The sequence below is a fragment of the Rutidosis leptorrhynchoides genome, chromosome 4 (genome assembly GCF_046630445.1).
Source record: "Rutidosis leptorrhynchoides isolate AG116_Rl617_1_P2 chromosome 4, CSIRO_AGI_Rlap_v1, whole genome shotgun sequence".
Taxonomy (NCBI): domain Eukaryota; kingdom Viridiplantae; phylum Streptophyta; class Magnoliopsida; order Asterales; family Asteraceae; genus Rutidosis; species Rutidosis leptorrhynchoides.
The window spans coordinates 3,977,333-4,049,421 of NC_092336.1; the positions used below are offsets into that span (position 1 = coordinate 3,977,333).

A 72,089-nucleotide genomic window follows, 5' to 3' on the forward strand; every position below is an offset into this window, starting at 1 on the left:
GGGAAACGCTGGTAGTAACACTCAGTAACTCAGCCCCGAATGGCAAACTTACCATGTCAATGGTTAAGGATGCCCTATTCAGTGAAGAGGCAAGGAGAAAGGACATGGGCACAGATCAGACCCATGCCTTTGTCACAGAGAATCAGGGGAGACAGCGAATGAGTAGCAAAAATAAATGTAGAGGCAGAAGCAAGAGCAGGGGCAGGTCAGCTGATGGCAGAAAACCAACATATAAATGCCATCATTGTGGATTAGAGGGACATATGAAAAAGAACTGCTATAGATTGAAAGAGGAACAAGGTCAAAGTAGTTCACAGCTGAAGAATAAGGGTGGAGAAACATTAGTTGCTATCACAGGTGATGCAGCTTACTGTTCAACCCATGATGAGACATGCCTTCACGTCTCACGAGAAGACACAGAATGGGTGGTAGATACTGCAGCTTCCTACCACGTGACTCCATACAAGGAATACTTCACAACATACAAAGCTGGTGACTTTGGAGCTGTGATGATGGGAAATTCCAGTTCCGCTGAGATTGTAGGAATTGGTGATGTCAAGATAAAGACAAGTTCCGGGAGCATAATCACTTTGAAGGATGTCCGCCATGTGCCAGATCTTCGGCTGAATTTACTCTCTGGGGTAGCTCTCGATAAACAGGGCTATGATAGTCATTTCAGTAGAGGCACGTGGAAATTGTCAAGAGGCGCTATGATAGTCGCTCGAGGACATATTTGTGGCACACTGTACAAGACTCATGTGAAGATCTGCACAGACAGTATTAATGTTGCAGAAAAGGAGGCTTTACAAAATTTATGGCACCAGAGACTCGGTCACATGAGTGAGAAAGGGTTGTCTACCCTAATAAAGAAGGAGCTTATCAATGTAGACAAGGACGCTGCACTAGATCCTTGCAATTATTGTCTGTTTGGTAAGCAGCATAGAGTCTCATTTAATTCCTCTTCAACGAAAAAATCGGAGTTACTCAGTCTGGTACACTCTGATGTTTGCGATCCCTTGGAGGTTGAATCAATTGGCGGCAATCGATACTTTCTGACGTTTATCGATGATACTTCTCGAAAGGTGTGGGTATATTTCTTACGGACGAAGGACCAGGTGTTCGATTACTTCAAACAGTTCCATGTCATGGTAGAACGTGAGACAGGAAAGAAGTTAAAGTGTCTTCGATCTGACAACGGCGGTGAATACTCTTCCAGGCAGTTCGATGCCTATTGCAGATCATATGTCATCCGACATGAGAAGACAGTTCCACGTACCCCTCAACACAATGGTATAGCAGAAAGAATGAACCGAACAATCATGGAACGTGTTCGGAGCATGCTCAGTATGGCTAGTCTGCCAAAGCCATTCTGGGGAGAAGCAGTCAGAGCCGCATGTTACTTGATCAACCGATCTCCATCAGTACCACTGAATTTTGAAGTTCCGGAGAAACTTTGGTCTGGAAAGGATCCATCATACTCTCACTTAAGAGTATTTGGATGTTTGGAGTACGCACATGTATCCAAGGAGCTCAGGCAGAAGCTGAATGCAAGGACCACTCCATGCATATTCATAGGCTATGGAGATGAAGAATTTGGATACAGATTATGGGATCCAAAGGAGAAAAAGGTGATCAGAAGTAGGGACGTAGTGTTCCATGAAAGCCAGAAAATAGAAGATATTGAAAAGCCCACAATATCTCAGAAGACAAATGTTGCTGCTCAGGTGCCAGAGGCAACAACGGAATCATTCATGACAAATGAATTTTCAGTGCAGGAAGAAATTCCAGAAGTAGAAGATAATGAGGAAAATGACGGTGCTGAGCAGGGGGAGCCACAACCCCATCTGCCAGACGTTCCAGCACCATCACAAGGTCAAGATGATGGTGGATCTCCTCAGAATGTTCCAGAAGTTCGTAGATCTGAACGAGGTCGAATTCCATCGAGTAGATATCCAGAATCCGAGTACCTTCTACTTACTGAAGATGGAGAACCGGAGAGTTTTCATGAAGCAGTAACTCATAAGGATAAAGAAAAATGGTTGCTCGCAATGCAGGATGAGATGGATTCTCTGCAGAAAAATCAAACTTATGATATTGTAGAACTTCCACGCGGGAAGAAGGCACTGAAAAATAAATGGGTGTTCAAGCTGAAAAAGGATGGTAGTGGAAAAGTGGTGAAATACAAAGCACGACTTGTAGTCAAAGGATTCCAACAGAAGAAAGGGATTGATTTTGACGAGATATTTTCACCAGTAGTCAAGATGACTTCAATTAGAGTCATACTTGGATTGGTCGCAAGTATGAACTTAGAGCTTGAACAGATGGATGTAAAGACAGCTTTTCTTCATGGAGATTTACATGAAGAAATTTACATGGAGCAGCCGAAAGGTTTTGAGGTTTCAGGAGATAACCTCGTATGCAAGCTGAAGAAAAGTTTATATGGTTTGAAGCAGGCACCTAGGCAGTGGTACAAGAAGTTTGACTCGTGCATGGTGAGTCAAGGGTACAAGAAAACTGCAGCAGATGAGTGTGTCTACATTCATAAGTTTTCTGGAGGAGATTTCGTTGCTCTTCTACTATATGTAGACGATATTTTGATTGTAGGGAAAGATGCAACGAAGATCAACCAACTGAAGAAGGAACTCTCTAAGTCTTTTGACATGAAAGACTTAAGACAGGCTCAACAGATTTTGGGAATGCATATAACCCGAGACAGAAAGAATAAAAGGTTATGGCTATCTCAGGAGAAGTATATTGAACGAGTGCTTTCACGTTTCAATAAGAACAATGCCAAACCTGTTAGCATTCCATTAGCCAACCATTTCAAGTTAAGCAAGAGTTCTTGTCCCTCATCCAAGGAAGAGATCGGGGAGATGTCTTCAGTACCATATTCTTCAGCAGTTGAAAGTTTGATGTATGCGATGGTGTGTACAAGGCCCGATATTGCTCATGCAGTGGGAACAGTGAGTCGTTTTCTCTCCAACCCCGGGAAAGAGCATTGGAATGCAGTAAAATGGATTCTCAGATATCTTAAAGGTACAAAGAATCTATGTCTTTGTTACGGGGGAGCTGATCCAATCTTGGAAGGCTATACAGATGCGGATATGGCCGGAGATCCTGATAGTAGGAAATCTACTTCAGGATTCATTTACACTTTTGCAGGGGGAGCTGTTTCATGGCAGTCAAGACTACAGAAGTGTGTTGCATTATCCACAACTGAAGAAGAGTATATTGCTGCCGCAGAAGCTGGAAAAGAAATGTTGTGGTTAAAGCGTTATCTCCAAGAATTTGGAATCAAGCAAAAGGATTACAAGGTACATTGTGACAGTCAGAGTGCTCTAGATTTGAGCAAGAACTCCATGTACCATTCCCGTACAAAACATATTGATATTCGCTATCATTGGATACGCGAGGTAATTGATCGACAACTGTTGAGACTAGTGAAGATCCATACAAAGGAGAATCCTGCGGATATGTTAACAAAGGTGGTGACTTGAGAGAAGTTGGAGTTATGCAGAGACATAACTGGAATGTTCGTGGATTCGGCTGGAGGGGGAGAATTGAAAGTTTCCAGCCTACAATCTAGAAGCTCACCTTCTAGATGTTCAAAGTAGCCTTCTTTGAACACCATGTAGAAGAAGCAAAGATGAACACGATGACGGCCGCCCACCATCTCCGTTCACACCATTCCACCGCCATAGAATTTTTACTATAAATAGAGGTGCAAACCTCAATTGTAAATTATCCCAAATCACTCAGAGAAGTGTAATCACAACCTAGATAGTGTGTGTGAGTTTTGAGAGTTTTTTTTTTAAGAGTTTTGTAATACTCTGTAAATCTATTCTTGTGAGTAATAAAGTTGTTTTTCTCTCAAATTTGTATCTCCCAACGTCCAGGCGATCCCCTCTTCCTAACAATAATGAGTACTAACTATAACTACTTGCCAAAATAATTAAACCAAACACTATTGATAGCGTGATCACACACATTATTGTAGTACTCCCTCCGTCCCATATTAACTGTCTCGTTTGACTTTTCAAAGTCTTTTGTCTAATATTTTGATTTTGAATATTTTTCTCTATGCTCTATAATATTTTATAAAATTTATATGAATGAATTCGATTTTAAAATGTGTTTTCATTGGTATAAATTTCAAAAAGTATTATATAACACAAACAAAAATATTTAAAGTCGAAGATGTAGAAGAAAGACTCAACATATAATTATGGGACTGATGGAGTAATAATTTAACCGTTACATCAACATATACAAGTTTTTTTAGTCATGTAACATGTACATATTACAAAACCATATCAAATGACTGTTTGTCAGAACTTGTAATCCTACTTAAAAACCATAAAATAGTAAAGAGACCAATAATAAACAATACATGAATAGGTGAGTGTTTCCCATATATATAATACATATATAATACAAACCATACAACATGCATTAGCAATTAGCACCCATGAGAATGGATACAAGCATGAAAAAACAAAACAGACAAAGAAGCAAGCTAGCCTTTGCTTTACAGATCTCAACATTTGGGTTATCCATCATTCCATCCTTCTTGTCAATGTAGTTGAGAAGAAAAAAAATAAACAAGGCATGTTTTACCTTAAATAAAACCTCAAACATATCAGCAAGAAAAGATACAACTTTAATCATCGTGGGCATTGCGAGATCTTTACATGGTTTTAGTAATGTGTGCTTCGCTTCATATCTCTAGAACGATATCTGAAAATATGTACCAAATCTAATAAATACCATTCCCGAAAATGCATAACTGGAAGAAAAAAAAATATCAACTTTTTGAAGACACACTTACATTCAGAATCAGTTTTGACCCACTTCGTCACAACTTTATTCTCCTCCTCTGTCACTTCCCCTTTCTTATTTGGTCGTCTACCCTCTATGAATTTCCTTGCTGATGACGACTGAGAATGTTGAGGGTTGATCTTGTTCTTAAGCATAGCCCTTAATAGCTGCAGTTATTATTATCAGCATCAGAATTCAAGGAAACAGAACAAACAGATTAAAAAAAAGAATAAATTTTACCCTCTCCATTCTTGTTTCAGGAAGTGGATCACGAAAGCTGTTAGGAATTGTTGGAAACCCTTTGTTGCATACGAACATCTTCTTTAGAAGAAAAGAAATCGATTTTTTCCCAACTGCTTTCTTATCCGTGCAAATGTCTTTGCACCTGCCAAGGATAACTCTAATTGTGCGATCGATATCTTCATCTTTTTCATTGACTTGGGTACTGACAGTGACAGAAAGTCTACGGTCAACCTCCAAGGTTGATGGGCAATTTAGGAATCTATCCAATGGAAGATCAGCAGGGATCTCTTGTTTCTTGGACAGGAGCTGTGTTAACTCTTTCTGTAGATTTTCAATTTCGTCAGGTGTGAATTCAGAAAGATCTGGTGACGATGTTTTTGTGCATTGAGTTTCTTGAATTTCTTCTTCTTGTTTAATTGGTACCTCGTTGTTGCCAAATGTTCCTATTGTCAGTAACCCGTGAGGCCAATCACTAAACTCTTCCTTCCGGGGTTCTTGCTTCGCGTGATCTACAAATTGTACATGTAATTATCAGTACTGAGATTTCAAGTGTAACAGAGAAAAAAAAAAAATGCAAGTGTCTATTTTTATGAATCTGATCAAAGGTTTTTCAAGATCTATAGTTGTTCCATGTTTTCTAAAAGATGTGTCAAAAATACCAATATCATTATCATTTTTTAGTAACCATAAACTAGAAAAACTCATTGTTTACGAATCTTCTTTAGTACCAAGGGCCCATCCATAATTTCATGCTATATTTGTATCCAATTTTCTTATATTATAGACTAGAACTAGAACTAGACGTAGAATCATCAAATTGTGCCTAAAAGACATGAAACAACATGAATTGGAAATACTTAAATGAAAATTTAGACTTCAAATTAACCAATGAGATGATCATAATTCATCCAACGTAACAAAAATCAACCAATTATAATGTTCAGAAACAGAACTGCTACTTACGAGCAGAGCAAGCAGCATTCAAGTTTGTATGTCTTTGTCCACCATTGAATTTGTTTTGCATCCAATTAAAAAACTGGAATAACACCAAAATAACACAACTTCAGTATTCAATCCAAAACAAGCATATAATATAATAAAAGTGCAAATGAAAACCTACATTAATTAAGCATCGTATCTCACCTTCATTATGGCTGTGATTATAATGCAACGAGATGTGCAACAGACGATGATTTGTGGTGATGATGGAGAATGATGGCAGGAGGAGGTGGTGGATGGATGGTTGTTAAACCCCGAAATTAATGGGTATGAACAAGTCTTGAAATACTAGAATGGAAGCAGATCCCAGAAGCCAATTAGAGTTCAGCTTTTTGTAACTAATAATTATATTTTTAATAAAGATTTGGGGGAAAGTAGACTATGAGGCTTCAAGTTCCCAAAACAAGTATGAATTCTTGTCTACATCCAACTATCCCATTTTATGTGCCTTCTCTTTCATTTTTATTTTTATTTTAATAAAAAAAAAAAAATTGGGATTGGGATTTGAATATATTTGTTCTCATGCATGAAAACATTCTTCCATTAAAATAATCCATGCATGTTTCCTCGTAATAATGCATGCCAAACAATGTCGAGTGCAAGGTGTTGAAGATGTAAACGTGTCATTATTTTACACCGTTGGATCAATGTTGATGCAACAATTCAGATATATGGGTTTATGTGCTATGATTTCTTGATTTCCATTGGTCAAATATGAATCTAAACGAACCAAACAAAGTCTCGAGATTTTTTCTTTGACTAACGATGAGTAACTTTTTGAATTACGGCGTATTTTATATTTTTAAAATTTGACTAAAATTAAATGTGTCTAAAATATACACTTTGATCTATACTATAGTTTGTGAATCACACGAAGGAGTATCATAAATAAACGAAATACAATACGGAGTATGAGAACAAAAAAATACCTACATATAACAGTTAAATCTACTACCCCAAAAACACATGTTGAAAATTCAAGCTAACGTGGAACTAACTAATGTACTCCGTAGTAATTACTAGTAAAGAGTGGGGACCAAAATTATGTTAACTCGAAGAAACGTACGTTGAGTGGGTAACGTCTAGCAAACAATACTAAGCTCATCCGACCCACGTGTAACTCAACTATTTGGGGGGTCCATTTCACTTAATTTAACCAACTTAATTTCATGCAAGCTTTACAACAACATATATCGCCCAATATACCCTTGCATTCTACTACTATAATAATAATGCATTACACATATATAACACATTACACATTAAACAAACATAAAATACGGAACTTATAGGTTGATTAAATCACTAGTTAAACTAATTAATTCGCACCAAAAAGCTATGGTCACAACTCACCAGTTTACAAGATCAAACAAATCGATGACTGACTTTCTACATTCACGTTCTTTGCTTTTGTTTCCAACTATATATTCTTGAGCTTAAGTCGTACAAAGCCGGATCGATATAGTAGAACTAGACATCAAATATATTTGTGTTCGATGTACACGTTGTCGTTCTAAAAGAAAAAAATTATTATCCATCATTGTACTTGTTCCGGTAGTTATTATCATCTGATCTTCATTCACATGATTAGCATCTATTACCCGCATGTGAAAGTACGTCCAAAAACATCGTTACGACACCAACTTGCAAGGTTAATGTGTTTCTTTACAGATTAATGACTTGGCCTGCTAAAACTTTAATTTTGCATTGTAAAAGTTTTTTGTTGTTAACAGGAAACTTTATCATAAACTTAATCCCAATAAAATTAATTACGAGTAATATTTAGTATATATAATAGCTTTAGGTAATCTTGCTCATAATTAATCACATGATTGAAATACTTTGGTTACCAGAGGATTATAGTATATATCTTTTACTGAAAGGGTATTGGTTAATTAGAATATTAGTGCATGCAATGGATTATAGGAAGCCACGTAATTACTACTCCATTAGAAAGGGGACCACTCAACGTCCAGCAGGTTCTTTCTAGAGTTTAATTACCCGTTAATTAATCGGTTATTAAGGACGATGCTTAGAAGTTAACAACATTACTATTACTATTACTCACCTATCGATCGTTCGTTAATTCAAACGAGTGTTATCCCTTCTTCCACATACTTATTCCAATTAATTAATCGCCTATATCTTCCCCTCCTTACGTTCCTTGCTTCCCACTAGATACTATTTACTCTGATATAATACAAACTACCATACAAACAATTTAATCTTGTAATAAGATATTCATTTGTACTCGTGTAAACAAAATTAGGGGAAAAGTGACTTGCTACCTTCGTTTTTAATTAAAACTTGATAACAAACAAACACTCGATTGAGTTCAAGATTTGACTGCCAGAAATGTTCTTGAACCTAAACAATTCTATAGTCGAATATAATCTTTCAAAAATTATCTAACCATTCAAATAATTTCTAACATGTTTTTCAACATATATGTTGTGCTTACTGAAAAGTTATTTAAGTGAACATCTCACAATATGATCAAAATGTCAAGGACTTGATCACTCAAAACATCAAACTGTAGGGATAAATAGTGTAATTTACTCAACATATAAATGCATTTTAATGGCTACAAAACTACAGCTAATCAAGTAGCTAAAGAGAGAGACTTCCTTTTCAACCAACCTTCTCTCTTAAAAAACCCAACCGGAACCTTAATTTTCTTGTGATCTCCGGCGCCGCCAAGTGTTTCTCTTAGATCTCCTCTCTGCCGTCGCCTCTTTTCTTCTCCGATCAGTGACGCAGGTTTGTAGTCCTCTGGTGCTACTCCCTCCGACCACCGGCATCTCGCAGGTGGTTTGGATTTTTCTTGCTTTTCGTTCTTAATAAGGTACTCTCTGTCATTCTTCCTTTTCCAACGTTTTGTGGGTGACACTGTCTTCTCAGGCTACATCTCCGACATCTAGGCGACGAATATGAGCTTTTCTTGCTCGGGTTCTGGGTGTTTCGGGTGTGTTTGGGTTGGATGGTGTTGCTTATTTCGTCTGGTACTCCCTCCTTCCCTCGCCTTCGTGGTGTCTCCTGAAATGTCCCGTTCTTATTGATTAAAAAAGTTCCATATTAATTGATTTCGTTGCGAGGTTTTGACCTCTATATGAGACGTTTTTCAAAGATTGCATTCATTTTTAAAACAAACCATAACCTTTATTTCATAAATAAAGGTTTAAAAAGCTTTACGTAGATTATCAAATAATGATAATCTAAAATATCATGTTTACACACGACCATTACATAATGGTTTACAATACAAATATGTTACATCGAAATCAGTTTCTTGAATGCAGTTTTTACACAATATCATACAAACATGGACTCCAAATCTTGTCCTTATTTTAGTATGCAATAGCGGAAGCTCTTAGTATTCACCTGAGAATAAACATGCTTTAAACGTCAACAAAAATGTTGGTGAGTTATAGGTTTAACCTATATATATCAAATCGTAACAATAGACCACAAGATTTCATATTTCAATACACATCCCATACATAGAGATAAAAATCATTCATATGGTGAACACCTGGTAACCGACATTAACAAAATGCATATATAAGAATATCCCCATCATTCCGGAACACCCTTCGGATATGATATAAATTTCGAAGTACTAAAGCATCCGGTACTTTGGATGGGGTTTGTTAGGCCCAATAGATCTATCTTTAGGATTCGCGTCAATTAGGGTGTCTGTTCCCTAATTCTTAGATTACCAGACTTAATAAAAAGGGGCATATTCGATTTCGATAATTCAACCATAGAATGTAGTTTCACGTACTTGTGTCTATTTTGTAAATCATTTATAAAACCTGCATGAATTCTCATCCCAAAAATATTATATTTTAAAAGTGGGACTATAACTCACTTTCACAGATTTTTACTTCGTCGGGAAGTAAGACTTGGCCACTGATTGATTCACGAACCTATAAAAATATATATATATATATATATATATATATATATATATATATATATATATATATATATATATATATATATATATATATATATATATATATATATATATATATATATCAAAGTATGTTCAAAATATATTTACAACACTTTTAATATATTTTGATGTTTTAAGTTTATTAAGTCAGCTGTCCTCGTTAGTAACCTACAACTAGTTGTCCACAGTTAGATGTACAGAAATAAATCGATAAATATTATCTTGAATCAATCCACGACCCAGTGTATACGTATCTCAGTATTGATCACAACTCAAACTATATATATTTTGGAATCAACCTCAACCCTGTATAGCTAACTCCAACATTCACATATAGAGTGTCTATGGTTGTTCCGAAATATATATAGATGTGTCGACATGATAGGTCGAAACATTGTATACGTGTCTATGGTATCTCAAGATTACATAATATACAATACAAGTTGATTAAGTTATGGTTGGAATAGATTTGTTACCAATTTTCACGTAGCTAAAATGAGAAAAATTATCCAATCTTGTTTTACCCATAACTTCTTCATTTTAAATCCGTTTTGAGTGAATCAAATTGCTATGGTTTCATATTGAACTCTATTTTATGAATCTAAACAGAAAAAGTATAGGTTTATAGTCGGAAAAATAAGTTACAAGTCGTTTTTGTAAAGGTAGTCATTTCAGTCGAAAGAACGACGTCTAGATGACCATTTTAGAAAACATACTTCCACTTTGAGTTTAACCATAATTTTTGGATATAGTTTCATGTTCATAATAAAAATTATTTTCCCATAATAACAACTTTTAAATCAAAGTTTATCATAGTTTTTAATTAACTAACCCAAAACAGCCCGCGGTGTTACTACGACGGCGTAAATCCGGTTTTACGGTGTTTTTCGTGTTTCCAGGTTTTAAATCATTAAGTTAGCATATCATATAGATATAGAACATGTGTTTAGTTGATTTTAAAAATCAAGTTAGAAGGATTAACTTTTATTTGCGAACAAGTTTAGAATTAACTAAACTATGTTCTTAGTGATTACAAGTTTAAACCTTCGAATAAGATAGCTTTATATGTATGAATCGAATGATGTTATGAACATCATTTCTACCTCAAGTTCCTTGGATAAACCTACTGAAAATGAGAAAAATAGATCTAGCTTCAAAGGATCCTTGGATGGCTTGAAAGTTCTTGAAGCAGAATCATGACACGAAAACAATTTCAAGTAAGATTTCCACTCGAAATAAGATTATTATAGTTATAGAAATTGAATTAAAGTTTGAATATGATTATTACCTTGTATTAGAAAGATAACCTACTGTAAGTAACAAAGGTTTCTTGATCTTAGATGATTACTTGGAATGGATTTAGAAAACTTGGAAGTAAACTTGCAATCTTAGAAGTATTCTTGATTTTATGAAACTAGAACTTTTGGAATTTATGAAGAACACTTAGAACTTGAAGATAGAACTTAAGAGAGATCAATTAGATGAAGAAAATTGAAGAATGAAAGTGTTTGTAGGTGTTTTTGGTCGTTGGTGTATGGATTAGATATAAAGGATATGTAATTTTATTTTCATGTAAATAAGTCATGAATGATTACTCATATTTTTGTAATTTTATGAGATATTTCATGCTAGTTGCCAAATGATGGTTCCCACATGTGTTAGGTGACTCACATGGGCTGCTAAGAGCTGATCATTGGAGTGTATATACCAATAGTACATACATCTAAAAGCTGTGTATTGTACGAGTACGAATACGGGTGCATACGAGTAGAATTGTTGATGAAACTGAATGAGGATGTAATTGTAAGCATTTTTGTTAAGTAGAAGTATTTTGATAAGTGTCTTGAAGTCTTTCAAAAGTGTATGAATACATATTAAAACACTACATGTATATACATTTTAACTGATTCGTTAAGTTATCGTTAGTCGTTACATGTAAATGTTGTTTTGAAACCTTTAGGTTAACGATCTTGTTGAATGTTGTTAACCCATTTTTTATTATAACAAATGAGATGTTAAATTGTTATATTATCATGATATTATGATATATAATATATCTTAGTATGATATATATACAGTTAAATGTCGTTACAACGATAATCGTTACATATATGTCTCGTTTCGAAATCATTAAGTTAGTAGTCTTATTTTTACATATGTATTTCATTGTTAATACACTTAATAATATATTTACTTATCATTTAACATAATTAACCAAGTGTATCAATATCTTAATATGATTCATATGTACCTAGTAAGACGTTATAACGATAATCGTTATATATATCGTTTTCGAGTTTCTTAAATTAATAGTCTCATTTTTATGTATATAACTCATTATTAAAATACCTAATGAGATACATACTTATAATAAAATCATGTTAACTATATATATAACCATATATATGTCATCGTATAGTTTTTACAAGTTTTAACGTTCGTAAATCACCGGTCAACTTGGGTGGTCAATTGTCTATATGAAACCTATTTCAATTAATCAAGTCTTAACAAGTTTGATTGCTTAACATGTTGGAAACACTTAATCATGTAAATAACAATTTCATTTAATATATATATAAACATGGAAAAGTTCGGGTCACTACAGTACCTACCCGTTAAATAAATTTCGTCCCAAAATTTTAAGCAGTTGGAGGTGTTGACGTATCTTCTGAAAATAAATGCGGGTATTTTTTCTTCATCTGATCTTCACGCTCCCAGATGAACTCGGGTCCTCTACGAGCATTCCATCGAACCTTAACAATCGGTATCTTGTTTTGTTTAAGTCTCTTAACCTCACGATCCATTATTTCGACGGGTTCTTCAATGAATTGAAGTTTTTCATTGATTTGGATTTCGTCCAACGGAATAGTGAGATCTTCTTTAGCAAAACATTTCTTCAAATTTGAGACGTGGAAAGTGTTATGTACAGCCGCGAGTTGTTGAGGTAGCTCCAGTTGGTAAGCTACTGGTCCGACACGATCTATAATCTTGAATGGTCCAATGTACCTTGGATTTAGTTTCCCCCGTTTACCAAATCGAACAACGCCTTTCCAAGGTGAAACCTTAAGCATGACCATTTCTCCAATTTCAAACTCTATATCTTTTCTTTTACTGTCCGCGTAGCTCTTTTGTCGACTCTGGACGGTTTTCAATCTTTGTTGAATTTGGATGATTTTCTCGGTAGTTTCTTGTATTATCTCCGGACCCGTAATCTGTCTATCCCCCACTTCACTCCAACAAATCAGAGACCTGCACTTTCTACCATAAAGTGCTTCAAACGGCGCCATCTCAATGCTTAAATGGTAGCTGTTGTTGTAGGAAAATTCTGCTAACGGTAGATGTCGATCCCAACTGTTTCCGAAATCAATAACACAAGCTCGTAGCTTGTCTTCAAGCGTTTGTATCGTCCTTTTGCTCTGCCCATCAGTTTGTGGATGATAGGCAGTACTCATGTCTAGACGAGTTCCCAATGCTTGCTGTAATGTCTGCCAGAATCTTGAAATAAATCTGCCATCCCTGTCAGAGATAATAGAGATTGGTATTCCATGTTTGGAGACGACTTCCTTCAAATACAGTTGTGCTAACTTCACCATCTTGTCATCTTCTCTTATTGGCAGGAAGTGTGCTGACTTGGTGAGACGATCAACTATTACCCAAATAGTATCATAACCACTTGCAGTCCTTGGCAATTTAGTAATGAAATCCATGGTAATGTTTTCCCATTTCCATTCCGGGATTTCAGGTTGTTGTAGTAGACCTGATGGTTTCTGATGTTCAGCTTTGACCTTAGAACACGTCAAATTCTCCTACATATTTAGCAATATCGGCTTTCATACCTGGCCACCAAAAATGTTTCTTAAGATCCTTGTACATCTTCCCCGTTCCAGGATGTATTGAGTATCTGGTTTTATGAGCTTCTCTAAGTACCATTTCTCTCATATCTCCAAATTTTGGTACCCAAATTCTTTCAGCCCTATACCGGGTTCCGTCTTCCCGAATATTAAGATGCTTCTCCGATCCTTTGGGTATTTCATCCTTTAAATTTCCCTCTTTTAAAACTCCTTGTTGCGCCTCCTTTATTTGAGTAGTAAGTTTAGTGTGAATCATTATATTCATAGATTTTACTCGAATGGGTTCTCTGTCCTTTCTGCTCAAGGCGTCGGCTACCACATTTGCCTTCCCCGGGTGGTAACGAATCTCAAAGTCGTAATCATTCAACAATTCAATCCACCTACGCTGCCTCATATTCAGTTGTTTCTGATTAAATATGTGTTGAAGACTTTTATGGTCGGTATATATAATACTTTTGACCCCATATAAGTAGTGCCTCCAAGTCTTTAATGCAAAAACAACTGCGCCTAATTCCAAATCATGTGTCGTATAATTTTACTCGTGAATCTTCAATTGTCTAGACGCATAAGCAATCACCTTTGTCCGTTGCATTAATACACAACCGAGACCTTGCTTTGATGCGTCACAATAAATCACAAAATCATCATTCCCTTCAGGAAATGACAATATAGGTGCCGTAGTTAGCTTTTTCTTCAATAATTGAAACGCCTTCTCTTGTTCATCCTTCCATTCAAATTTCTTCCCTTTATGCGTTAATGCAGTCAAGGGTTTTGCTATTTTGGAGAAATCTTGGATGAATCTTCTGTAGTAACCAGCCAATCCTAAAAATTGACGTATATGCTTCGGAGTTTTTGGGGTTTCCCACTTTTCAACGGTTTCGATCTTTGCCGGGTCCACCTGGATACCTTCTTTGTTCACTATGTGACCGAGGAATTGAACTTCTTCCAACCAAAATGCACACTTTGAAAACTTAGCGTACAGTTTTTCTTTCTTCAATACTTCTAGCACTTTTCTCAAATGTTCTTCGTGCTCTTGATCATTCTTTGAGTAAATAAGTATGTCATCGATGAAAACAATGACAAACTTGTCAAGATATGGCCCACACACTCGGTTCATAAGGTCCATGAACACAGCTGGTGCGTTAGTCAATCCAAACGGCATAACCATAAACTCGTAATGACCATAATGCGTCCTAAAAGCAGTTTTTGGAATATCATCCTCCTTTACTCGCATTTGATGATATCCAGAACGTAAATCGATCTTCGAATAAACCGACGAGCCTTGTAGTTGATCAAATAAGTCGTCAATTCTCGGCAGTGGATAACGGTTTTTGATGGTAAGTTTGTTCAACTCTCTGTAGTCAATACACAACCTAAATGTACCATCCTTCTTCTTGACAACCAAAACAGGAGCTCCCCATGGTGATGTGCTTGGTCGAATGAAACCACGTTCTAATAGTTCTTGCAGTTGGCTTTGCAGTTCCTTCATCTTGCTGGGTGCGAGTCTATAAGGAGCACGAGCTATTGGTGCAGCTCCTGGTACAAGATCTATTTGAAATTCAACAGATCGATGTGGAGGTAGTCCCGGTAATTCTTTCGGAAATACATCGGGAAATTCTTTTGCGACGGGAACATCATTGATGCTCTTTTCTTCAGTTTGTACTTTCTCGACGTGTGCTAGAACAGCATAGCAACCTTTTCTTATTAGTTTTTATGCCTTCAAATTACTAATAAGATGTAGCTTCATGTTGCCCTTTTCTCTGTACACCATTAAGGGTTCTCCTTCTTCTCGTACAATGCGAATTGCATTTTTATAACATACGATCTCTGCTTTCACCTTCTTCAGCCAGTCCATGCCAACTATTACATCAAAACTCCCTAACTCTACTGGTATCAAATCAATCTTAAATATTTCGATACCCAGTTTAATTTCTCGATTCCGGCATATATTATCTGCTGAAATTAATTTACCGTTTGCTAATTCGAGTAAAAAATTTACTATCCAACGGCGTCAATGGATAACTTAATTTAGCACAAAAATCTCTACTCATATAGCTTCTATCCGCACCCGAATCAAATAAAACGTAAGCAGATTTATTGTCAATAAGAAACGTACCCGTAACAAGCTCCGGTTCTTCCTGTGCCTCTGCCGCATTAATATTGAAAACTCTTTCGCGGCCTTGTCCATTCGTGTTCTCCTGGTTCGGGCAATTTCTAATAATGTGGCCCGGTTTTCCACATTTATAACAAACTACATTGGCATAACTTGCTCCGATACTACTTGCTCCGCCACCATTTGTTCCTTTCATTCTGTTAACCCCTGGTCCGTAGACCTCACACTTCGCCGCGCTATGACCATTTCTTTTACACTTGTTGCAAAATTTGGTGCAGAACCCCGAGTGATACTTTTCACACCTTTGGCATAGCTGCTTCTGATTGTTGTTGTTATTGCGGTTGTTATTGTTGTTGGGATGATTGTTGTAGTTGTTGTTGTTGTTGTTGTTGTTGTTGTTGTTGTTGTTGTTGGGCCGTTTGTTGTAGTTGCGATTGATGTTGCGATTGTTGGGATAATTGTTGCGATTATTATTGTAATTGCGGTTATTGTTGTATTGGTGATTCTTATCACCGTTTTCCTCCCACTTTCTTATGACTTGCTTCACATTGGCCTCTTCAGCCGTCTGTTCTTTAATTCTTTCCTCAATCTGGTTCACTAGTTTGTGAGCCATTCTACATGCCTGTTGTATGGAGGCGGGCTCTTGTGAACTTATATCTTCTTGGATTCTTTCCGGTAATCCTTTCACAAACGCGTCGATCTTCTCTTCCTCATCTTCGAACGCTCCCGGACACAATAGGCACAATTCTGTGAATCGTCTTTCGTACGTGGTAATATCAAATCCTTGGGTTCGTAACCCTCTAAGTTCTGTCTTGAGCTTATTGACCTCGGTTCTGGGACGGTACTTCTCATTCATCAATTGCTTGAATACTGACCACGGTAGTGCGTACGCATCATCTTGTCCCACTTGCTCTAGATAGGTATTCCACCATGTTAACGCAGAACCTGTGAAGGTATGCGTAGCGTACTTCACTTTGTCCTCTTCAGTACACTTACTTATGGCAAACACCGATTCGACCTTCTCGGTCCACCGTTTCAATCCGATCGGTCCTTCGGTTCCATCAAATTCCAAAGGTTTGCAGGCAGTGAATTCTTTATAGGTGCATCCTACACGATTTCCTGTACTGCTAGATCCAAGGTTATTGTTGGTATGTAGCGCAGCCTGTACTGCGGCTATGTTTAAAGCTAGAAAAGTACGGAATTCCTCTTCATTCATATTCATGGTGTGTCGAGTAGTCGGTGCCATTTTCTTCAAAATAGTCAAATGGAACAAGTTAATCATACAGAATATTAAGAGTAGTTAATAGTATTTCGTAGCATAATATGAACTCATTTATAAAAGCTTTTTCTTCATATTAGCATTTTATAAGTTTAAATTCGGGTAGTACCTACCCGTTAAGTTCATACTTAGTAGCTAATATACAATTCAACTACTACAATTCTATATGAAAAATTGATTATAATAATATTTCGCGTTCAAACTTTTATACAATATTTTACAAACTTACAATACCACTTATTTTACATAAAGCATGAAATATAGCACACAATAACTTTGATACAAGATAGTTGTGAAGATAATTCTAGCTAGTACACAAGTCGTTCAGCAAAGGCAATATAGACACGTAATTCATACGTACAGAAACAAGTCATGCATTCTGGTTTTACTAGGACTACTTCCCATCCTTGGTCTTGTGGAACATAACCGTTATGGCCGTTGATAAGACAGCGTGTTGTAACATCGTCAAAGGGACGAGGGTTACGTAATGACCAACATTCTCGTAATAACCTAAAAACCTCATTTCTTACCCCAATTACCGACTCCGTCACTTGTGGGAACGTTTTGTTTAATAGTTGTAGCCCGATGTCCTTTTTCTCACTTTGGTGAGAAGCGAACATTACTAACCCGTAAGCATAGCATGCTTCTTTATGTTGCATGTTAGCCGCTTTTTCTAAATCATGAAGTCCTATATTCGGATACATTGATTCAAAATAATTTCTTAACCCGTTGCGTAAAATAGCATTTGGGTTCCCCGCAATATATGCGTCAAAGTAAACACATCGTAACTTATGGGTTTCCCAATGTGATATCCCCCATCTTTCAAACGAAAGTCTCTTATAAACCAAGACATTCTTGGAACGTTCTTCGAATGTCTTACAAACTGATTTCGCCGTAAATAGTTGTGCCGAAGATTCTGACCGACTCTAGACAAGATTTCATCAATCATGTCTCCGGGTAGGTCTCTTAAAATATTGGGTTGTCTATCCATTTTGTATTTTTATACTGTAAAATAGACAAGAGTTAGATTCATAAAAAAAAAATACTTATTAATACAAGCAATTTTTACATATATCATAAAGCATAAGCACACTATATTACATATATTACACCACACGAATACAACTATCTTATTCCGACTCGCTCGTTTCTTCTTCTTCGGTTTTGGTTCGTTTTTCTAAGTTTCTAGAGATATATGATGTTCCCCTAATACGAGCTGTCGTTTTCCACAACGGTTTAGAAAAACCTGGTGGTTTAGAGGTTCCCGGGTCATTGTTACAACTTAAGGGCTTCGGGGGTTAACGATACATATAAAGTTCATCGAGGTTGGAATTAGATTTCTCTATTTTTATACCCTTTCCCTTATTATTTTCTTTTGCCTTTTTAAATTCAGTTGGAGTAATTTCTATAACATCATCGAAATTCTCGTCGGAATCCGATTCATCGGAGAATTGGTAATCCTCCCAATATTTTGCTTCCTTGGCGGAAACACCATTGACCATAATTAACCTTGGTCGGTTGGTTGAGTATTTTCTTTTACTTAACCGTTTTATTATTTCCCCCACCGGTTCTATTTCCTCCTCCGGTTCCTCCTCTTCCGGTTCTGATTCTTCTTCCGGTTCTGATTCTTCTTCCGGTTCTTCTTCGGGAACTTGTGAATCAGTCCAATATATATTCGACTCTTCGTTATTATTAGGTGATTCAATGGGATTTGTGCTAGAGGTAGACATCTATCACACAATATCAAACATGTTAAGAGATTAATATATCACATAATATATACATGTAAATAATATATAGTTTCCAACAAAAATGTTAAGCAATCATTTTTAAAGAAAACACGGTCGAAGTTCAGACTCACTAATGCATCCTAACAAACTCGATAAGACACACTAATGCAAATTTTCTGGTTCTCTAAGACCAACGCTCGGATACCAACTGAAATGTCCCGTTCTTATTGATTAAAAACGTTCCATATTAATTGATTTCGTTGCGAGGTTTTGACCTCTATATGAGATGTTTTTCAAAGACTGCATTCATTTTTAAAACAAACCATAACCTTTATTTCATAAATAAAGGTTTAAAAAGCTTTACGTAGATTATCAAATAATGATAATCTAAAATATCCTGTTTACACACGACCATTACATAATGGTTTACAATACAAATATGTTACATCAAAATCAGTTTCTTGAATGCAGTTTTTACACAATATCATACAAACATGGACTCCAAATCTTGTCCTTATTTTAGTATGCAACAGCGAAAGCTCTTAGTATTCACCTGAGAATAAACATGCTTTAAACGTCAACAAAAATGTTGGTGAGTTATAGGTTTAACCTATATATATCAAATCGTAACAATAGACCACAAGATTTCATATTTCAATACACATCCCATACATAGAGATAAAAATCATTCATATGGTGAACACCTGGTAACCGACATTACAAAATGCATATATAAGAATATCCCCATCATTCCGGGACACCCTTCGGATATGATATAAATTTCGAAGTACTAAAGCATCCGATACTTTGGATGGGGTTTGTTAGGCCCAATAGATCTATCTTTAGGATTCGCGTCAATTAGGGTGTCTGTTCTCTAATTCTTAGATTACCAGACTTAATAAAAAGGGGCATATTCGATTTCGATAATTCAACCATAGAATGTAGTTTCACGTACTTGTGTCTATTTTGTAAATTATTTATAAAACCTGCATGTATTCTCATCCCAAAAATATTATATTTTAAAAGTGGGACTATAACTCACTTTCACATATTTTTACTTCGTCGGGAAGTAAGACTTGGCCACTGGTTGATTCACGAACCTATAACAATATATATATATATATATATATCAAAGTATGTTCAAAATATATTTACAACACTTTTAATATATTTTGATGTTTTAAGTTTATTAAGTCAGCTGTCCTCGTTAGTAACCTACAACTAGTTGTCCACAGTTAGATGTACAGAAATAAATCGATAAATATTATCTTGAATCAATCCACGACCCAGTGTATACGTATCTCGGTATTGATCACAACTCAAACTATATATATTTTGAAATCAACCTCAACCCTGTATAGCTAACTCCAACATTCACATATAGAGTGTCTATGGTTGTTCTGAAATATATATAGATGTGTCGACATGATAGGTCGAAACATTGTATACGTGTCTATGGTATCTCAAGATTACATAATATACAATTAAAGTTGATTAAGTTATGGTTGGAATAGATTTGTTGAAAGGACCCGTCCTAATCCACCTGGACGAAGTCATCAACATTTGGTCCCATTGCGATGATCGGCTCCAAGTAATGTCCTTATATTGAGCAAATGCACAGCAGAAGACTTAATTCGTACCTGAGAATAAACATGCTTTAAAGTGTCAACCAAAAGGTTGGTGAGTTCATAGGTTTATCATAACAATCATTTCAATATGTTAATAGACCGCAAGATTTCATAATCATAAACGTAATACACTCGCAAGTGTATGTAAAGCATTCTAAGTGGTTGAGCACTTGGTAACCATACTTAACATTTAATCAACGTCGTATATTCCCTTTATTATGAAATCTCACTACACCGTACCAAGTGTAATCACCAAAATGAAGTACTGCGCAACCGTTGAATACTGGTCGTCCAGTCCGGTTGGGGTTGTCAGGCCCGATAGATCTATCAACAAGATTCGCGTTTACAATACCCATGTAAATAGTAGTTACCAAGCTACAGGGAAATGTGCCAGTGGTACAACTCAACGTAGAATATATTTTTAAGTACTTGTGTCTATTTTGTAAACATTTATAAAAGCATCGCATGTATTCTCAGCCCAAAAATATATATTGCAAAAGCAATTAAAAAGGGAGCAAATGAAACTCACTTTTGCCTTGAAGGTATTTAATTCGACTTGGCCTCCGATAGATATCACGAACCTAACCATATATATAATATATCAACATATTTTCTTTTTAAGTAATCGTTACATATATATATATACTTTTAATACTTTTAATATTTTCTTAGTCCGTAGTTAGCAGTCCGATGTTAGTGGTCCACAATTAGTTGCTTAAATAAAATAAATAAAGACCCCATCGTATTCGTATTGATCAGAATTAATCTCGACCCATGGTACCATGTTGTCAAATGACGTGTTGCGTACATAAAGTACCGTGTTGTCAAATGACGTGTTGCGTACAATCATGAGGTCTTATGATTAATCTTCTCGTGTTGTTTACGGGTGGTCCTGAAATATATAAAATCAAATCATAAGTAATTATATATAAAATATCATATTAATTAGAAAAGATATGATTAATTTACTTTTTCTCCAAATATTTTCGTAGCTAAACTAGCTTCGGATACCCAATCTTGTTTTAGTCGTAGTTTCTTCATTACAACTCCGTTTTTGTTGGTTCAACTTGCCACTTCCTTGGATCGAGTCAAATTTTTAGAATATGAACTAAAAATACCTTAGTTTGTATTCAAAATCATAGGTTATAGGTCAAACTTTGGTGAAACTTATGAAAGTGATCATTTTCCATCATAAAAACAACATTTAATGATCATTTTTCTAAAAATACTTACACTTTGAGTTAAACCATGAAATTTTTATGTGTTAACATATTCATAAGAAATATCATTTTTCCAGAACATGAACTTCCAATTCAAAGTTCAAGATGGTTTTTAATTATCCAACCCAAAACAGCCCCCGGTTGCACTCCGACGACGTAGATTCAGTTTTTAAGATGTTCTTTGTAAAACCAAGTTATATCTTGTTAGGTTAGCATATCATTATGATATATTACAGGTCTTGAAGTGTTTTAAAAGTCAAGTTAGAAGGATCTATTTAGTTTGCGAACAAGTTTGAAATCATTCAAACTATGTTCTTGTTGTTAAAATTTTATACCACAAAATAAGATAGCTATATGAATATGAATTGAATAAGATTATGAACAAGGTTACTACCTCAAGTTACTTGGACAAAGTTACTGCAAAAGATAAGAAATAATCTTGGAATCAAAGAGTGGTGGAGTTAGATCAAAAGGTTGGAAGTAAACTTCTTCAAATGGGTGGTTATTTTGATATGTTCTTGAAAGAGTTTTCTTATGGTGTTTAAGGCTTGTAATTGAAGTTAAATGATGGGGAAAATGCTTGGAGATGATCAAGTATGAAGTTAGGAGTATTTTGAGAGAGAAATGAGGGTGTAGGTATGAGAAAATGGAGTGAAGAAATGGTGTTCATTTATAAAAACGTTTTTAGTTTATAAAGAAAGAAAAGGATTCCTAATTTTGTTTTCTTACTAATAATTCATACTACTTGACAAATTCTAGTTACCTCATATCTAGGGCAGTAATAATGTTGATTAGGATGTTGATTTGATGTGTATATACCAATAGTAAATACGTATAGAAGCTGGGTATGATACGGGTACATATACCCTAGATATACGTATAGAAATCTTGAGGAAACGGAACCAGAATTCAAATATAGCTATCTTTTGTGAATATACTTATATTGTTTTATGTATTTAAGTCCTTAAAAAGTGATTAAATACATTATATATACGATACATGTATAAGCATTATAGATTATAAGTATATATATCAAAGAATGTTACGTATAGTTATCTTTTTGAAAACTTAAGTTAGTAGTTTCAAAATATACTTATAACTCATTGTCATTAGTACACAATGAGATGTTAAACCATCCTTAGATCATGTTAAATATATATAAATACATATATATACACAAACATATAATTATCGTATGTTATATAGTTCGTGATATCATCGGTCATATTGGACGGTCAAACGTTGTGTAAAACTCTTTTCAAAAACACAAGTCTCAACAATTTGGATTGCTTATCATGTTGGTATGGTTTAATTTATGTAAATATTAATCTCATAAGTATAATTTGGTCGGAAAATTCCGGGTCATTACAGTACCTACCCGTTAAAGAAATTTCGTCCCCGAAATTTGATCGAGGTTGTAATGGATAACAATAAGAAGGTTTTCATGACAAATATAAGGTGATAATGGAGTTTTATCATCATTGAGTAATGTATATAAAACGATTCGATTATGCGAAGAATATAAATGAGACTATCGTAAAAGAGTGAGATGAGTAAAATATATTCGTCTTAACCGATGACGTAGTTATGATTGATTTCCGGGATTTAAGGGATTTAAAGAGAATCTTACGTAATAAGATTTGGTTCTTTGGTGATTAAGGAAATCAGGATCTTCTTTGATTATATGCAATAATCTGTTTCGATTGCTCTGTCGGATATTTCACTATAAATTCACCCCTTCGTTTCCTTATTTTTCACGACTCACACCTTCTATTCTTTCTCCCTTGATTCTTACTTTAAAGCATTCATCAATATGCTCCATCCAGTCCTGATTCTTGATATACTCCTAACTTTTATATCTGTCATTCTTCTTTTTCATCTACCACCAGAAGAATCTATTTACTTCTACTATACTCTTGTGTTTATAGTGTTTCTAATTCTCCCGTGTCTCTATATTGCTATCTGCATCGATATACACGGTTTGTAATTTCGGGGTTATTATCGAAGTTTATATTCTTCATTATTTTTCGAAGCTTCATGCTTTCGTTTTCTCTTCCCGACTTCGAGTCAAGCGAGTAATGGTCCGGAATTCGTAGATATGAAATTCAGAATGAACATAGCTAATGCTCTAAGAAGAAAATGGTAATAGAACGATTTTGATTTATTAAATTACCAGAATACCCTGGAGAAGACCGAGTCATCCAGAAAAATATTCTCTTGATATGTTTAGAGATTAGATAGAATGTAAGAGTCATGTAAATGGCACATGATGACGGTACTGTGAATCATCATGCTTCATTAGAAACTCAGCATGACTTACTGTAATATAATGACGTTGATCAAGTGTCATTATATTATACTAATCCATGCTTCAGTTCCCAACACTACTTCAAAACATTCATATTTTAAACTCGAAGGTTTCAGAATTTAGAAACTAACACAGTTTCTTTTATGTTGCAGATATTACGGAGAGATAAATGATCTCAGATAAGAATAGTTGTGAAAATATCGCCAGAAATATGGAGGATATTTATAATAGAACATACGAGAATATCTTAGAATTTCTAATATCAATGGATAATGAAGAAGATTTGTCTGTGAAGGTTTAGAATGAGAAATAATATGTTTGCTAACGATTTCAGCAGGAACAGAATCATTTGAATTCTTTGAAGGCAAAGTTATTCTTTGTGATTTGTCCACGGCTTTCTTCATAGTTTCACATAATCCGCTTTTCGGTACTAAATTTTCTATCGAGCGATCCTAACACTCCTTTCTTTATCATCAAACTTTTGGCCATTAAGATCATCTACAACATGCTGCTTCGTCAGCATTTTCAAAGTTAACTGATCTGGGTCATCGGTTATCAAACCGAGGTAGTTTCAGGAGAATTGTGTTTTTAGAATGATTAATCGCTGATGGTAATATTGTGGAATATAAAAGGTTCCCCAGTAACAATAAAGAGTACGCATATATATCGCGGTTATAATAAAGTTGTTTCGGATGAAAAGTCGGAGTTGACTTGCTGGAGCTGTGACAAAATTAGCTACTTTGGAAAGGGATTGCAAAACGATCTTCGGTAATAACAATGTCAAAGGAACTGGAACAGATACGTGTCAAACGTTTACTCAGTTTCCGAAGGGTTTTTAGGTGCATAACTATATGCATCAATCTTTTCTTCCGTAGATGAAGTGCGGTTGGTTTATCCTCTCGATTGAGGTGTTTTTAAGAATCATGATAGATTTGAACGCTGATTATAATCGTCGAGATACAATGAGGTTTAAAATGAAATCAAGTGGCAATCTTGAAGAAATGTTTAGTTTCATATGTTATAATCAATATTTTAATTCATTTTAACTGTCCAATGTCATTAGTCCACAGTCAATAGTCCACAGTAACAGTTCAATAATTCATATATAGTTTAATATATAATATACGAATTAATTAATACGTGTCGTGACCCGTATACCTCTCAGACTCGATCACAACTCAAACTATATATATTATTGTAGAATCAACCTCAACCCTGTATAGAGAACTCGATCATTACTGCATATAGAGTGTCTATGGTGATTCCAAATAATATATATAGATGCGTCGATATGATATGTCAAAACATTGTATACGTGTCCCGATATTTAAAGTGCGTAAAATAATTACAGAAATTAAATGACGATAAATAAAAGTGCGATAATTAAATTGCGATAAATAAACTGCGATAAATAAAATGTAATCAGTTAGCTAGGAACAGTTAGCTGGAACAGTTAGCGTGGATTCTTAACAAAATTTTTCATAGTTAATTTGTTTGTTTTTAACAGATTTTATTTTGTCATATGTTTTCTTCATATGCCACTTGTTGGATTCTGGGAAGTCAAAATCCAAATATGAAATTGAATGAAAATGGTTATTCTGCGGTGAACGGATACGTATATCGGTGGTTGTAAGTAGGATAGTAAATGACTATTGAATCAGCTTCGACGAATGTACAATGTAACTTATTAAGATGAAATCTAATTATTCCTCGGGTATTACCTACCCGTTAAAAAAAATTACACCATTAATATTTTGTACAAAAGAACTTTTAATTACAATCTTTATGAAAACGTATATACATATATATTTTCTTCAGATGAAATCATGAATTTAATGAGTTAATATGATATTAATCTTATTTGCTTTTCGGTTTGAGCTAGAATAAGAAATCTCTAAAACTTTTTGAAACCACATATTCTTCGCAGAATATCAATGAAGTTATGGATCAATACTTCATCGTTCATTATTGTTGGTACTCCTTGGTATCTATGGTGCGTATGATATTGATGTTTGTGGGACAGATTATGATGTCGAGACGTGTGATGCGGATGTTGTTTGTTAGTGGTGATGATGGTATTGTTGATGTTATTGATGGTGGTGCTGATTATGCTGTTGGTGCTGCTGCTGGTGTTTGCAACCTTCGCACCATGTTCTCCAAAGCCGTCACGCGAGCGCGAAGTTCGTTAACTTCTGCTAGTACACCGGGATGATTGGCGGTTGGAGCGAGCGAATGAACAAGATTTATAATATGGGATAGTATATAATCGTGACGAGATACTCTAGAAATGAGAGAGAAAATGGTGTTTCGAATAGGTTCGCCGGTAAGTGCTTCAGGTTCATCGCCAAGAGGGCAATTTGGTGGATGGAATGGATCACCTTCTTCTTGTCTCCAGTGATTTAGTATATTACGAACTCATCCCCAATTCATCCAGAATAGATGATGGGAAATTGGTTGATCCATTCCGGTAACGCTGCTTTCGGAGCCCGAATGGAAATCCATATCGGCATAACTGTCGGAATCTGAAGAATTCGAACTAGATGCGGAATCCATCTTGTATAATGGGGAAAATGAATTTTTGGTATGGAATAGATTATAGGAGTTTGATTTGGTACTCTTCAATACATAATTTACATATGTATATATAATACCAAAATCCCGTAAATTACGGAGAATCTTTGAAAAGATATCAGTCAAAGTTCGCAATAACAGATATGCTAAGATAAGAATTCGTCTATACACTATCAATGCAGTAAATGCAGTAAAACGTGTCTAGACTTATGAATGATAAGCAGGTAATTTCCTAAGGATGATAAGCAGATGATTTCCGACTAGAAATGATAAGCAAAACTTTTGACATGTAGACACGGTCGAAGTCCAGACTCATTAATGCATCCTAACAACTACTAGTTAGACACACTAATGCAAGACCTGGTTCGCTACGACCACTGCTCTGATACCAACTGAAAGGACCCGTCCTAATCCACCTGGACGAAGTCATCAACATTTGGTCCCATTGCGATGATCGGCTCCAAGTAATGTCCTTATATTGAGCAAATGCACAGCGGAAGACTTAATTCGTACCTGAGAATAAACATGCTTTAAAGTGTCAACCAAAAGGTTGGTGAGTTCATAGGTTTATCATAACAATCATTTCAATATGTTAATAGACCACAAGATTTCATAATCATAAACGTAATACACTCGCAAGTGTATGTAAAGCATTCTAAGTGGTTGAGCACTTGGTAACCATACTTAACATTTAATCAACGTCGCACATTCCCTTTATTATGAAATCTCACTACACCGTACCAAGTGTAATCACCAAAACGAAGTACTGTGCAACTGTTGAATACTGGTCGTCCAGTCCGGTTGGGGTTGTAAGGCCCGATAGATCTATCAACAAGATTCGTGTTTACAATACCCATGTAAATAGTAGTTACCAAGCTACAGGGAAATATGCCAGTGGTACAACTCAACGTAGAATATATTTTTAAGTACTTGTGTCTATTTTGTAAACATTTATAAAAGCAGCGCATGTATTTTCAGCCCAAAAATATATATTGCAAAAGCAATTAAAAAGGGAGCAAATGAAACTCACTTTTGCCTTGAAGGTATTTAATTCGACTTGGCCTCCGATAGATATCACGACCTAACCATATATATAATATATCAACATATTTTCTTTTTAAGTAATCGTTACATATATATATATATACTTTTAATACTTTTAATATTTTCTTAGTCCGTAGTTAGTAGTCCGATGTTAGTGGTCCACAATTAGTTGCTTAAATAAAATAAATAAAGATCCCATCGTATTCGTATTGATCAGAATTAATCTCGACCCATGGTACCATGTTGTCAAATGACGTGTTGCGTGCATAAAGTACCGTGTTGTCAAATGACGTGTTGCGTACAATCATGAGGTCTTATGATTAATCTTCTCGTGTTGTTTACGGGTGGTCCTGAAATATATAAAATCAAATCATAAGTAATTATATATAAAATATCATATTAATTAGAAAAGATATGATTAATTTACTTTTTCTCCAAATATTTTCGTAGCTGAACTTGCTTCGGATACCCAATCTTGTTTTAGTCGTAGTTTCTTCATTACAACTCCGTTTTTGTTGGTTAAACTTGCCACTTCCTTGGATCGAGTCAAATTTTAAGAATATGAACTGAAAATACCTTAGTTTGTATTCGAAATCATAGGTTATAGGTCAAACTTTGGTGAAACTTATGAAAGTGATCATTTTCCATCATAAAAACAACATTTAATGATCATTTTTCTAAAAATACTTACACTTTGAGTTAAACCATGAAATTTTTATGTGTTAACATATTCATAAGAAATATCATTTTTCCAGAACATGAACTTCCAATTCAAAGTTCAAGATGGTTTTTAATTATCCAACCCAAAACAGCCCCCGGTTGCACTCCGACGACGTAGATTCAGTTTTTAAGATGTTCTTTGTAAAACCAAGTTATATATTGTTAGGTTAGCATATCATTATGATATATTACAGGTCTTGAAGTGTTTTAAAAGTCAAGTTAGAAGGATCTATTTAGTTTGCGAACAAGTTTGAAATCATTCAAACTATGTTCTTGTTGTTAAAATTTTATACCACAAAATAAGATAGCTATATGAATATGAATTGAATAAGATTATGAACAAGGTTACTACCTCAAGTTACTTGGACAAAGTTACTGCAAAAGATAAGAAATAATCTTGGAATCAAAGAGTGGTGGAGTTAGATCAAAAGGTTGGAAGTAAACTTCTTCAAATGGGTGGTTATTTTGATATGTTCTTGAAAGAGTTTTCTTATGGTGTTTAAGGCTTGTAATTGAAGCTAAATGATGGGGAAAATGCTTGGAGATGATCAAGTATGAAGTTAGGAGTATTTTGCGAGAGAAATGAGGGTGTAGGTATGAGAAAATGGAGTGAAGAAATGGTGTTCATTTATAAAAACGTTTTTAGTTTATAAAGAAAGAAAAGGATTCCTAATTTTGTTTTCTTACTAATAATTCATACTACTTGACAAATTCTAGTTACCTCATATCTAGGGCAGTAATAATGTTGATTAGGATGTTGATTTGATGTGTATATACCAATAGTAAATACGTATAGAAGCTGGGTATGATACGGGTACATATACCCTAGATATACGTATAGAAATCTTGAGGAAACGGAACCAGAATTCAAATATAGCTATCTTTTGTGAATATACTTATATTGTTTTATGTATTTAAGTCCTTAAAAAGTGATTAAATACATTATATATACGATACATGTATAAGCATTATAGATTATAAGTATATATATCAAAGAATGTTACGTATAGTTATCGTTTTGAAAACTTAAGTTAGTAGTTTCAAAATATACTTATAACTCATTGTCATTAGTACACAATGAGATGTTAAACCATCCTTAGATCATGTTAAATATATATAAATACATATATATACACAAACGTATAATTATCGTATGTTATATAGTTCGTGATATCATCGGTCATATTGGACGGTCAAACGTTGTGTAAAACTCTTTTCAAAAACACAAGTCTCAACAATTTGGATTGCTTATCATGTTGGTATGGTTTAATTTATGTAAATATTAATCTCATAAGTATAATTTGGTCGGAAAATTCCGGGTCATTACAGTACCTACCCGTTAAAGAAATTTCGTCCCCGAAATTTGATCGAGGTTGTAATGGATAACAATAAGAAGGTTTTCATGACAAATATAAGGTGATAATGGAGTTTTATCATCATTGAGTAATGTATATAAAACGATTCGATTATGCGAAGAATATAAATGAGACTATCGTAAAAGAGTGAGATGAGTAAAATATATTCGTCTTAACCGATGACGTAGTTATGATTGATTTCCGGGATTTAAGGGATTTAAAGAGAATCTTACGTAATAAGATTTGGTTCTTTGGTGATTAAGGAAATCAGGATCTTCTTTGATTATATGCAATAATCTGTTTCGATTGCTCTGTCGGATATTTCACTATAAATTCACCCCTTCGTTTCCTTATTTTTCACGAATCACACCTTCTATTCTTTCTCCCTTGATTCTTACTTTAAAGCATTCATCAATATGCTCCATCCAGTCCTGATTCTTGATATACTCCTAACTTTTATATCTGTCATTCTTCTTTTTCATCTACCACCAGAAGAATCTATTTACTTCTACTATACTCTTGTGTTTATAGTGTTTCTAATTCTCCCGTGTCTCTATATTGCTATCTGCATCGATATACACGGTTTGTAATTTCGGGGTTATTATAGAAGTTTATATTCTTCATTATTTTTCGAAGCTTCATGCTTTCGTTTTCTCTTCCCGACTTCGAGTCAAGCGAGTAATGGTTCGGAATTCGTAGATATGAAATTCAGAATGAACATAGCTAATGCTCTAAGAAAAAAATGGTAATAGAACGATTTTGATTTGTTAAATTACCAGAATACCCTGGAGAAGACCGAGTCATCCAGAAAAATATTCTCTTGATATGTTTAGAGATTAGATAGAATGTAAGAGTCATGTAAATGGCACATGATGACGGTACTGTGAATCATCATGCTTCATTAGAAACTCAGCATGACTTACTGTAATATAATGACGTTGATCAAGTATCATTATATTATACTAATCCATGCTTCAGTTCCCAACACTACTTCAAAACATTCATATTTTAAACTCGAAGGTTTCAGAATTTAGAAACTAACACAGTTTCTTTTATGTTGCAGATATTACGGAGAGATAAATGATCTCAGATAAGAATAGTTGTGAAAATATCGCCAGAAATATGGAGGATATTTATAATAGAACATACGAGAATATCTTAGAATTTCTAATATCAATGGATGATGAAGAAGATTTGTCTGTGAAGGTTTAGAATGAGAAATAAGATGTTTGCTAACGATTTCAGCAGGAACAGAATCATTTGGATTCTTTGAAGGCAAACTTATTCTTTGTGATTTGTCCACGGCTTTCTTCATAATTTCACATAATTCGCTTTTCGGTACTAAATTTTCTATCGAGTGATCCTAACACTCCTTTCTTTATCATCAAACTTTTGGCCATTAAGATCATCTACAACATGCTGCTTCGTCAGCATTTTCAAAGTTAACTGATCTGGGTCATCGGTTATCAAACCGAGGTAGTTTCAGGAGAATTGTGTTTTTAGAATGATTAATCGCTGATGGTAATATTGTGAAATATAAAAGGTTCCCCAGTAACAATAAAGAGTACGCATATATATCGCGATTATAATAAAGTTGTTTCGGATGAAAAGTCAGAGTTGACTTGCTGGAGCTGTGACAAAATTAGCTACTTTGGAAAGGGATTGCAAAACGATCTTCGGTAATAACAATGTCAAAGGAACTAGAACAGATACGTGTCAAACGTTTACTCAGTTTCCGAGGGTTTTTTAGGTGCATAACTATATGCATCAATCTTTTCTTCCGTAGATGAAGTGCGGTTGGTTTATCCTCTCGATTGAGGTGTTTTTAAGAATCATGATAGATTTGAACGCTGATTATAATCGTCGAGATACAATGAGGTTTAAAATGAAATCAAGTGGCAATCTTGAAGAAATGTTTAGTTTCATATGTTATAATCAATATTTTAATTCATTTTAACTGTCCAATGTCATTAGTTCACAGTCGATAGTCCACAGTAACAGTTCAATAATTCATATATAGTTTAATATATAATATACGAATTAATTAATACGTGTCGTGACCCGTATACCTCTCAGACTCGATCACAACTCAAACTATATATATTATTGTAGAATCAACCTCAACCCTGTATAGAGAACTCGATCATTACTGCATATAGAGTGTCTATGGCGATTCCAAATAATATATATAGATGCGTCGATATGATATGTCAAAACATTGTATACGTGTCCCGATATTTAAAGTGCGTAAAATAATTACAGAAATTAAATGACGATAAATAAAAGTGCGATAATTAAATTGCGATAAATAAACTGCGATAAATAAAATGTAATCAGTTAGCTAGGAACAGTTAGCTGGAACAGTTAGCGTGGATTCTTAACAAAATTTTTCATAGTTAATTTGTTTGTTTTTAACAGATTTTATTTTGTCATATGTTTTCTTCATATGCCACTTGTTGGATTCTGGAAAGTCAAATTCCAAATATGAAATTGAATGAAAATGGTTATTCTGCGGTGAACGGATACGTATATCGGTGGTTGTAAGTAGGATAGTAAATGACTATTGAATCAGCTTCGACGAATGTACAATGTAACTTATTAAGATGAAATCTAATTATTCCTCGGGTATTACCTACCCGTTAAAAAAAATTTCACCATTAATATTTTGTACAAAAAAACTTTTAATTACAATCTTTATGAAAACATATATACATATATATTTTCTTCAGATGAAATCATGAATTTAATGAGTTAATATGATATTAATCTCATTTGCTTTTCGGTTTGAGCTAGAATAAGAAATCTCTAAAACTTTTTGAAACCACATATTCTTCGCAGAATATCAATGAAGTTATGGATCAATACTTCATCGTTCATTATTGTTGGTACTCTTTGGTATCTATGGTGCATATGATGTTGATGTTTGTGGGACAGATTATGATGTCGAGACGTGTGATGCGGATGTTGTTTGTTAGTGGTGATGATGGTATTGTTGATGTTATTGATGGTGGTGCTGATTATGCTGCTGGTGCTGCTGCTGGTGTTTGCAACCTTCGCACCATGTTCTCCAAAGCCGTCACGCGAGCGCGAAGTTCGTTAACTTCTGCTAGTACACCGGGATGATTAGCGGTTGGAGCGAGCGAATGAACAAGATTTATAATATGGGATAGTATATAATCGTGACGAGATACTCTAGAAATGAGAGAGAAAATGGTGTTTCGAATAGGTTCGCCGGTAAGTGCTTCAGGTTCATCGCCAAGAGGGCAATTTGGTGGATGGAATGGATCACCTTCTTCTTGTCTCCAGTGATTTAGTATATTACGAACTCATCCCCAATTCATCCAGAATAGATGATGGGAAATTGGTTGATCCATTCCGGTAACGCTGCTTTCGGAGCCCGAATGGAAATCCATATCGGCATAACTGTCGGAATCTGAAGAATTCGAACTAGATGCGGAATCCATCTTGTATAATGGGGAAAATGAATTTTTGGTATGGACTAGATTATAGGAGTTTGATTTGGTACTCTTCAATACATAATTTACATATGTATATATAATACCAAAATCCCGTAAATTACGGAGAATCTTTGAAAAGATATCAGTCAAAGTTCGCAATAACAGATATGCTAAGATAAGAATTCGTCTATACACTATCAATGCAGTAAATGCAGTAAAACGTGTCTAGACTTATGAATGATAAGCAGGTAATTTCCTAAGGATGATAAGCAGATGATTTCCGACTAGAAATGATAAGCAAAACTTTTGACATGTAGACACGGTCGAAGTCCAGACTCATTAATGCATCCTAACAACTACTAGTTAGACACACTAATGCAAGACCTGGTTCGCTACGACCACTGCTCTGATACCAACTGAAAGGACCCGTCCTAATCCACCTGGACGAAGTCATCAACATTTGGTCCCATTGCGATGATCGGCTCCAAGTAATGTCCTTATATTGAGCAAATGCACAGCGGAAGACTTAATTCGTACCTGAGAATAAACATGCTTTAAAGTGTCAACCAAAAGGTTGGTGAGTTCATAGGTTTATCATAACAATCATTTCAATATGTTAATAGACCACAAGATTTCATAATCATAAACGTAATACACTCGCAAGTGTATGTAAAGCATTCTAAGTGGTTGAGCACTTGGTAACCATACTTAACATTTAATCAACGTCGCACATTCCCTTTATTATGAAATCTCACTACACCGTACCAAGTGTAATCACCAAAATGAAGTACTGTGCAATCGTTGAATACTGGTCGTCCAGTCCGGTTGGGGTTGTCAGGCCCGATAGATCTATCAACAAGATTCGCGTTTACAATACCCATGTAAATAGTAGTTACCAAGCTACAGGGAAATATGCCAGTGGTACAACTCAACGTAGAATATATTTTTAAGTACTTGTGTCTATTTTGTAAACATTTATAAAAGCAGCGCATGTATTCTCAGCCCAAAAATATATATTGCAAAAGCAATTAAAAAGGGAGCAAATGAAACTCACTTTTGCCTTGAAGGTATTTAATTCGACTTGGCCTCCGATAGATATCACGAACCTAACCATATATATAATATATCAACATATTTTCTTTTTAAGTAATCGTTACATATATATATATATATATATATATATATATATATATATATATATATATATATATATATATATATACTTTTAATACTTTTAATATTTTCTTAGTCCGTAGTTAGCAGTCCGATGTTAGTGGTCCACAATTAGTTGCTTAAATAAAATAAATAAAGATCCCATCGTATTCGTATTGATCAGAATTAATCTCGACCCATGGTACCATGTTGTCAAATGACGTGTTGCGTACATAAAGTACCGCGTTATCAAATGACGTGTTGCGTACAATCATGAGGTCTTATGATTAATCTTCTCGTGTTGTTTACGGGTGGTCCTGAAATATATAAAATCAAATCATAAGTAATTATATATAAAATATCATATTAATTAGAAAAGATATGATTAACTTACTTTTTCTCCAAATATTTTCGTAGCTAAACTAGCTTCGGATACCCAATCTTGTTTTAGTCTTAGTTTCTTCATTACAACTCCGTTTTTGTTAGTTCAACTTGCCACTTCCTTGGATCGAGTCAAATTTTAAGAATATGAACTGAAAATACCTTAGTTTGTATTCGAAATCATAGGTTATAGGTCAAACTTTGGTGAAACTTATGAAAGTGATCATTTTCCATCATAAAAACAACATTTAATGATCATTTTTCTAAAAATACTTCCACTTTGAGTTAAATCATGAAATTTTTATGTGTTAACATATTCATAAGAAATAACATTTTTCCAGAACATGAACTTCCAATTCAAAGTTCAAGATGGCTTTTAATTATCCAACCCAAAACAGCCCCCGGTTGCACTCCGACGACGTAGATTCAGTTTTTAAGATGTTCTTTGTAAAACCAAGTTATATCTTGTTAGGTTAGCATATCATTATGATATATTACAGGTATTGAAGTGTTTTAAAAGTCAAGTTAGAAGGATCTATTTAGTTTGCGAACAAGTTTGAAATCATTCAAACTATGTTCTTGTTGTTAAAATTTTATACCACAAAATAAGATAGCTATATGAATATGAATTGAATAAGATTATGAACAAGGTTACTACCTCAAGTTACTTGGACAAAGTTACTGCAAAAGATAAGAAATAATCTTGGAATCAAAGAGTGGTGGAGTTAGATCAAAAGGTTGGAAGTAAACTTCTTCAAATGGGTGGTTATTTTGATATGTTCTTGAAAGAGTTTTCTTATGGTGTTTAAGGCTTGTAATTGAAGCTAAATGATGGGGAAAATGCTTGGAGATGATCAAGTATGAAGTTAGGAGTATTTTGCGAGAGAAATGAGGGTGTAGGTATGAGAAAATGGAGTGAAGAAATGGTGTTCATTTATAAAAACGTTTTTAGTTTATAAAAAAAGAAAAGGATTCCTAATTTTGTTTTCTTACTAATAATTCATACTACTTGACAAATTCTAGTTACCTCATATCTAGGGCAGTAATAATGTTGATTAGGATGTTGATTTGATGTGTATATACCAATAGTAAATACGTATAGAAGCTGGGTATGATACGGGTACATATACCCTAGATATACGTATAGAAATCTTGAGGAAACGGAACCAGAATTCAAATATAGCTATCTTTTGTGAATATACTTATATTGTTTTATGTATTTAAGTCCTTAAAAAGTGATTAAATACATTATATATACGATACATGTATAAGCATTATAGATTATAAGTATATATATCAAAGAATGTTACGTATAGTTATCGTTTTGAAAACTTAAGTTAGTAGTTTCAAAATATACTTATAACTCATTGTCATTAGTACACAATGAGATGTTAAACCATCCTTAGATCATGTTAAATATATATAAATACATATATATACACAAACGTATAATTATCGTATGTTATATAGTTCGTGATATCATCGGTCATATTGGACGGTCAAACGTTGTGTAAAACTCTTTTCAAAAACACAAGTCTCAACAATTTGGATTGCTTATCATGTTGGTATGGTTTAATTTATGTAAATATTAATCTCATAAGTATAATTTGGTCGAAAAATTCCGGGTCATTACATTTGTTACCAATTTTCACGTAGCTAAAATGAGAAAAATTATCCAATCTTGTTTTACCCATAACTTCTTCATTTTAAATCCGTTTTGAGTGAATCAAATTGCTATGGTTTCATATTTAACTCTATTTTATGAATCTAAACAGAAAAAGTATAGGTTTATAGTCGAAAAAATAAGTTACAAGTCGTTTTTGTAAAGGTAGTCATTTCAGTCGAAAGAACGACGTCTAGATGACCATTTTAGAAAACATACTTCCACTTTGAGTTTAACCATAATTTTTGGATATAGTTTCATGTTCATAATAAAAATCATTTTCCCAGAATAACAACTTTTAAATCAAAGTTTATCATAGTTTTTAATTAACTAACCCAAAACAGCCCGCGGTGTTACTACGACGGCGTAAATCCGGTTTTACGGTGTTTTTCGTGTTTCCAGGTTTTAAATCATTAAGTTAGCATATCATATAGATATAGAACATGTGTTTAGTTGATTTTAAAAGTCAAGTTAGAAGGATTAACTTTTATTTGCGAACAAGTTTAGAATTAACTAAACTATGTTCTTAGTGATTACAAGTTTAAACCTTCGAATAAGATAGCTTTATATGTATGAATCGAATGATGTAATGAACATCATTACTACCTCAAGTTCCTTGGATAAACCTACTGGAAATGAGAAAAATAGATCTAGCTTCAAAGGATCCTTGGATGGCTTGAAAGTTCTTGAAGCAGAATCATGACACGAAAACAATTTCAAGTAAGATTTCCACTCGAAATAAGATTGTTATAGTTATAGAAATTGAATTAAAGTTTGAATATGATTATTACCTTGTATTAGAAAGATAACCTACTGTAAGTAACAAAGGTTTCTTGATCTTAGATGATTACTTGGAATGGATTTAGAAAACTTGAAAGTAAACTTGCAATCTTGGAAGTATTCTTGATTTTATGAAACTAGAACTTTTGGAATTTATGAAGAACACTTAGAACTTGAGAGAGATCAATTAGATGAAGAAAGTTGAAGAATGAAAGTGTTTGTAGGTGTTTTTGGTCGTTGGTGTATGGATTAGATATAAAGGATATGTAATTTTGTTTTCATGTAAATAAGTCATGAATGATTACTCATATTTTTGTAATTTTATGAGATATTTCATGCTAGTTGCCAAATGATGGTTCCCACATGTGTTAGGTGACTCACATGGGCTGCTAAGAGCTGATCATTGGAGTGTATATACCAATAGTACATACATCTAAAAGCTGTGTATTGTACGAGTACGAATACGGGTGCATACGAGTAGAATTGTTGATGAAACTGAACGAGGATGTAATTGTAAGCATTTTTGTTAAGTAGAAGTATTTTGATAAGTGTCTTGAAGTCTTTCAAAAGTGTATGAATACATATTAAAACACTACATGTATATACATTTTAACTGATTCGTTAAGTCATCGTTAGTCGTTACATGTAAATGTTGTTTTGAAACCTTTAGGTTAACGATCTTGTTGAATGTTGTTAACCCATTGTTTATTATAACAAATGAGATGTTAAATTGTTATATTATCATGATATTATGATATATAATATATCTTAGTATGATATATATATACAGTTAAATGTCGTTACAACGATAATCGTTACATATATGTCTCGTTTCGAAATCATTAAGTTAGTAGTCTTATTTTTACATATGTATTTCATTGTTAATACACTTAATAATATATTTACTTATCATTTAACATAATTAACCAAGTGTATCAATATCTTAATATAATTCATATGTACCTAGTAAGACGTTGTTATAACGATAATCGTTATATATATCGTTTTCTAGTTTCTTAAATTAATAGTCTCATTTTTATGTATATAACTCATTGTTAAAATACCTAATGAGATACATACTTATAATAAAATCATGGGGTAACTATATATATAACCATATATATGTCATCGTATAGTTTTTACAAGTTTTAACGTTCGTGAATCACCGGTCAACTTGGGTGGTCAATTGTCTATATGAAACCTATTTCAATTAATCAAGTCTTAACAAGTTTGATTGCTTAACATGTTGGAAACACTTAATCATGTAAATAACAATTTCATTTAATATATATATAAACATGGAAAAGTTCGGGTCACTACATCTCCTCTGTTGTGGTGGTAGGCGGCGAGTTCCGGTGGAACTCTACTTCCCTTTTTGTTTGGTTGGACGTTGTGTTTGGAGGGGGTTTGGAGGTTGTTGGAGGTGGTGACGGTGGTGCGTGTGTTATGTGTGAAATCCGGCGGTTTCCGGTGGTCTTCTGCCGCCGGCGGTGATAGGTGGTGGTGGCTACTATTGGTGGCTTTAGGTGGCTGTCACGGTAGCGGCTGGTTTCCAGGTGGCCGCGGGCGGTGGCTTATGGTGGTGGGTTGCGGTTGGTATACTCTAGGTGGTGCTAGGGTTTGCTTGTTGTAATCGGCCACTGTTTGTTCGTCCTTTTGGGACCGGGGGTTTGTAAATGTCGTTTAGAAAATGGGCAAAGATGACTGGTTCCTTCTTGGTTTGATTCGGCTCTTGGTTCTGATCGGTAGTTGCGGGTTTGGTTCACTCATTCCATTTTTCTCGTCGTCGGGTCTTTTTCGGGTTCGATGTTGTTGCCGGCGTTGTTGACTTAGTTGACTTCGGTAAATATGCCTCGGGTTAGGTGTTCTTGGGTTGCCCGGTGAATGGATTGGATTTGCAGTTCTGAGAAGTGCTGTTGCGGGGTTAAATACGGGATCGGGTTTATGTGTTTGTGTTTTAGGCTTAGGTTTGGTGGGTTGTGTTTGTGTAATTTTTTAGTTGTAATTCTTGTAGTGCTTATGTGTCGTTCATATTGTTTAGAACGAACATAGTTTCTCTAGAGATCGTTACGATCTGTTTAAATGTTGTACCACCAGAACCTCGGTTCTTTTATATATATATACATATTAATATTTTTGCTAAAAAAAAAAAAAAAAAAAAAAAAAAAAAGTAGCTGAAGTGGTTCATTTTCACTAATCTTACCCGGTAATTAACTACCCTACTTATAATTGAGGTGCATCTTGAGATCACCCTTACAAAGAGCCAATGGTTTGGCAGTATCGAAGTCACCCTTACAACCTTGAGGTTGAGGAATCAAGTCCTTACAACCTTGAGGTTGAGGAATCAAGTCCTGCTTAGGACATTTCATGGTGCATATATATTGTTAGTATTAGGTAGGTGGGTGAGTTTGTCTTAAAAAAAACATCTTATTAATTTAATTTGATGATCAACGACTTTACAATTGAATAAAATCAACTAATTAGAAAAATCACGCTTTTGTACAGAACATTGTCTACGGTTTTTTGAGTAGTGGTGTTAACTTCTAAAGGGGCTGAATTTTAAATGCACTTAGACATGTTTTTGTTGCATACAAAAATACGTCATGTGCTGCATCATATATATCAATTTTTATTTATATGGGGTTTAATTTCATAAGACTTGTGCCTGTAGACAAAGTAATAGTGTGAACTTTCCTCGAGATGCAATGATTCACTCCCACCAAAGCCTGCTCCTGCTCCTGGCCTTGTAAATTACTCCATTACAGTAACTTTTTAACCAAAGAGGAAATAAAGCCACGTGAAGAGGTTTGCCCACAAGAGTTATAGAGTGGTTAGGATATGCAGCCAGCCTACATATTGACATCGGTAACACCAACATTCCTTATTAGGATGTTCATCATAATTCACTCCCTAAAATTAAGATATTCAGTCTAACCATGCCTACTCCTACCATCTATAATAAAGTGCTAGTCCTAGTCCATCCAAGTAACACTAAATTTGTCCACTAAACAACTAGGAGTTTTTTATAAATCACTAGTAAAGCGGTAATCCAACGATAAGCTCATACTTCATAAAAAATCTTGATCGATACGCAACAGACTAATCTGGCCTATATAACTATATAAGATTAAACCAAAATACTCACCAGGTTCACAGAAAGATTCCAGGTATCTTAAAAATTTGCACTGTCATATATGAGTAGATTACAAGTCTCATAAACAATCCAAAATTTATTATTTAGCTATCTTAAATCTTAATAGAATCCCCAAGTAGGTGATAATAAAAACCAATTTTAGTTGTGCGCGCAGCATCAGCTACCCAGTTCCAACAGCCCCAATTACAGTTCATGAAAACATCTTGGGTACAAAGTATAAGGTTCTTGACAGTAAATGTTTCTTTCTGTTCTGTGTATATATATGGTTCAGAGTTCATCATGCTTCAAGGTTGTTCCTTCTGTCATATTGTACAATGACCAAAACCGGTATAAGACACACTGTAGGATGAAATATATTATATAATGCATTACAATAACAAGTTCAGCGTTCTTGGATTTTTCCAAAAAGAGAAATATGATTTGAGTTTTTATTGACTTCGTTGCATATGTATCTCCACTTAATTCTCACGTAGAAGGAATAAGTATAGTTAAATAGACTTCGCATCCACACAAATCTCTTTTTATCCTTTTTCTAGTTTCTTCAAAAAAAAATTCCCTAGAGGAAGGGGTAAGAAAGCCTCACCTAAACTTTCGACAACACTTCATAAAAAAGTCCCAAATGAGAATGTAGTTGACTAGTGACAAGGATATACAATGGCAAGGAGTCCAACCCTTTAGCTTACTCTCTAAATTACCATTCGTAGCGATATATTCAGAAACATGAATGTGCTTCGCCATAATCTATCTGTTTAACTATATTCATGATACTTTATATAATATCCATCCATGTTAAAATTACTAAATCCATCACCTCCTACAAATATAAGCAACAACTTTAGACAATTAGACCTAACAAAGCCTTCAACCTCTTGCAAAAATCCTCAAATTACCAATAAAATACTATGAAAAAAGTTGTCTAAAATATTATTAGCAATTGTTTCAGACATCATCACAAACTTCAACAATTCCCAGCACATGCTCTCACCATTTTTAACAGGCTAAAATGTCCACCAAACAAACCAGAAAGTGCTATCCGAAGCTTTCAACTAACTCTAACTATTGAACAGTATCTTTTCTATACAAATTTTAAAATAGGAGTATATAGTGGCAATAAAACAAATGGAAATAAAATAGAAAGAAGGTTGAACTTATTTTTGAAGATAAGAAAGGTCCGAAAGATACTGGTAAATAGTTCATATGGGAATTATGAATGCAACAGTGAGTTTTCTATCCAGCATTAGTTGGGCAAGCAAAAAGACAGACCGATATAGCTTAAGAAATGATATATCAGGGCAGATACACAGAAGTGCATATGAAATAAACTGTACTTTTATTTGGCAATGCGAGACACAACAAAGAAGTAAACTTTAAAATTAATATTGTATAAATGAACGCTGTAATCGCACATTAGAACCTTTTCTACGAAAATAACAATCATTATTATATCTAGTTCATATGCTAAATAAACAAGTAACACAGATAAGTATTATACCTGAAAATATCCCTGTGAAAAAGGAAATTTCCCTTTCAGCAGACTCGTGTGAATCTGATCCATGAACACAATTCCGCTCCAAGTCCTCCCCACACATGGCCCTGATGCTACATGCAGCAGAAATAAATTAGACAATGTCAGAATAAAGGAAGAAAAAAGTGTTGTAACTGATTTTATGCTGAAAGGCAAACAACCTGACAGGATGAGTAACTTTAGCCTTGCGAGCATCAGTTGGTCCTATAAGAGCACGCCAATCAGCAATAGCATTATTTTTCTGCAGAACCATTATCAAGACTGGGCCACTGATAAGTTAACAAGATATAGAGATAGCGTGTTAATTTCAAAGACCATTAAAGACATTAGCAGGCCTTTACTGCCGTAAGTAATATCAGATATATATACATCAGCAGCCAGACAAGAACTTCACATAATATCAAGAAATTTTCAGAGGTAAAGGCGCAATAATGGTACATGTCAACTGAGTACAGAATGTACAAAATGGGAAAATGATGCAATGTAATCTACAATGAGACAGTGGTAGTACAAGTAATTCATATATGAATATATATATATATATGCATGCATAAGTAGCAAACAATGCAATGAAGTACATGTTCATAAACTCCGATCAAACTCCTTGTTCACTTAACATTATGAACAATTAGCCGAGATTTGAGATTATGACTACTTCAGTTAATTAAAACCATGTTATCATTTACTTATATAGTAATAAAAGAAAGCTACCTAGACATGTATTTAACAAGGCTTGGAAAAAAACTCTTTGTAGAATGCTCAGCATAAAATCTTCCTGCTGTATCTTCATCAAGATGTAATGTAAGTTGTCTTTCAATAACGAAACCAGATTCCAAAATAATCTTCCTTATTGAGGTAGCATAATTACCAGAAACCCCATCCGGTTTCACTATCGCTAGTGTCCTTTCGTTTCCCAAATCGACAACTGCCAGTGATCTACATAAATAAAGCAAGTGACAGTTGTATGCCAAGGTCAATAAATTAATTAAATTAGCAATTATATAAGTAAAACACAATTTACTCATATATATATATATATATATATATATATATATATATATATATATATATATATATATATATAATTAGATAATTAAAATAAAAATCGAAGGTTTAATACTGTATTTGATAATTCAAGAAATTTTGAAACCCTAGATATGTATGAAGATACCTATGCAATACGAAAACAAGTGAGGCGAGAAGAATGATTATTGAAAATTCACGAAAGTAGAAGCCGCTACGGAAAATTACTAGCATCTAAACAAAAGACAAATCAGTAATCAGATTCATCGGGTGAGCTGAAAACAGAAGGTCGGTGAACATTATAAATAAAATAAAATAAAATAAAATATAAATGTAAATGTAAAATAGAGTAAGAACAACTTAAGATTTACAGAATGGAAAACCTTTGGATCGATAGTCACCAATCGTGATTGAGAGAGAGCTGGTTTGATTGATGAAATAATAATAGGCGGGAATGTGTGTGTGGTAGACACCAGATGAAACAATGTTCCAGGCAACTTGCAGGGCGCTGAGCAGAATTTTTTTTTTAACTAGTAATAATTATTTACATGTTCACGTAACTAGAAAAATTAAAATGGGTTTTACAAATCTAGTAAAACCGGTGTTTGAAACACCGGGTTGCAACTTTTCACCCCAAACTGGTGTTTCAAACGCCGGTTTGGGTACACTTTTTTCGGATTATCCCACGATCAGATGCTTTTATGCCACCCGTTTCCACCCTTGTCGTTGGATGTCTGACGAAATGACAAAAAGTACCCAAACCGGCGTTTGAAACACCGGTTTGGGGTGAAAAGTTGCAACCCGGTGTTTCAAACACCGGTTTTACTAGATTTGTAAAACCCATTTTAATTTTTCTAGTTCTGTAAATGGTGCTTCAATTACTATTATTTTAAAAAAAAAATGGCGCTGAGCACGTGTCAAAGAGTTCATCATGATTCTAGCTAGATCCGCAACCGAGTCATCAAGTCCACGGCCCAATTTGGTTCGATTTAATTAAGTCGTTTAACTTGGCTTATTAAATCTTCTAATCTTAATAATAAATATAAATATAATATTCAAAAGCTCTAAAAAAAAATACTAAACACATTTTTATATCATTTTATGTGAATTAAACCATAGGTGTTCATGCATATTTTTTCCAGGGAGAACATACACACGGACATCAATGCGAAAGGGTTTTTTTAGGCGTCAACGTCGTTGATCTCCGGTCCGGTTACCGTGAATAACCCGTAGCCGAGATGATGATCTCGGGAGGGTGGCCAACGAATTGCCCGCCGGTCGATAGTCGGACCCTATCGACGGCAAAGGGAGAAAAACCCTACAAGATCCGTAGGTAAAAACCCTAGATCGTGAGAGATCGTGTAGTCGCCGTAAAGAGGCATTTAGCGTGAGATGCGGAGAGCCGTATGCGATGGATGCCGAATGCGTTGCGGTGGAGGGGCGTGTGAACTTGATGTAGGTTTTGCCCCATATTTATAGATGGGAATTAGGGTTTAGATGACTTGTGGACTAAGTCAATCTAAAGCCCTAATTAATAAACCCTACGCCATCAAGTCCCCCAAGTTCGGTATGATATTTTTGCCAAGTATCGTATCGAACTTCTCATTATGCTGCGGAAAATAAGTTCACATGATCCTGCGCAAACAACTGTGCGTAAACCCGCGAACAGATGCGCGTAAAACCGCATGCAGAGTGCGCGGGGAAACCGCGTGAACCACCATGCGTAAAACCGCATGAAAATTGCGTCTAAAGCTGCGGACACTGTGCGCAAAGCGCGCGAACAGTTACGCAGGCGCACGAACATCTGCGCGAAAGATACATGTACTTAAAACCGCATATAACGAATTAAAAGCTCAATAAGATAGACAAACCTTCTCAAACCGAACGATAGACGGTAGAAACACGAGACATAATGCATCGTGCCCCACGGTGGGCGCCAAATGTTCATGCATATTTTTTCCAAGGGAAAACATACACACGGACATCAATGCGAAAGGGTTTTTTTAGGCGTCAACGTCGTTGATCTCCGGTCCGGTTACCGTGAATAACCCGTACCCGAGATGATGATCTCGGGAGGGTGGCCAACGAATTGCCCGCCGGTCGATAGTCGGACCCTATCGACGGCAAAGGGAGAAAAACCCTACAAGATCCGTAGGTAAAAACTCTAGATCGTGAGAGATCGTGTAGTCGCCGTAAATAGGCATTTAGCGTGAGATGCGGAGAGCCGTATGCGATGGATGCCGAATGCGTTGCGGTGGAGGGGCGTGTGAACTTGATGTAGGTTTTGCCCCATATTTATAGATGGGAATTAGGGTTTAGATGACTTGTGGACTAAGTCAATCTAAAGCCCTAATTAATAAACCCTACGCCATCAAGTCCCCCAAGTTCGGTATGATATTTTTGCCAAGTATCGTATCGAACTTCTCATTATGCTGCGGAAAATAAGTTCACATGATCCTGCTCAAACAACTGTGCGTAAACCCGCGAACAGATGCGCGTAAAACCGCATGCAGAGTGCGCGGGGAAACCGCGTGAACCACCATGCGTAAAACCGCATGAAAATTGCGTCTAAAGCTGCGGACACTGTGCGCAAAGCGCGCGAACAGTTACGCAGGTGCACGAACATCTGCGCGAAAGATACATGTACTTAAAACCGCATATAACGAATTAAAAGCTCAATAAGATAGACAAACCTTCTCAAACCGAACGATAGACGGTAGAAACACGAGACATAATGCATCGTGCCCCACGGTGGGCGCCAAATGTTCATGCATATTTTTTCCAAGGGAAAACATACACACGGACATCAATGCGAAAGGGTTTTTTTAGGCGTCAACGTCGTTGATCTCCGGTCCGGTTACCGTGAATAACCCGTACCCGAGATGATGATCTCGGGAGGGTGGCCAACGAATTGCCCGCCGGTCGATAGTCGGACCCTATCGACGGCAAAGGGAGAAAAACCCTACAAGATCCGTAGGTAAAAACCCTAGATCGTGAGAGATCGTGTAGTCGCCGTAAAGAGGCATTTAGCGTGAGATGCGGAGAGCCGTATGCGATGGATGCCGAATGCGTTGCGGTGGAAGGGCGTGTGAACTTGATGTAGGTTTTGCCCCATATTTATAGATGGGAATTAGGGTTTAGATGACTTGTGGACTAAGTCAATATAAAGCCCTAATTAATAAACCCTACGCCATCAATAGGTAATGAAGTTTGAACTTATAATATTGGACTAATCATTTGTTAGAACGGAAACTCTATCACTTAACTGTAGGGGTGTTCATCGGTTTGGTCAAAACCGTTTAAACCGAAAACCAAATCGAAACCAATTCAAAAAAATCCAAACCGAATTTATAAAATGGTTTTCGGATCGAGCGAAACCGAAAACCGAATTAAAATTTGGTTTTTCGGTTCGGTTTTTGGTTTTGAAATTTCTGAATTTGGTTAACCGAAAACCGAATAGATAACCGAATTCAATTTCGATATTATTGAATAAATATATTTAGTTATTAATATTATTGTATATATGTGTTAGATATATAATTTGAGTAGATAATATACCTTTTCAAGTCAAAGTTTGTTTACTCGGATTTGAAATCATATTTATATTATTAAATCATATTTTTTTAGTTTCTTTATCTCCACATTCTTATACATGTAAGCAATTCAAATTGATTTTCTCTAGGTTATTGAGTTTGTCTATAGTTTATTCTTCTTTTTTTTTTTTTTTTGAAAAGTAAACCATTTTCATTAAAACCAAGAGATCACCCCTACATCTTCCTTTAAGAAAAAGGGGATGCTACATGAAGTTACAGCAGGATTCTAACGACTATATCAACAAATAAACGAAATTAACATGAAATTAAATTCAGTCCTATTTACTATCCATGATCATCGATTCATTGTATTATGATATTTTATAAGTTAATATAAACTTATTGTATATTGTAAATTTGTATATATATAGTTTAGTATGATATATTTTTGTTCATCTCGCAAGGAAAAATTAAAAAATTGATATTGAAAGGTTATTCACGAATATACTCAGAACGAAGTTTGAACTCTTAAACCTCTTCGATTGAAAGGTTATTTGAATAACACTTAGTGGGCTATAAGCCCTTTGGTGTAACAATAATTAGAAGCATACACACATACTTATGTATTTTCAGTTATATAAGCTTTCTAAAGTCAATTTAAGCAATTTATGCACAATTCAGCGCATGAATCGCACATGTCACAACAGCAGCTTACACATTGAAAGCAACCAAGGGCAGTACAGAGTTGTGTTAAAACAATGGCGCATTGATCATTTGTTTGATCGCATGTCTGAATGAGGCACCTGCAACAAAATCGATCGAGAAACACAGTCCAGCAAGATGATGCTGCCTGCATTACTTTTCCCGTTTGTTCATTTAATTTCAACTCTTCAATTCCTGGTGGTAGATTCTCAGCACTCGCGACCAAATTACCAAATCCAAGATTTAAATTTACTAGATACTTATTCTTTTTATTGTTATACTTCTGCATTCGAAACAATGATACTAGTTAGATGTCTTTTATGAACTAATGTATATGTATATATTTATGCGAAGGTGTACCTCTTCTAGTAAGCCTGATCCTATTGCTGGTTTTATGTTATCATGTTGAGCTAGGATCATGCGAGTGTATTCAGAAGGAACCCCTCTGTGTAAGCTCATTTTTACTACCTACAACCACCATAACTTATTGATAAATTGATATACTCAAAGATGGTTCACATTGTGTATGATAAAAACTTGGAATGGAACTAAACCTTCTCCTCTGTTTCTATCTTTCGGTCTAACCATGCTTGTGCTGTGAGTGTACCAATTTCTGTCCTCGCGCATACCTAAAAAGCAGAGGTAAAATTCCAACCCATCTATATGAAGAAGAGTCAATTTGGGTGTAAATAAAAATGTAGTTGTAAAGGAAACAAGTAAAAAAGGCCTAAGGTTTATTCAAATAAATCAAATGCTGACAATAAAAAAAACAAAAAAAATTCGGACATTAATGTTTGAAGTCAAACCCAACATGGACCATTTTGGCCTGTTGACAAACACACCAATGTTACCATGTCAGCTGAAACGGATGAATGCAAGTTTAATATAAAGTGGCGCAATTTGAATTTAAAATACTCACCATTTCTAAAGGAACGTCGTTCGCCTTCCTCACTTTAATGTCAATAACATGACTAGTTTTATCCAATGCCAAGAAACCTGTGGCTTTAACAATGTCAGGGAAGTTCCCTTTGAATCTCCCTGATACAATTAACGGCCTTCCAGATGATAAGTCCGGAAAACGGTATGGGAATATCTGCAATCCACGCACGAAGAAAATAAAGAGGCAAGTATAAAAGACACAGGTAGTAGGTCAGACTGGTAAACATATATCAAGATTTGTACCTCGTGTGACTCTAGATATTGTAAATCGTCAAGGGTTACATTTGAAAGTACAGGTGTTGTAGCATCGTCAAGCAGTTTTTGCAGTCGAATGCTGATTGGATCTGGTCAAAAACATTAATGATGGACGGCTCAAAGGGGTTATATATACAAAGCCGCTACAAAGAGTGGATGCGGATTAGAGGGCTCTTTTTTGCTTGATGAAACTGACCTACATCAAATGCAGAATCGTAGTATCCCCTTCCGATATTAGCAAGCATTTGCAAGAAGTAATGATTGCAGTATGAACCTGTGTATAAAGATAGATAGTTACGTAGGAGATAAGAACAATACTATACTACTAAAGTGTATAAGGTGGTAATATGAGTGAATCTGAAATTGAGTATGATTTTAAAACAACATATATACATTCATAATCTAAAGCGATAAGAGGTTGTATGCATTAAGATACACTTGAAGTGACTTTCACTCTTTTTTCTATTTTGCTAAAAGTTTTATTCAGCTAACTTGAGAAAGTAAACAAAAATGACCCAGATTAACCCTTTCGTAAGTAAATCTGGTGGAACTCCCTCCTTTAAACATAAAATCACAAGAATTGTAACCAAACCTATGCCAAATGTGAAAATTCGTGGAGAGTTCAGTTCACAATTTACAAGGTGAGCTTTCATCATATTGCAAATTTCCGGTTCATCTTCGACAGCCCCATCAGTGATTAGAAATATAAGAGGAATCTTCGAGTCACTGGTTTTACCAACCATATCAATTGCCTGGTATTATAAGAATAATATTCATTGTTTCAACAATTGTCATCTTCTTATATAAATATATAATAAAACTTACTAGTATACAAAGTAAACGATCTCATTCAGACATGAGACGAGATTACCTGTTCTAGGGGAAGCAGCAGGTTAGTAGCACCATCTGCAATGAGATTTGTATTCATCCATTCAGTTGCATTTGTGATGGTTTCTTTTGTTGCCATCACCAATGAAGTAGAGAATGATTTAACTTGTCCATTTGAAGCTACAATATTAAAAGAATCTTCTTGATTAAGCTTCCATAGAGATCCTATGATTTCATATTTTACTTTCTGAATAGGCCCATCTTGCATGCAACTACTTGTATCGACAACAAACACCACTTCCTTTTTGAAAGGCTGTTAGTATTCATAAATAAATACAGTAGCTTGTTAATCCAAATGGGAGAATCAACTCTGGATCTACATGGGAAAGTAGCTAGCTAACATTTATGATGCTAACCTTGATGCTTCGGTTACTTCCAGGGAAAAGATAAAACAAAAATATTTCCCTTTGATCGTAATCATGTAAAGATGGAGACTGTAGGAGCAAACCACCGAATATCTCACTTGAGCATACCTTACAAAATGCAGCCAACCCAATACCAAATCTTTGGTCAAAAGGATCTAAGCTTAAATTTTGAGACATGGCTTTAGATTTAAGAACGTAGAAGTTACCGAATAAGAGAAGTAAAAATCCTGAGAAGACCACCTGACAGCCTCGGCCTCATACATAAAGCATAGTTGCCCACTTTGTTTTTTTAGTTCCTTCAAAAACAGAAACAAAGAAAGGGTCACCATTGGTACGTATAGCAAGCAAGAATGACATGAATCATATATAGAGGTAGCAATTTTGAACATATTCCTTAAAAATGGGTTAAATGGAATGTTTGGGTCGATCCGGGGTTATATATATTACCATAAAAGGTAAAACCGGTAATAATTATTCTATTATTTTCAACATCAGTTGAACTGTAAGGAGAACAGGTAAAAAGCCATTCATAGTATTTTATTGAATGCACAAAAACTTTTCAATCATTTTATAAAAAAACTGTTTAATACCTAGATTAACCATCACAGCCTCATGGTTGGCATCATGATATAGTCACAAGAGGTGTTTGGTTCAAACCTCCCTAGCAGCAAATCTTGAGGTGGCTAGGGAAAGGGTCAGACTCAGTCACGGATAACTCGATTAGGCCTCATACATTTGAGTAAAAAAAAACTCACCACTTGAAACTTAGATTATTCTTTTTGAAATAATATAGATCGTCCAAAAATATATTCTAATTTGAAATAAACAAAGTAAAATTATGGGTGGCGAATGTATCGGGTCAACCAGGATGAAACCATACAAATCAAGCCCGCCCAAAACATACTTGTTTTAACTAACCAACCCACATGGCCCTTACGCTGTTCTTTTTCACCTTTAATTATACTTACATTACGTTATTATACACAAGTATAAGTATAAATATTGGCATGCCTTTATAGGATGGCTAGCAATATTGCACATAATCGCAGTGCAGGTACCAGAATCCACATTTAGCACTATTTTTTCTCTACACGGAGATTTCTTAAATACAGGAAACACATGAACCGGAAAAGTGAAGGGCACGTTGAGACAGAAATCATTGCCTTGAAATAACAGCTTCTGAGACCATTTAACTTTAACATTTATGCTGCTTCCTCCTTCAACCTTTTGGAATGTAAAAAGTTAAAAGCGCAACTGATTTTACTCAAATTATAAATGCTTATTACATAACTAAACAGATGTTGATGCATGCAATAGTTAATATTTGTTGAACTGGAACCTGTAAGATCTGAAAAGTGTATGTATTGCCTTTCATCAAGAATCCATCCTTTGTGGTTTCTTGTAGGTTGTCTTTTTCATCTTCAGGATATATTAATTGGCTGAAATATGATCTTCTTTTGGTCTCAACCTCCACACCCAGAACTAAACCCTGTTTACCAAATCTTACTCTTTCAGAATATACTAAAACTTGAAGCTTAAAACATTAAACATCATCAAGACCATAACACATAGAAATGGCATAATTATGTTACAGATTGACTTTTTAATTGTGACAAAATGAATGTAAAAATTTAAAACTCTAAGCTACTGTAAATGTAACAACATTGATATAAAATGATAGTATAAAGATACATTTAAAATACTCAAAAACATGCATTGCTAACCACAATATACATCACCACTTGTTTCATAATCTAATTCTTATAGACTAAATTTACACACTACATCACAGATTTAATACTTCTTTGTCAAAAACTAAAACTATATCGCTGTAAAATGTCTCAAATGAAATTTCTTACGACATGTTACAAACTAATTATGTAGCTAACAATATGTTTATATTGAATAAAGTTAGGCGCGCATATAACTTTTGATTCATTTATCTTATCGTTCATGAATTTATGACATGATAAACATTACCTGCTCGCCCATCGGAATGGTGATACGACAATCACAAAATGCAGTGGATGCTAAACAATGAACACGCCAAGTACCATTAAAGGTAACAAACGCGGTATCCAAATAACAATCCACTTCCAACATAGCTCCTAACATATGCAAAGGAATTAAAGCCGGTGGATCACAACGTCCGTACACATAAGGCTGGTAGCTTCTAATGTCAGGATTATCCACAACAGCAGGCTCGTTTATAACAGCGTAAACCATTGGTGCTGTAGGATGATGATTTTGAGGCAAACGAAATGACGAAGCCGATGAAGAAGTGGATAATGATTTCTCCATTGAAGGCGGTTTTGGAGCATTCATACAAGGGTTAGCATCTTTACCATAGTAAATACGCTTAGAAAGCCTCAGTCCCATATCAACTGATCTTGAAAACTCATCAACTGCCATTGCAACAATAGTATGATCAGAGATAATAATACAGTAATATTTGAAGTGAATTATAGTTAATCAGAATCGGAAGGTGGATATATGTAGAAACTAAGTATAATGGGCAATAATAAGTTATCAGTAATTCTACAGTTGACTTCAATATAAATTCTTTGATGCATATATAGTAAATGACACTCTTATATATGTACTACATGTTTGGTATAGCCATATATACATTGTCATTGTTTGTTAAGTTTGGACTTTAGACTTTAATTTAGGGGTCTACTTAAAACATTGACCAAATTTCAATTCGTACATGTCCACATTGTAATCTTTGTGAAATTAAGTTGTAATACACAAAAAAACATAGTTGATGTAAACACTTGACTAGATATGTCAAATCATAACATCAAGGTTATTTATTAGTTGACACATGGTGTGGGTTTTGTGGTTCGTGATAAGATAGATACACGCTATTAATCAATAAATGAATTTATTAGTGTTTGATAACAAAATGATTAGTGTATGTAAATGTGAGTCTTACTTTGTCAGAAAAGTCTTACTTTGTTTGATCTTGTATTTGTATATCGTTATTTTATTAGTTGTAACTCTGCTGTTGGTAACACTCGTTTTTTAAGATGCAAGGATGACGTGCAACGACTTATATGTTTGTCATGTCGTAAAAATATTGGCTACCAGATAAATAGTTAAGTAATCAGATCAGAGCAGATATATATAATTATAATAAGTTAATGTATTTGCAACACAAAATAGAGCAAAAGAAATTTGTTAGTTTAAGTACTAGCAAATAGCAATTAAGAAATTATGAAAAGGGTAATTAGCATTGATTGTTAATGACTATTACGCATGGAGAGAGGTTTTATAATGTCTGCCAATACTTGACTTGAATAATTACTATTTCATGTACCAACCCACCCAACCGTCCATTAACTTTTCTCATCATATCAATATCGATCATGAATGATATTAGAACATAGATAGATTAATCAATAACAACGTTTTTATCATGTGTTTATCGTTATTACTTATACTTTATAATACTCCAATAAATACTACTGTGTGGTAGTTTTCATAATGTGAAAACAAGTACCTGAGAATTCACATCATATATATAATCAAGGTACCACCATTCAAACTTCAAAGACCGATAAATGCGTAAGCTACCATTCTTATTTACTGCAAGTTAAAAGGCCAGCTTCTTATCTTATCTCATATATATCGCACTCCCCAACGCATACAAAATTCTATAAGCAAATCTAATTTATCACTATTTACTAACATAAGTTTTTATATATTATCACAAGTTAAGGAGCCCGCGCTTCGCAGCGGAACTCCAAAGCAAGCCCTGTTGGAAAATCAAGTGTTTGAAAAAAAGAAACAATGTGTATAAAAGGTGGCTCAAACCATTTAGCGTTATTTAAAAGACATCCGTTTTGTGAGTAGTTAGTTGCGTTGTGTTCGTAAAATTATTTCGGATTCAACGGTATTGTTGGAAAAATTTAACTCGCGACGTTGGGGGGTTATTTTGAAAAAGTGGATGTTGGTAATATGATAATGTTGGGAATAGTGAATTCATAAAAGGCATCCGTTTTGTGAGTAGTTAGTTTCGTTGTGTTAGTAAAATTATTTTGAGTTCAACGGTATTGTTGGAAAAATTTAACTCGCGACGTTGGGAGGTTATTTTGAAAAAGTGGATGTTAGTAATATAATAATGTTGGAATAGTGAATTCATAGTTTCGAGGGCCGAGTTTTATTTTGATCAAAGTTGGGGGTTATTTTGGAAAAATAGATTTTGGTAATAAGATAATGTTAGGAATAGTAAAATTATACTTTCTATTGAATATATTTATAATTATAATTATAATGTCTTTCAGCAGCTCTTATAGCAAAAAATGGTAAACAGCCCTAACTATCGTAACACAATTATTTACACAGCATATCTTCATTTCTTCACAATATATTGCAAAATATGTAAGGTGCTCTCATGAGTCTAAAAGATGAAATATTCGGTCTCATCTCTCTCCTGTACTTCATTCTATTGTCTACTTAGCTTTGGTTAGTTTTCAATTTAGGTTAGGTGAGATTCGGTTTAAATAGTTTGTTGTGGCCGCTTTTTAGATACGAGCCTCACCGGTTTTTCGGTTTTGTACTGCTTGTTGAATTCGTTTTCTTTTCGAAAACGTATTCAGTTTTATATAAGTTTTCGTTATTTTCACCGGGAAAAAAAAATCTATATAGATCTACGTTTTTTACTTTGCATTCATGTTGATGTTATAAAAGCTATAATAGCTGTTGATTGCAGATTGAAAATATTCAAGATTTTGGCAACAAGCTACAGTAAAACCTCCGTAATTTAATACTCGATAAATTAATAACCTCAATAGAATTAATAATTTGTCCGGTCCCAACTTGGGCCCAGTACAAATTTGAACCCCAATCGATAAAATAATAAGATAATAATTTTTTTAAAATCTCAATGTAAATATATTGGTTACAGCGAAATTATAAATTAATAATTACTAACTTTTTTTTGAAATCCCAATATACATTGAAGTTGACAAGTTCATTAATATGTGAATTTACATACATGAGAATTTTGAAAATGCTTGTTTATGTTTTATTCAAATAGGTAAAATGAACGGACATAATAATTTCGAATGATAATGCATTAATTTGATAATTGCTCACAAATATAAGCCAATTTTTTAAATTAATAATTTATTAATTTATCGATATAATAATATCTCGCTAAATTAATAAAATATTCTGGTCACAACATTATTAATTTATAGAGGTTTCACTGTAGCAAATAATTAACAATTAGCAAACAGCAATAACAGATGAACTAAAGTGCAAATTTAATAACACACAGAGTCGTTTACACAGAACATTAGACTGAAGCTTAAACTGCTACATGTACCCTAACCCAAACATCACCAACAGGTTACTAATATCACACTCGTTCCCGATTGAAAACTGAAACTCCTGAAGATCCCACCATCAATAATCAACGATACTGTAATGCACAATTAAGCAAAAGTTAGAATTCAATATGCACAAAAGGTAATCTTAACTAAATAACAGATGTACACACTCATTAAAATGGGTATCCTAAATAAATAATTTCCTCTTTTAATACCTCATTTTTTATGAAAAAGAGAACGCATGTGTCCACATATGATTTTGATGGTCAAAAATCCATTGCAAGTAATTTTTCATTGCTGACTATAACTCTATAAGATACCACCTTTAGAAAGATGGTACAGCAGTGATGAGCTGTTCTTTATGAATTTAAATGCAAAATGACTGAAGAAAAAATATACATAAGGTCCACATTTTTTACATGTGATTGTGCAATAGATCCATGTTAAACGTAGAAACTATATCTTATTTAGTACTCGTATCATTTTTATAACACGTAAGCTAATCTTTTTTCCGACTTTTAATGAAAACGTAAATAAAAGAAGGATATAGTAAAACAGATACGCATATTTTATGACCTCATTACTTATAACATATATGCAAAAGTATCAAATTTTCTACATAAACTTATGTAAGCTTCTTATTAAATATCCAAAAACTGTTTCACAATATCACACGACTATATTCATCTCACATTGAGTACGGATTAATGTGTGTATAATGTCAGCATCTCAAATCGAAAGCCAGGTTGAAAAAAAAAAAAAACAACAATTCAGAGTATTGCAAAGAAATTTCATAAATCTCAAAACTAACCTTAATGAAACCAATTTCCTTAGCATTGCTGTGGAAGCACTGTCTGCAACACATAAGCCCGTACTTTCTGATCAGGCCGTGTGAGTTGCCACACACACGGCTGGAATAACAAAAATCACAAACCATATCAGATCATCTACTTGCAAACAGCAACTAGCATATATAAGACAGTCGTATATACCATATAATTTATCACTAGAAAGATTGAAAGAAAGCATGATATGGAGTCCAAAATCATACTACAGTAAAAATTTTGTTCCAATTCAAACACAAGTCTTTCTGTTTTCTGTAATAAAGAGATAGATATTAAACGTGCAAATTTATTAATAGTACCTAGTTTTGAATTAATAGAGGTGCAGTTAACGATTCAGAATCTGATTAGAGCAATGTATATAATACAAACTTTCTAATTCTAACGGAAGATAAAGCAAAAACAACAGAGATCGATACAAGAAAACATAAATATTCAATTAATCAAAATAGATTCCAAAACAAAAACCTACACAGAGCATATTTGCTAACAAGAAGGAATCTGAAAACGACACTTTTTCTAAGTTAAACATATAATACTCTGTATTAGAAGATCGTAAATTAACACTAAGAACTCTGAATTAATCATCATAACTAATTTGATTAAGATGATTTTATTGAGCGAAAACAAAAGAAATGTTGCGTGAATCTTACCAGGTACGAGAACCTGGCCCGTATAGTTTTGGGTGCGAGTTCCAGATGTTTGAGTGACCCATTTTTTCTTCTTCTTCTTCTTCTTCTTCTTAGGGAGGCGCCGAGCTCAAAATGAAAAAATCTAAAACCCTAGTTCTAGAAAATGATGGAGGGTGGAATTTTATACTGTTCTGACGCTTAGGCCCAATAATACGAAATGATAGTCCACTTAAGTTGTAAGTACATGATGTAGCCCAATAGAGATCACGAAATAGACATTTGAATCACAGTGTCACCCCGAAAATATAAGACTGATCATGACCCGACATGAAATCAAGGACGTGAGATGAGACGATGTGTCGTCATTTGACGGAAAGTGACGCCCCTAATCGGGCGTAAAAACTGACAGAGTCGAGCGTGAGTTAAAATGTTGTTGGAATGGTTTTGGAGCGTGAGATTGGTTTTGACCAATCAAAATTTAATGCCTTTTTAATATTTTTATTTTTTATACTCAATTTTCAATCAGATTTTACCACATCACCTTCCAAATATTTGACACAAAAACTTGACATTTTGGGTTAACGGGTGTCAAATACAGTCACAGTCAAAACCCCACTTTTCACCAAAAAATGCACAATCCGACTCTTACATCACATTCGCGGTTAGGAATAGTCTAAGACCATATATAATCATTCGCCAGTTTGAGGCGTTAGATGAGATGTAATCAACATAGCAAAACTGACAAAAACTGATGGAGCCTAACGAGGTGTCAGTTTTAGACGTCAGTTGGTCTCTTGACGCAAAAAAAATTGTCACTTCCTCCTTCAACCAATCACTGATTTTTCTGATTCAATAAATATATATTTTGTATAATTAATTTACTTTTCTCACTCAATTTCCAATCAGATTTTACTACATCACTCTACCTAATATATGACACAAAAAACTAACACAACGGTTAAAAAATGTCAAAACTGACATTGTCATGTCACAGTCAGATTGCACTTATTAAACAAAAAATGCACTAACTGTCCATTGCATCACGATCACCATTAGAAATGGTTTAAAGATTGTGTTTAATAAAATTTGTGGATAGCTAGAGTTCGAAAATTTATTGTTGACTATTAGCTACAACTTATTTTTAAGGCGGAATCCGAAACTTACAGAGTATTAATGCTTGAAAAGTTTTTGACCAAGTACTTATATAGCTATATAAGTAAGTTGATTACATTATAATTATAATATAATATATAATCTATTTATAAATTTTATTAAAATGCTAAAATGATGATGCAATAATTACCTTTTTTATTATATAAAAAAAATTAAAAAAAATATTGTGAGGACATGTAGGTGATGTCATAAATAGAATTATTTTTACATTAAATTAAATCTACTTAATCATATCATAAATAAGAATTAACGAAGCTTTAAAAAATTAACAAAAAATAAAAATTCTAAGCTTTCATGATGATGTCATTATATTTAGTAAAAATATTAACATGTTAATTTTATAATATATGGAGGATTATGTATATAATCTTATGATAAAACACCGTCATGATCAAATGTACAATATTTGAAACATTATGTACAACCTTATGGTAAAACACCCTTAGGACCATATGTACAATATTTGAAGCATTATGTACAACCATATAATAAAACACCCACATTACCATATGTATAAGCTATAAAACAAATTGTACAATCTTTTAAAATTACCTCATAAACACGTGTACAAACTTTGAAGCATATTGTACAACTTCATATAATAATTGTATTTTTATTTTTAAAATTTTATCAAAAGGCATTTGTTATTATTAATAATTAAAATTAAAAATATAAATACTCAATTTTTAAACAAACTTTATTATTATTTATTATAATTATAATTATAATTACAGTTATTCTATTATTATTATTCTTCAAATATTGGTGCTTTTTACGAGATTAATTACGTTACATATGTATGCGAAATAAATGTCTCAATAAAAGGTTGTAATGTTAGACTTTTATGACAAAGTTAAGTACAATTCATTTATTCTGACTAAGTTAAGCACATCAATATATTTGTAAAAATGATAAGTTTCTTATTCGGAATTCGTTGTTCCACGGGTCATTAAACTAAATGACTTTAACATTTACATTTTCTTAATACCTAAAACATATTATTAAACTGTTTCGTTTAAACAAACTCGTGATTTCACGGGTCATTTTACTAGTATAATATAATTTGCCTAATTCTCTTCATCTATTTTATGATATCTTTATGTACTGTATTTATTCTATATTTTACACTTTTTCGCACTTTTTTACTAAACTAGTGAAATGATCCGTAAAATCACGGGTTTGTTTAAATGAAACAATTTAACGACATGTTTTAGGTATTAAATGAATGTAAATGCTAAAGTCATTTATTTTAATGACCCGTTTGACTAAAAAAACTTGTCGTTGTTTTTACAAATATATAGAGACCTGTATTTTTGCATACATATGTAACGTAATTAATTTCGTAAAAGATTTCCATATTTGAATATTAATAATATAATAATTATAATTATAAGTATTATATTAAAATAAAAGTAAATAATAATAACAAAGTTCGCTCAAAGTTGGGTATTTATATATTTAATAATAAGAATACTTATTAGTAATAATAAATAACTTTTAAATTTTTTTAGAAAATTAAAATTACATTTTAGGAGAGATTAGTATATTTTCTTTTATAAAAGATTCCGTATCATTTTTTTTAAATAAAATTAATATATAATTATGACATCATCATTATAAAAATTAATGGATAATTAACTTAATGATGAAATCATCATTTTAGAGCATTATAGGACTATATAGATAGATAGATTTCTCAAAAATTTACGTCTAATTTTTCAAAAATTACAAATTCCACAAATTTTAGACCACCTAAATAAAATCCCAAATGAACACCGCATTAGACTTTTGCTCCGTAGGGAAATTGGCCCAAATACACTTTTTTTTTAAGTTTTATTTCAAAATACACTTTTTGTAAAAAAAATTGTCTTTTTACACTATTGGGTAGACCAAAGTGTTGGTCGACCACCATATACCTTGGTCGACCACCTCATTTTTCATGGTGGTCGACCAAGCTTCATTGAGGTCTCGATCGACTACTGTGTATTCATGGTCGACTACCTCTCATATTTTCATGGTCGACTACCCCCACAAAAAATAACGCGGGCGACCCAAATGGTGGTCGACTACCCAAATGTGTTTGTCTTTTTACCAAATGGGTAGTCGACCACCATTTGGGTCGTCCGCGTTATTTTTTGTGGGGGTAGTCGACCATGAAAATATGAGAGGTAGTCGACCATGTTTACACAGTAGTCGACCGAGACCTCAATGAAGCTTGGTCGACCACCTTGAAAAATGAGGTGGTCGACTAAGGTATATGGTGGTCGACCAACACTTTGGTCTACCCAATGGTGTAAAAAGACAATTTTTTTACAAAAAGTGTATTTTGAAATAAAACTTTTAAAAAAAATGTATTTGAGCCAATTCCCCTGCTCCGTATGCTGTTAGTGGGTAGCTGGGGTTTATGTTTGTGCCAATATTTTTGAGCCCAATTAGGCCCAACTGATACAAATGCGAGCCCTGAACGACGCCGTTTCCCATAATTGTCATTTGTCACTTATATTTAATTAAGTACCCGTTCCAAATGTTTGCTAGCGTTTCAGGATCTAGTCTTGAGAAGAAAGAAAGGTTTTGTTTTTCTATTATTATTCCTAAATAAATAAATCAGTCGCAGGTAAAAATTAAATCAGTCTCCTGAAAATCATCATGAGCCGTGGAAGTGGAGGTGGATACGATCGTCACATTACTATATTTTCACCGGAAGGACGTTTATTTCAAGTCGGTATGAATCCCTAAACCCTAATCCACTACAATTATTATATACAAACCACTACTAAGTAACATTCATCTTTGTTTACTCGATCATTTAATTTTTTTTTATTATTTATTTATTAAATATTTCTTTTTGCATTTTAGGGTTAGTAATTTGTGTTTGTATATATAATAAGAGTTGTTTATGATATTATGGATGTAAACAGAATATGCTTTTAAAGCTGTTAAAGCAGCTGGAGTAACCTCAATTGGAGTTCGAGGTAAAGACTCGGTGTGTGTCGTGACTCAAAAGAAGGTTCCGGTAAGTTTTTCTTTCTTTAGTTTTATTTATTTAATTTTAAAGAAGCGTTTTGTTGTAGTTTTTTTTATGTAAAATTTTGATTTATGATGCAGGACAAGCTTTTGGATCCAACTAGCGTTACACATTTGTTTCCAGTTACTAAGTTTCTTGGATTGTTGGCTACTGGAACTACAGGTTATTCTTTAATGATTTCAAAGATTAAAAATATTCTTTATAGGTTTCATGGTTTTATTTTTTTCAATTTTGCAGCAACATGCTAAAATGAACACACAAAAGAAGAATTATCGTACAATCATATTGATGCTGTTGCCTTTTGTTTGCTAATTTTTTATTTACCTAAAATTTATGGGCTGATGTGTTTGATTTTGGTGGGAGGGTCTTATACCCAAAAGGAACTATCCCTGCTAACATCTGTTGCATCCATAGAATCGGAGTTTCATGGTGTTATGGACCTAGCCTCTCCATTAATGATGTGGAAATGATATATGTGGCAGTTCATTGTGCATTAAGCTTGTATTATGTTATCTTATTAGTATATTATCGTATAATGAACCCATCAAGTTTGTTCACTTCTTTTGTGTTTTCCAAGTCTAAGTAATGTTGATACAGTTCCCTCTCTCTCTCTCTCTCTCTCTCTCTCTCTCTCTCTCTCTATATATATATATATATATATATATATATATATATATATATATATATATATATATATATATATATATATATATTTCAGCTGATGCAAGGACCTTGGTTCAACAAGCAAGAAACGAAGCTGCCGAGTTCCGTTTTAAATATGGATATGAGATGCCTGTCGACGTATTGGCTAGATGGTAACTCTATTATTTTCCACATGGCTAGACTTGTTATTTTGATAATGATATTCATTCAGTTGCCTTTCTTTTTCTAAGGCAGATTACGCATCGTATTGCATATAGTGTTAATACTAGTTTTTGATACTGTAGTCTCGTAGAGGAAAGGCTATTTAATGAAATCATGGTCCCAATTATGTCACTTGTTTACTTCATATCACATTTTAATAATTTTGATGATTTTATGTGTGACAACTTGGTATTTGTACCCATGGATACATGAAATGCTAAACGAGTGCCAATATGAAAGATTAATGCCTGAAGTCTGAGCATTCACAAATGTTTGAAATAGGGTGTGTTTGACACATGAGCTTGTATATGCTTGTTTTTTTTTTATAAGCTCCAACTTCTAGCATTGTTTGGTATACATAATTTAACAGTTTTTTTATAAACAAAAATAAGCTAGTTGAAGTAGCATTTAAATGAAAAATTACATAACTAGTTGAAGTACCATTGAATTCACGTGTTTAAGCTTCCATCTACAGCTCCAACTTCAAGCTAGTTCTACCAAACACACCCATAATAGATGAATTGAGAAGAGGCCCCACACCTTATAGCATAGGTGTATGGATAGCATTTGAAGAAACTTTTCTTAATTTACTTTTATTTTCATGTGATACATACTTGCTATTGCAATTGCTGTGTTTTTTTGTGTATTTAGTATTTGTTTCATATCATTATATCAAATGTGCAGAACACTTCATTAATCAGAATTATGTGTCGCAGGATTGCAGACAAATCCCAAGTCTATACTCAACATGCTTACATGAGACCACTTGGAGTAGGTTTGTTTCTTGCCTTTTTTTTTTAAATCGCTACCACTCGGTCTCTGTATTTGTTAGCTGACTAGGTCAGGACTATTTGGACGTGTGGACTTCCTTTTATTGTATGTGGTGCTTAATTTGTCTAGTTATATATTTCTTTCTGTGACTTAACTGCAGTGGCTATGGTTTTGGGTATTGATGATGAAAACGGTCCTCGACTCTTCAAATGTGATCCAGCAGGCCACTTCTTTGGTCATAAGGTATGTGAATAAATTTCCTTGGAGATCAACTTGTTAACTCACCATTCGACGATCTTAAGTACTAACTTCTAAAAAATTTAATTTTTTTTGCAGGCAACAAGTGCTGGCTTAAAAGAACAGGAGGCAATCAATTTTTTGGAGAAGAAAATGAAAAATGATCCTGAGTTCTCTTACGAGGAGACAGTCCAGGTACCATATCTTGGATTTTATGTTTATTCTGACATATGTTTCATTTTAAGCAAATCTAGTTGCCCATTGAAGTATTCATAGTACCTTCTGTTATTTATCATACCAATACCAATCGCAACTGTTCTGTTAGTCATATTCTCTATTGAATTAAACCTTAAGCATCCCTTCCATTACTGCAGACTGCAATTTCTGCTTTGCAATCTGTTCTACAAGAAGACTTCAAGGCCAATGAGATTGAGGTATGAAAATATTCCTATTATGTTACGAGGTATAATAAGTAGTACATTATATACACTTTGACAGATATGGGTATTTTGTACTGTTCAATTAGTAAAGGAAGTGTAAATATACTGGTAAGACAATTAAAAAGCTTGTGTCATACTTTTGCTTTTTCATGTTATATCATTTTGCCTTGGTAGATTTCTAGTCTTGGCTTGAGAATAGATGCACAAAAGCCCGGCTTAACAGGTCTGGGCCTAATAAGTCCAGACTTGGGGTTTGGCGAATACTTCATTTATTGGGCAGCACTACGTTTTGGAGTATGTTGTCATCATTCATGGATCATAGTTATGTAGTTTATGATATTTGTGTGCAGGTCGGTGTTGTGCGAAAGGACAATCCCGTATTTCATGTGCTCTCTACTGAAGAAATTGATGAGCACTTGACTGCCATCAGCGAGCGTGACTAAATTCTACTCATCTGAGATTGTTGCTTTTTTTTTTTTCATTTCATTTTATTGGTAGAATGTTAATGTTATTTGGAAGTCAAAACAATGCTGTTCTTGAATCATCTGTTGTTTTTCCAAACTTTGTGATGGTTGCATTGGTGATGTAGTTTACTACTGTATTTACTATTTTATTGTACTGCTAGTTATATAGATTGAAATGGGACAATGAGGGCCATGTTAACTCTCATCTCTTCATATCTATATGTTGCTGAACTCTTCAGAAACCAGTTTTCAACAAGAGTGCTGATATTTACACTGGCACACTTTTTAAAAGGACCAAAATAGCCTTAGTGTTTAGTCTCATCTCTTACAAAACACCAACGTTGCCCACCATGAGGTAAGACTGTTGGATTTTATGTTTTTGTTGATGCAAGGTCTAACTCATACAATGGGAGGTGATTTTTACAGTAAAAAAAGAAGACATGCATAGCAATACAATGGGAGGTGTGTACATTGTAAACTAAACAGCTTCCTCTTCCCAGGCTTATCTATTATCACTAATTAAAATAATCCATTAAGAGTATGAACCCCGGATAATCCATCCATCAGAAATACAAGTTAAATTATTAGCACCCACAAGCGCTATTAAATTATTAGCACCCACAAGCGTTTTTTCTTCCTCTTCCTCGATGTGATCTAATCATGAAATGGGAATGAGGATGGTTGGCATATATGTAAATCGAAGCATCAGTCCATCATTTTCGCTGGTGGAAATGAGTGACAAGATCAGGAAGAGGCCGTACGCACTATGGCCATACACTTGATTGTCTACATAAGATTAGAATTGAAATTTGCTTTCTTCAAGGGTTTTGTTCTTGTACGTCAGCAGTGGCGGAGCCAGAATTTTTTTTCACCGGGGGCGATTTTTTTTTTAAAGAGTAGCAACATTTTTTGGTCCAATTGTGGAGTTTTTTGAACAAGATACGAAGGTTTTTGAGCAAACTAGTGTTCGAACCCTCGCTTCGCGTCGGGGGTTCGGTTTTTAATGTATTTTATTGCGTTTAGTTTGTAATTTTTTTTTGTGGCTAACGATGATGTTGTTGAAACGCAACTCGAGTCGAACTAAGGTATAACCCGTGAAAGATTTAAATGTTATTTAAAATTAACAATATATGTGCATCTCCGCGTTTCGCTATGGAGTTGTCGACTTTTAAAAATTTAACGGGGAATTAACGTGTATGAAAAGTACCCCAAATATTTAGCGTTTTTTAAAAAGCGCCTGTTTTGCGTATAGCTAGTGACATTGTGTTCCTAAAATTATTTAGAGTTTAACGATGGTGGCGGAAAAATTTAACTCGTTGCGAGTGCAAAGATATGGCCCGTTGAATATTTAGGTGGAGTTTGTTTAAGATTTTTTATGAGAATGGTTAATTGACACTTTACCCCCCTGTTTGGGGGGTGGATTTGATTTTTTGGATAAAGTGTGGGGTGGTTTGTGGTTGAATTTGAAAAAAAAAAAGGAAGAAAAAAGTCGAAAATACCCCCGGGTGCTATTCATTTCCCCTATGTCTTTTAGAATGTAGGTATAATATAATGTGCATCTCCGCGTTTCGCTATGGATTTGTCGACTTTTAAAAATTTAACGGGGAATTAACGTGTATGAAAAGTACCCCAAATATTTAGCGTTTTTTAAAAAGCGCCCGTTTTGCGTATAGCTAGTGACATTGTGTTCCTAAAATTATTTAGAGTTTAATGATGGTGGCGGAAAAATTTAACTCGTTGCGAGTGCAAAGATATGGCCCGTTGAATATTTAGGTGGAGTTTGTTTAAGATTTTTTATGAGAATGGTTAATTGACACTTTACCCCCCTGTTTGGGGGGTGGATTTGATTTTTTGGATAAAGTGTGGGGTGGTTTGTGGTTGAATTTGAAAAAAAAAAATGTCAAAAATACCCCCGGGTGCTATTCATTTACCCTATATCTTTTAGAATATAGGTATAATATAATGTGCATCTCCGCGTTTCGCTATGGAGTTGTCGACTTTTAAAAATTTAACGGGGAATTAACGTGTATGAAAAGTACCCCAAATATTTAGCGTTTTTTAAAAGCGTCCGTTTTGCGTATAGCTAGTGACATTGTGTTCCTAAAATTATTTAGAGTTTAACGATGGTGGCGGAAAAATTTAACTCGTTGCGAGTGCAAAGATATGGCCCGTTGAATATTTAGGTGGAGTTTGTTTAAGATTTTTTTATGAGAATGGTTAATTGACACTTTACCCCCCTGTTTGGGGGGTGGATTTGATTTTTTGGACAAAGTGTGGGGTGGTTTGTGGTTGAATTTGAAAAAAAAGAAGCAAAAAGTCGAAAATACCCCGGGTACTATTCATTTACCCTATGTCTTTTAGAATGTAGGTATAATATAATGTGCATCTCCGCGTTTCGCTATGGAGTTGTCGACTTTTAAAAATTTAACGGGGAATTAACGTGTATGAAAAGTACCCCAAATATTTAGCGTTTTTTAAAAAGCGCCCGTTTTGCGTATAGCTAGTGACATTGTGTTCCTAAAATTATTTAGAGTTTAACGATGGTGGCGGAAAAATTTAACTCGTTGCGAGTGCAAAGATATGGCCCGTTGAATATTTAAGTGGAGTTTGTTTAAGATTTTTTATGAGAATGGTTAATTGACTCTTTACCCTCTGTTTGGGGGGTGGATTTGATTTTTTGGATAAAGTGTGGGATGGTTTGTGGTTGAATTTGAAAAAAAAAAAAAAGCAAAAAATTGAAAATACCCCGGGTACTATTCATTTCCCCTATGTCTTTTAGAATATAGGCATAATATAATATAATATAATATAATATAATATAATTACAGAGGTTTTTTGGCAAAATACGAAAGCTTTAAGGGCAAAATATAGAGACTTTTGGCCCAAAAAAATAAAAAAAATCCACCAGGGACAAAATGAAAAAATCCAAATTTTTTTCACTTAAAATTACAAATTCACTGGCGGACGCCCCCTCTGCCCCTTACTGGCACCGCCCCTGTACGTCAGTAAGCTCGTCCAGATTATGACGTCTATGTTTCTGTAATGGGATGCACTGCCTGGATCATATAATAGAAGTATAATAGAACATATGGTAAACGTTACAATTGGAACTCTATAATGTAAAGTAGTTAGGATGAAAGTAGTGCATGTGCATCACCTATGACTGACGAGAAATAGCTAAAAAATCAATCTCAGCAAGCAACCAGTAGTGCCCTCCTGTTGTCCTAACTTGGCTCACTTTGCGACACTGAAAAATGGGCAACGACACATAACCAGCGACAAAGGCCTAAAGGGACGACGACATTAACTGAAAAACTGTGGTCTTTCTCTACATTTCCTAAGCCGTAACATTAACACGAAAGCATTGTAAAACACATGCTAACATCCACAAATGAAAAGTAACTCGAACACATTACATGTTTCATCTTCTACATCATGGTATATTATTTTAGCCTCACTAGGTTCAATGGTTCAATATGTAAAACATCGGGTTATGTAGGATCAAGATAATACAAAACATGTAAGCTTGAATGTACTAAAGATCTGTTACATGGTGATTCTCTTAAAAATTCAATTTTTTATAATCTGCATATACTAAGATAACCGGTAGCTTCCTAACCCCGTGAACCAAAATAGTGACCAAGTAGATGTTGATGGCAGTGACCAGCTTTAACTAATTCTTCAAGGGAGCCTTCTTTACTCTATCAGCTATACGATCAGGACCAGTTGTATGCGACTTGAACCGGCCTCTTCCTTCACTTTCCTTCTCCTGTTAATGATGTGCAAATAAACAAAATAAGTCAATGATCAATTCATTATATATCAACAAGTCCCTCGAATCATTTTTGTTGCAAATTATGTCAGTGATCTGTTCATCCAATCACTATAAACCATGGACCACTTCCAACACTGCTCTTATTTAACCCATTTGATTTGATATAGGAACACAACCCAAATTGGCACATCTAATTGGAATGCTGGTTTAGATATAGAGTACCTTTTTCTTGACGATCTGAACGACATCCTCATCCTGAAGAACATGAGTTAGGCCACAATGCTGTGGGGAATGCCTTGCACTTGATCCCCACACCAACACATATTTCACTTCCTTCACCAGGCTTCTGTGTATTTGGTTACAGAAGTCTTCTACTGAACACCCACCTCTATCCTGAAATTAAATTAAATTAAATTAAATTACATTGCATTGCATATATACTACAATTATTATCTCTCTCAACAAATTAATAAAGATAGAGAGTGCTCAACGTACAGCAGAAAGGACCACAGGGTCACCAAAATCAGGTTGTTGCCCTTGTGGCTTTGTATAAACTCTCACTAGCCCCATCGCTTCCCACATCTTTGCAAGTAGTCTATCCAAATTCAGCTGTCAAATGATCGAGCCAGATTAGTACCTAGAAATTATGGATGAAACTCTATTTGAATTTTAATATATGCAAATGCAAAAGGGTACGATGAACTGCAACTTGACATTTGGATAAATATATATACAACTATCATCCCGAGTTAACTCGGATGCATTTACAACATACCTTCAAGTTGCAACTAATGACTATAGAATTTGGTTGCCGTGCTAACTTATCGACATCGTCGATACCAACAACGTCTATTTTGTTGTACACATAAATACACTTCATGTACTTTCGGTTTCCCTCTATAACATCAATCAGGTCATCCACAGTGGCATCCTCACGAAATAACAACTGCAAATATAATAAAATGAAAATCGAGTAATAATGCCATAACTTGCAACTCAAGAAAAGCCAAGAAACATTATTTTAAACTACTATTCAAATAGCTCAAGTAAAATTTTTGTCTCAACAGATATAATAATTTCAGCAGAAAAATTTCATTTTCCAATAAATAAAAACAGATTCTACGCTATGTGAGTTGTTCATTAGGTTATATACAGACCATACACTAAGGGAAAAACTTAGATTACCTCTGCGTTGTGAATCTTGTACTCGTGCAAAATTTGGTAGCAAAGCTTTTCGTCCAAATGAGTCAATTTCATGGTGGTGTTGAAGGAAATACCCCCAGTTTTTTTCTTTTTGAAATATATCTGGCAGAAGGGATACAAAAAGTCAAAAGACAAAGACACAGTCAAGCACTACATATATGGTCAACTGTAAACGATGAGCAAGTAACAGAAAGAGAAGAACTAGTGCCCCCACCCCCAAAAAGAATAATAAAACACTAACGGATATAAATAAGCAAGTCAAGGGTCAGAAACGTTACTTGTGGTGGTTTCTTGTTCAAACGCAAGCCAACAGCTTCCAGCTCTTTTGTCAATATCTGTCGATGTCCTTCACTCTGGAGTTTTCGTTAACATATAATCAAGTCAAGTTAGACAGTGATCTTAAAGCAACATAAAGGCTGAAGATGCCTGAGCCTTCACTCTATTTAAAAAGGTTACTATCTGTAATTACTAAACATGGCTTAGAAACACAAATACACTACCATGAAATTGACACTTTCCAGTCATCACCTGATTACATCATCAGAAATAAGCAGACAAAGTGAAGGTGATGATACCGCAATTCTAATTTGATGACAAGATACTATTATATATAAGACAGTACAAGTCTTTCAAGGAGTCTCAACACACAACAATATCCACGGGAAAATGATTATTCAATTTATTATACTTATCTTCTTTTCCTATCTCTTACTTTTTACTTCTCCCTATATAACCCAACTTTCTACATTTTTCAATCACGCTGACGACTGACAAGCGAACCCAGCAAACACAACACATTCTTGTTTCTTGGCACTTCGAATGGGTTTGATAACATGATGGAACGAGGGGTATAGTTTTTCAAACCCAGCCCTTCAGGTGGGTATGTACGATTCCTAACTTTATGCGTATTAACCCGATTCCCCACTTGAACAGAACACACCTTAAAGCATCGAGAACAAATGAACAATAGAAGATAATCTTTTGCATCACTTGTATGTCTCAATTAGATATCAAATAAAATTACAAATCACAGTATCGCCGATAGCATATGGCTAAACATGATTTCAAGTCACAAAGGGGACTTACTTTTGAAGCATCAAGAACCATCAACACAATATCTGACGACTTCGAAACTGCAATCACCTACGTTTGAAAAACAAAATGATGAGCTATAGCAAAGATGTATCTATTCAATAACTTAATGAACATTATTTTCTCATTGAAGACTTCCCTATCCCGATTATGCTTATAATATTACTGTAAAGTCTAAATGTAAAAAGGGTAGTCACTGACAACAATATGGCAATCAGTCTTATTAAGAGAACACATGTTGTTACCTGCCTACCACGCCCCTTGCCCTCTGAAGCTCCTTCAATGATTCCAGGAAGATCAAGCAATTGAATTTTAGTACCATTGTAGTGAATAATCCCAGGAATACAGGTAAGTGTTGTAAACTCATATGCTGCAGCCTCAGATTGAGTTCCCGTCAGCATGGTCAAAAGTGTTGATTTTCCCACACTGTACAAAGAAATATTATCAGAACACTGGAAAATGACATTTATGAAATTATTTGCATTGGAAGAAACTATTTTAGCTGATTTTAGTTCTATATTTCACAAAGATAAGACCTAACAGAACATTTAACCCACAATTAAACTAAAAAGCATCCTTGATTATAGTTTGGTGAATGGTAATGATATTTAAAAAGTAAATGCACGCATGTAATATATACCTTGGAAATCCTATAAGTGCAACACGACCATGCCCATATTTTGTAACCTCAAAACCTTCTCCAGCTCCACTACTGCCCTGTTTTCATTAAAAAGAAAATGACAAGATAGACAACAGTTATAATTATAATTATTATAGCGATAGCGATAGCGATAGCGATAGCGATAGCGATAGCGATAGCGATAGCACTAGCACTAGCACTAGTAATAATAATAATAATAACAACATTAGCAAGGACATCCGATTGTGTGCATAAAAATACAACATATGAGCCTGATTAATTTGTGCAAACAATATAGAAAGTAAGTACATTGAAAAGTTAAATCGTTCACATACTTTGGGTGGTTCTAACAGTTGTGTCCTTAGCTTCGCTATCTTAGCCTTGAGCTGACCCAAATGATACTCTGTTTCAAGGAGAGACAAAATGAACAACATATTTGCAAAATAATATTCATATACAGAATTATGTGCCAATGACATAAAGTTGGTATAGGAAGATGTGACTTTCGAAATGTACAAAGTACTCCTGTACCATCAAATGTTCAATTAACATCCAATTTCCCTCAAGTTGTACATTTTGCATTCGATGATATATAAACTAATAATAGAAGTAACATTAATTTTCTAGCTGTAAAAGCATAAACTATATGCAAGCCTCAGCCATAACCTGTGGCTTTATTTTTTTGGGTTCGCGCCATCTCGGCTTCAATCTCTTTTATCCTTTCTATGATCCCCATCTTTCTTTATGATAAGCTGCAAAAATATATTAAAAAAATACATTATTAGCAAATTAGAAACAACATTGCTTCTGAACACTAATAAGCAAGGATGAAAGCAACATTGAAAATTAATGCTGCGAGAGACACCAGCACAACATCATTATCATTATTACTATAAATCCAATCCAATAGTGGTAGCAGTATTTATACCAACTCAAGTGTTTGAGAATGACTAGAAGAGAGTTAACTAAAACACAAATAAGTGGGGAATAATAAGTTGATGCTAAAAATAATTAAAGTGGGGAATAATAGTTTTTCTCTCTCTTAAAAAACGCCCAAATTCCCAATTTCAGCCGAACCCTAGATGATCTAATTTTTTCTTACGATTGTGTGTTCGATTATTGATCCTTAACGTAAATCATTCCTCTTGATCGTGTTTCCTGGACTTCGTATCATGGGAAAGAGTTCTGCTGGAAAGAATCCTAAGAAATCACAACAAACCACATCTAAGGTTTTGAGGAATCGTACCGTGGGCGTTGATGAGAAAGTAGTAGAGAGTGAATCGACTGACTCTAGCGATTGTGATGCAGCAACGTCGAAGAAGAATGACGGATCTAAGGGGAACGATGGAAGTCTGATCGGATTAAGGGACGATCCAGTACCTCTTGAGGATAGCTCTAATCCTAAGGAGGAAAGGGATATGCCTGCGAATCATGATTCTTCCAAAGATAATACTGTTGCTGAGGAAAATATTGATGAGGACATAGTTAGTGTTCACTCTGAGGATTCATGGGATGAGAAGTATGGCAGGGATGCGAGTCATGACTGTGCTGCGTCTCCTGTCAAGGCGGTACATGGGAGTAACATAAAGGTACCTGCTACACAGGAACAAACACAAGAACAACCAAAGGAACAAGCAAAGAAGGTATTGTATAGTGATATTGTTTCTGATGCTAAGGTCCCTAGAAAAGTTAATTTTCGATTTATTGAACCTATTAGCAACTTAGATGATGGAGTTGATGTTGCTATTCCGTTATCTTCTGTTCGGGAAGCGACAGAAAGGTATAGCCATACTTTATATGGTTATTTCTTGGGAAAAAGGGTTGCATTCCCGGTTGTTCACAACTATGTCATGAACGTTTGGAGGAAGTATGGAATTGAGAAAATAATGATGAATTCGAAAGGTTTTTTCTTTTTCAAGTTTTCTAGTAAACAAGGA

General features: G+C 34.4%; 7 protein-coding genes across 8 annotated transcripts in view; 2 read left to right on the forward strand and 5 right to left on the reverse strand.

The window, feature by feature from the left end:
- Positions 1-4,610: 4,610 nt before the first annotated feature.
- LOC139839416 (protein DEEPER ROOTING 1-like) lies at positions 4,611-6,210 on the reverse strand. Its single transcript, XM_071829476.1, has 5 exons — positions 6,205-6,210; positions 6,025-6,097; positions 5,059-5,570; positions 4,829-4,985; positions 4,611-4,737 (listed from the first exon to the last, which is right to left on the reverse strand). Exons 1-5 carry the CDS (start codon positions 6,208-6,210, stop codon positions 4,718-4,720), a joined length of 768 nt encoding a protein of 255 aa, XP_071685577.1. The 3' UTR covers positions 4,611-4,717.
- A 34,186-nt stretch (positions 6,211-40,396) lies between these two features.
- Positions 40,397-43,471, reverse strand: LOC139843626 (probable nucleoside diphosphate kinase 5). 2 transcript variants are annotated; one of them, XM_071833739.1, is made up of 6 exons: positions 43,357-43,471; positions 43,122-43,207; positions 42,662-42,886; positions 42,112-42,219; positions 41,918-42,018; positions 40,397-40,724 (listed from the first exon to the last, which is right to left on the reverse strand). In XM_071833739.1, exons 2-6 carry the CDS (start codon positions 43,205-43,207, stop codon positions 40,693-40,695), a joined length of 552 nt encoding a protein of 183 aa, XP_071689840.1. In that variant the 5' UTR covers positions 43,357-43,471; the 3' UTR covers positions 40,397-40,692. The 2 variants fall into 2 exon arrangements, with proteins under 2 accessions (XP_071689840.1, XP_071689839.1); XM_071833738.1 differs by having other exon boundaries at positions 41,918-42,024.
- Positions 43,472-47,995: 4,524 nt separating this feature from the next.
- LOC139839417 (uncharacterized) lies at positions 47,996-52,067 on the reverse strand. The gene is made up of 11 exons (XM_071829477.1): positions 51,636-52,067; positions 50,995-51,189; positions 50,667-50,879; positions 49,896-49,951; positions 49,647-49,815; positions 49,274-49,543; positions 48,995-49,154; positions 48,599-48,676; positions 48,391-48,491; positions 48,128-48,301; positions 47,996-48,034 (listed from the first exon to the last, which is right to left on the reverse strand). The coding sequence occupies exons 1-11, from the start codon at positions 52,065-52,067 to the stop codon at positions 47,996-47,998; spliced, it is 1,887 nt and encodes a 628-aa protein (XP_071685578.1).
- A 2,818-nt stretch (positions 52,068-54,885) lies between these two features.
- LOC139843777 (small ribosomal subunit protein uS14z/uS14y/uS14x-like) lies at positions 54,886-56,614 on the reverse strand. The gene is made up of 3 exons (XM_071833927.1): positions 56,490-56,614; positions 55,806-55,905; positions 54,886-55,086 (listed from the first exon to the last, which is right to left on the reverse strand). The coding sequence occupies exons 1-3, from the start codon at positions 56,549-56,551 to the stop codon at positions 55,078-55,080; spliced, it is 171 nt and encodes a 56-aa protein (XP_071690028.1). The 5' UTR covers positions 56,552-56,614; the 3' UTR covers positions 54,886-55,077.
- A 3,574-nt stretch (positions 56,615-60,188) lies between these two features.
- On the forward strand, positions 60,189-63,668 carry LOC139839720 (proteasome subunit alpha type-6). Its single transcript, XM_071829858.1, has 9 exons — positions 60,189-60,363; positions 60,560-60,654; positions 60,747-60,828; positions 61,385-61,481; positions 62,247-62,305; positions 62,462-62,544; positions 62,638-62,733; positions 62,913-62,972; positions 63,329-63,668. Exons 1-9 carry the CDS (start codon positions 60,288-60,290, stop codon positions 63,419-63,421), a joined length of 741 nt encoding a protein of 246 aa, XP_071685959.1. The 5' UTR covers positions 60,189-60,287; the 3' UTR covers positions 63,422-63,668.
- A 3,168-nt stretch (positions 63,669-66,836) lies between these two features.
- Positions 66,837-72,089, reverse strand: part of LOC139904176 (developmentally-regulated G-protein 2) — a 10,519-nt gene continuing 5,266 nt past the window's right edge. The window contains exons 2-12 of the mRNA XM_071886110.1: positions 70,819-70,904; positions 70,488-70,555; positions 70,153-70,229; positions 69,758-69,938; positions 69,507-69,563; positions 68,699-68,773; positions 68,403-68,522; positions 67,993-68,163; positions 67,713-67,826; positions 67,440-67,610; positions 66,837-67,211 (exon numbers count right to left, since the gene is read on the reverse strand). Coding sequence (XP_071742211.1) covers positions 67,116-67,211; positions 67,440-67,610; positions 67,713-67,826; positions 67,993-68,163; positions 68,403-68,522; positions 68,699-68,773; positions 69,507-69,563; positions 69,758-69,938; positions 70,153-70,229; positions 70,488-70,555; positions 70,819-70,888 — 1,200 coding nt within the window. The 5' untranslated portion in view covers positions 70,889-70,904 and the 3' untranslated portion in view covers positions 66,837-67,115. The remainder of the gene's footprint in view (positions 67,212-67,439; positions 67,611-67,712; positions 67,827-67,992; positions 68,164-68,402; positions 68,523-68,698; positions 68,774-69,506; positions 69,564-69,757; positions 69,939-70,152; positions 70,230-70,487; positions 70,556-70,818; positions 70,905-72,089) is intronic.
- Positions 71,325-72,089, forward strand: part of LOC139839418 (uncharacterized) — a 14,657-nt gene continuing 13,892 nt past the window's right edge. The window contains exon 1 of the mRNA XM_071829479.1: positions 71,325-72,089. This exon is cut by the window's right edge and continues 855 nt beyond it. Within this exon, the coding sequence (XP_071685580.1) occupies positions 71,325-72,089 (765 nt within the window).

Coding starts and splice junctions, on each gene's coding strand:
- LOC139839416 (XM_071829476.1), bottom strand. Junction 5,571..6,024: donor GAATGCTGCTTGCTCTGCTC/GTAAGTAGCAGT, acceptor TACAATTTGTAG/ATCACGCGAAGCAAGAACCC. Junction 4,986..5,058: donor CTGAAACAAGAATGGAGAGG/GTAAAATTTATT, acceptor TAATAACTGCAG/CTATTAAGGGCTATGCTTAA.
- LOC139843626 (XM_071833738.1), bottom strand. CDS start 43,207: ATGCTAGTAATTTTCCGTAGCGGCTTCTACTTTCGTGAATTTTCAATA. Junction 42,220..42,661: donor CTTGTTAAATACATGTCTAG/GTAGCTTTCTTT, acceptor TTAACTTATCAG/TGGCCCAGTCTTGATAATGG. Junction 42,025..42,111: donor AAAGTTACTCATCCTGTCAG/GTTGTTTGCCTT, acceptor TGCTGCATGTAG/CATCAGGGCCATGTGTGGGG.
- LOC139839417 (XM_071829477.1), bottom strand. CDS start 52,067: ATGGCAGTTGATGAGTTTTCAAGATCAGTTGATATGGGACTGAGGCTT. Junction 51,190..51,635: donor CCATTCCGATGGGCGAGCAG/GTAATGTTTATC, acceptor TAATGTTTTAAG/CTTCAAGTTTTAGTATATTC. Junction 48,492..48,598: donor CGATTCTGCATTTGATGTAG/GTCAGTTTCATC, acceptor GTTTTTGACCAG/ATCCAATCAGCATTCGACTG.
- LOC139843777 (XM_071833927.1), bottom strand. CDS start 56,551: ATGGGTCACTCAAACATCTGGAACTCGCACCCAAAACTATACGGGCCA. Junction 55,906..56,489: donor GGGCCAGGTTCTCGTACCTG/GTAAGATTCACG, acceptor TTGTTATTCCAG/CCGTGTGTGTGGCAACTCAC.
- LOC139839720 (XM_071829858.1), top strand. CDS start 60,288: ATGAGCCGTGGAAGTGGAGGTGGATACGATCGTCACATTACTATATTT. Junction 60,655..60,746: donor TGACTCAAAAGAAGGTTCCG/GTAAGTTTTTCT, acceptor TTTATGATGCAG/GACAAGCTTTTGGATCCAAC. Junction 62,734..62,912: donor CTTACGAGGAGACAGTCCAG/GTACCATATCTT, acceptor CCATTACTGCAG/ACTGCAATTTCTGCTTTGCA.